Below are 72,089 nucleotides of genomic sequence, written 5' to 3' on the forward strand. Positions count from 1 at the left end.
GAACCGCCTTAGGCGGTTCCGGTTCCGGTTCCTAAAGTTACGGAACCGCCTTAGGCGGTTCCGACTCCGGTTCTCATTTTTTCGGAACTGCTACCTGCTGGGTACCCGTCGGAACCGGTATATATATATATATATATATATATATATATATATATATTATGAATATGTGTGTGTTATTTTAGACCGATTTAGAATATATTTGTCTAATTTTGTCCTTATTTTGGTCTGAATTGATTCGATTACAACCGAACTAAATTGCAGTTTTATTGAAATTTTTTAATAAAGTTGAAGTAACCGGGTTACCCGCTCCTGGAACTGGAACCGCCGGTTCCGGGACTGGTTCCAAAATTGTAAGAACTGCCTAGATCGGTTCCGGTTCCGGTTCTAACTTTCTAGGAACTGCCGGTTCCGGTTCTCGCCAAATGAGGCGGGTACCCGCCTATGCCCATCCCTACTAGTATGTGCCTTATGCAAAGAGACATTGATCAATAGGTTGTGGCCCTTAAAATTCAACAATGCTTCCTTGTGCTACCCGTTAGTGAAACCAACAGTGATATTTTATTTGCTTAAATCGTGCGCGAAAACGGTTTAACAGTTGGTGAACAATGATGAACCATATATTGACCATCAAACAAAAGTAAGAACAATGTTCAAAGAAGTTATTTCATGCCTCATAGAGAAAGAAAGAACTAGGGTGAGGAACTTGACAAAATGGTAACGCTATTACTATTTCCATAAACTATGTGATAAAAAAATATAAATGCAAAATTGATTTCAATTTGTAGTTGGATGAGGGAAAACTACACCAAGATAGTATATATATATATATATATATATATATATATATATATATATATATATATATATATATATATATATATATATATATGAAACAAATTAAAGAAAATATGATAGTACATGAATCGGGTTTAAAAGGCAAAATATATCGCGAGTATGTGTAATAATGAGACAAAAACGAAATCTTATGGATTGAGAGTATAAAAATGGAAATAAGTGATTCGAGTCGCTCATAATCATTATATAAGTGTTACACGAATATTAGAAACTTTATATATATATATATATATATATATATATATATATATATATATATATATATATATATATATATATATATATATATGTATTGTGCATCACAGTGAGCCAAAACTTAAAATACTAAAGTATTGACTAATGCAATGTTTGATATATTGAAAAGGGCGATATTTTGGTATATGCATTTCATAATATGTATTAGCAGGGGAAGGATACAAAACCATACAAGATACTACTTTGCTACCATGATCACACTAAGATGCAACGCTACCATGATCACACTCATATCCACGATCATATCATCAGTAATGGTCAACTTCTTTAAGTCTAACATCACGCTACTTCTTATTTTTTTTCTCGGTTAATCTCTCATCTTCGATACCTCGACTACAATTGTAACGTCTAGGTTTTTATACCAAGTACACCCCGAAAATTTCTCTCTTTACTTATAAAATTTACAAATGATTTTGGTGTACACTGGTGCTCTGTAATACAAGAAGTTATCACTAAGGATCGTACTTGCCTCAAGTACATGATCGATCCAGGTGTCACAATAATCTACCTGCAAAATAAATCATTACAACAATGTAAGCCTCATGGCTTAGTGAATAACAACTACTGTAACATAAATCATATGAATTACATTTATAAATATCATATAAATCACAGTTCTAATATAAATCAATATCTCAACAATCATACTCTCTCTCATCAATAATAATCTGATTATTCAATAACGATCTATCTCTCAGTAATGATTTCTCTCTCTCTCTCTCTCTCTCTCTCTCTTGATCGTAGTTAATCTATCGATAGTGATCTATCTCAATTATAATTTACATCTTAATCGTAATCAACCTCTCGATCAATGAATCCTCTCTCAATCACAATCAATATATCAAACGTGATTTATCTCTCAATGATAATCAATCCCTGTCATAATAAATCTCTCGAAAAATGATCAATTTCTTTATTAATCATAATCAGTATCTCGGTAATGATCTATCTTTCTCTCATAATCGATCTATCGATCGTGATCTATTTCTCAGCAATGATCAAACTCACATTCATGACTTATCTCAATCATAATCTATCTACCAATTGTGACCAATCTATCAATTATAAATTATCTATCAATCGTGATCAGTAAAGATCAACCCCTCAATCCTGATCTATACCTATCAATAATGGCCAGTCTCGATAATGATCTACCACTAAGTCATAATCTATCTCTCAATCAATAATTTATCTATCAGTCAATGATCTATCCCTCATCAAGGATCTATCTCTCGATTGTAATCAATCTTTCTATTAATAGTCAATCTTTCATTCGTAATCATTCTATCAATCAAATATCAATTTCTCAATCATAATCAATTTATCAATCAAATATCAATCTCTCAAGATAATCAGGTTATCAATTATGATCTGTTTCTCAGTACTTATCAATCTCTTAATAATAATTAATTATATAGATCATAATATAATTCACATAATGCATATCACATACATCACAACAGCAATATGTTAGAGTAGTGTTACTCACCTGGTTAGTCAACACACTAATTCCAGTCTCAGTTTCGATCCTTTGTTGCCTATCAGCTCGTTACATGCTAACACCTATTCATCAAATAACAAGTTCTTCAGAACATGTCCTGACTCACTACTAGCTATACACTATGACCTCTTGCCACACAAATAATCAAATCTTATAATATAATCACAATAGGCTTAAACCGTAAGCCATTAGCTAGTCATAACGAGTATATCTCAAATATTAAGGTTTATAACCCTCACAGTCTCGACTAAATCTTTAATCATAAGATTTACTCTCAATCTTACCAATGGGTCCGTAATAGCACCATACCACGAACACCCATAACATATACTCTGGTCTATCAAATCTCGACGACTATCACATATAATAATTACACAATAACATGGTAAAAGATACCTCAACAAGTCTCGTACTCAGCCCCGTATCTCTCGTATAACGGTATATCTCCTCCGTTATAATCTCCCGTGAACGATTCCCGAACAACATCTCTTATCCCACATGCCAAAACTCTCCCAAATGACACAAAATGTTCATATTTATAATTTGGGCATCACCACGTTGTGGCCATATTTGCACCACGTCGTGGTGACCAACTAGATCTCGGTTTCGCCACACATTACCTCCTTATGCCACATGTCTCTCAACGTTTGCCACGTGTCTCGGTGAGTCATCTTTTACCACATCGTGGCTAGTATACCACCACGTTGTGGTGGTCCATAAAGTTGACCGTTACTTGACAGACGTTGACTTTCTCGAAATAGCAACGTACTTTCATCTTAACTTCAAATAGCCATAACTTTCTCATACAAACTCCGTTTTCAATGATCTTTATATCCATACGACCGTCTCAAAGTAAATTACAACTTCCCTTCACTAATATTTTGCTTAGGAGTTATATATTTCTCGTTATAATGCAGTATGTAAAGAGGTATACATATCACCTTGCCAAAGTCATTGTTGTTTCACCGCTTGAGTCTACCCTTGGATATATTTACATCAAGTACATCTTATAACATACAGTTTGAGATCTTTGGATCATCATATGCCCCGTAATAGTACTATAATGAAAATATGTGTCACAACAATCATCTTTGATTTCCTATCAACAACAATTGTTTGTCTCATATGAACATGTAGGGGAGGAACCAAGGGGGTTCCAAGGGTGGCCGATGCTACCCCTTAAATTTTCAGGCATAAAGTATAAAATTTTGGGAAATTTTCGAGCATGCTACCCCAAAATCAAATATGTTACACCTTGGATTTTTTTCCTGGTTCCGCCACTGTGAACATGTATAAACCATCATCATTTTCTTTTTCTTAATTTCTCGATGATCCCAACAAATTTCTGGTTGTCATATTCATAATCTTTTTCCCCCTAACAACAATAGTTGGTTGTCTCCCATGGGCATTTTCGAACCATCATAATCTTCCTTCCCTTAATTTTTTGATGATCCCAACAAATTTCTAATTGTCGTATTCGTAATCTTCTTTTCCACAACACCAATAGTTGGTTTTCACCTATGTTCATGTCCAAAACCATCATAATTCTTTCCCTAAGACGACATGCAATTAAATATATACTTTTGGGGCTGATGTGAAATATAATGAAGTGTAGGGGGGCTATTGAGCGAATCAGAAGTATGAGGAGCAAAACGAGATAACCCAATAAGTAGAAGGATTGATAACTTGTTGCAAAAGTCAGGATCCTATACTAGTCTGAAATCGGTAAATAGAACAGAAGCAACAAATCTCTCCCAACTAGGGCTTTTTTCCTTCATTGCTCTTCGAAAACCTTCGCAACTGCGAGAATGGATCGCGATGCTACTGCAGATGTCAATGCTCCTCACTCCATGGGGACAACAATCATCGGAGTTACTTACAATGGTGGCGTTATTCTGGGCGCCGATTCCCGGACCAGCACCGGTAAAATGAGCCCCCTTTTGTTAACTATACACAAACAACACCGGTCCTGTTATTTTATCCGTTTTAATCGTTTCGATGTGTTAATATATTGTTTTGGTGGCTGAATTTTATCTTGATTAGGGCTGTATGTGGCTAATCGAGCGTCTGATAAGATCACACAGCTGACCGACAATGTCTACATCTGTCGCTCTGGATCGGTAATCCTCTATTGCTTAAATTTCACTGTTTTTTTTACAGTTATACTCTGTAGTTCATAGTTTCAAGGATTATCTATTAGCCTGAAGTTATTATCTGCAACGAGCATGTACACATTTAACTTCATCACATTAACTAATACTTGAAGAATTTCATAATTTCATCCATTGTTTAGTATCTATGACTAATATCCCCAACAATATCTTCATCCTTGTAGATTAGTTGGTGTAATTAAGTGCATTGTCATTTAGGAAAGAGGGGCTGAAGTCTCTAATGAACAAATGGAGAATCTTCCTAACATACACAAAGTTAACAGCTGGAATTTTTCTGTTGTTGCAGGCTGCAGACTCTCAAATTGTCTCGGATTATGTTAGATATTTTCTTCATCAGCACACGTGAGTAGATTACTCTTTGCTCCTCATTATCCAACTTCTGTTCTTTATGTTGGATGTATATCTGATTATATGATAAAACCAACTTCTTTTGATGGAAGAAACAACAGAAAATTTCCTGAAGATGAAATTTAAGTACAATTGAACAAAAGAACTCTACTTTCTATACATGTTTGAATCATTCTCCTATGATATTTGAGAATATCTGCTGACTTGATTGACTTGTATCAATCTATGAAAGCAAATGAGATTACAGAAGTTGAAATTGTTGTTACTGATATATCTTTGTTTTTTACAGGATTCAACTGGGTCAACCTGCTACTGTGAAAGTTGCTGCTAACCTTGTTAGACTTTTATCTTATAACAACAAGGTTTGCATTCTTTTTACGTTTTAATCATTTTTTCCAATTGATTTATATGGCTAAATTAGTCCATTGAAATATATGATTGTGCTAAATATTTCTATATTTTTTTTCTTTTATTAATTTTATAGAACATGTTGCAAACGGGTATAATTGTTGGTGGTTGGGACAAATATGAAGGTGGAAAAATATATGGAATCCCACTTGGTGGAACAATTCTTGAGCAGCCATTTGCCATTGGAGGTTTTTTTACATTTTCTTTCAACACTTATTTATTATTATTTTTTTTTAACCTTGTTTTTTCTCAACAATAAATAAATAAACATGAATATATTAGGATCTGGGTCGAGCTATTTGTATGGGTTCTTTGATCAATCATGGAAGGATAACATGACCAAGGAAGAAGCTGAGGTAAAAAAAAAAAAAACCTTTCTAGGGCTATTTTTTATAATAAGGGCATTTTCGTCTTTTGTCCCTTGTTCACCTTTATGGATTTTTTTTTTGTAGCAACTGGTGGTTAAGGCTGTTTCACTTGCCATTGCACGAGATGGTGCTAGTGGTGGTGTTGTCCGCACTGTCATTGTAAGTAAAAAAAAAAGATATTTTAAAATGCAAGAAATAAATCATATATTTATATTTCTTCCTATTACAACATTGTAATTTGAAAGTCTATAAATTTGTTAAGATTGATGGGTTTTTTTGGAGTACAATACAATGTCTTAATAAGAATAAAAATGAAGGTGCAATATTATAATAGAAAACAAACTAGATTGTTATTTGTTGGATTTAATTGGAAGTGGTGGTTGTGTAGATAAACTCAGAGGGAGTTACAAGGAACTTCTACCCTGGTGATAAGCTTCCTCTGTGGCATGATGAGGTGGAGGCACATGATTCGTTGCTGGATATCTTGAATGCTGCAAATCCCGAGCCCATGAGCACTTAATAAACTTGTTTGGAATTGTAGTGGAATGCAATTTAATTGTTCTTATGATAGTAATTACTACTTCCTAATGTACCTTTTGTACTCTTCTTTTTACAGAATTTGGTTCTTTTGGTTTAAGGTTTATGACTTTGAGCTTTCATGGTTGTTGCTTGTATTTGGGTTTTGGTTTGTTGTCCTTTTATTCTTTAGTGATTTAATCGAGGTTGATGGGACAAATAATGCTTCTTTTTGTCCCATCCACATAATGTGGGACTAAAACTGGCTCTAGACCTTTTGTCTGTACAAAAGATGAAGATGTGAATACACTTCTCATTCTGGTCGTCCAAAATGGCTTAGAAAGTCTGAATACACTCCTCATTCTAGATCTTTTGTCTATGCAAAAAGTTGTGAATATACTGGTTGTCCAAAATGGCTTAGAAAGTCTGTGAATACACTCCCCATCCTAGACCTTTTGTTTGTACAAAAGATGTGAATACACAATAGTAAGCAACACCGAATCTTTCTCGATGGAAATAGGGCTTTCACTAGGACTAACTATTATTTCATCTTCGTTGATGAATATAATTTCTCGTGAGATTCTAGGAGGGGTACCATGAGTAGGAATGAGCTGAAGGTTAGGTTGGAAGGCTTTGGATACACACTTAGAACGAAATATCTATTGTGCAATTTCAAGTGGATGACACATAAAGATGAGATGATTAAAATGGATAGCGACCACATGAGTTTTGGTGACAAGAAAGTCATGTTGAAATGAGTGATTCTACATGAAAAATTCTAAAGGGTTATTATGAAGTTGACTTTGTTGTATGTATCTGAATGTTTGGCCGATTAAAAAGCATGAGAGGAAGATGTATATGAAATTGGCTTTGTTGTATGTATCTGAATGTTTGGCCGAAGCATGAAAGGAAGATGTATGTCACATAAACAAGGATAATGCAGTAGATATATGATAGAACTTTATTGCACATTAGTGTATTACCAAACAAGCACTAGAAAATGCAGCCGGTGTGATGGGGTTACAGCTTTATCCCTAAACTTTTATTAGGGATAATGACTTGATAGGGTAAGATACTTTTTGAAATGTACACATTTAGTCCTTATTCTTTTTTTTCTTTGTAAAATAAACCCTTCCACGTCAGCAAAACCTGTAGAATCCGGTGAAAAAGACCTAATGTGTACATATTAATAAAGTATAAGAGTTTATTTTACAAAAAAAAAGAATAAGGACTAAATGTGTTCATTATCCCTTTTTATTATTTATATATATTAAAATAATTTATGTTATATTATATTGCCCTTGTTTTTCAAATTGTATTACAACTTTTTTTTTTTCTTTTTTCGGATATGTATATAAGAGTTAGCGTACTGAAACTCAGAAAAGGCAAAGCCCAAGTGGCCGAATTTTATAATACCAAATTATTCTATATGTTTATTTTAGTCATTGTGTTACTTGCATAGGTGGTGTATGGTTTCTGAATTTTTATGATTCTGATTGGTCATTGCGTATGTAGTTGAAATCAACAACTTATTTTTTTTTTTCAATTGAAATTTATCATAACGCACCATTGCTGCCGACTCAGAAGTCAACTATCATTAATCCAATCCAGATATGTTTGTTTTTGTTTTGTTTTTTTTTTCAATAATTGTTTAGGACTAGTTGAATTATAACTATAGACTTGGGATTTAATTTCTTTGATAAATTTGTTATTTTTGTTATAATTATTGAATGTTTATTGTTCTTGATTTTATGAGATAGGTATTTTTTTATTTGGATGTTGTTGAGTATGAAATAATTGTGTTATTCACTTTGCACAAATGGTTGGGTTAAGTAACCACGAACAACAATGTGCAAAAAAAACCCTATAAAAACATAGAAATACTGAATATGAATCATCATTAAAACAAGATTGAATTCAACAAGTGCAATTCAAGTCAAGGATTTTCTATCATCAATCATATGCCTATGAAAATGAGAGAATGCTAAGGCAAACATAACCTAACCAAGTAACCAGTTTTGTTTTTTATTTTCAGACTATACAGATATATGGATCTTTCAAAAGATTGTTGGCATATCATTCTGGTTTATAGTAGGATTCATAGGTTACAACTCTTGGCTTAGATTCTTCTTCCACAAACCCCATTGTCATATTCACAAAATCTTTCATCTTTGATTCCCTCCACACCTACCAACAAACATACACACCCACCCACATTTCATTCCTTTCCAAACCCAAACCCATGACATGACATAACATAACATAACATAACATAACAGGTCATACTGCGTTTGACATGTATTGGACTGAGGCTGAGACTGAGACTGATATAGTAGAACAAAAGTAACAATTTTTTTGTCCCACCCAAAAAGCTCGGGCACTGACTCGACTCGACTCAACATCGATCTCTTATCTGTGTAAAAGACGTGAATGCCCTCATAGACTACTTTTCATTTCAAATCCCATGCCACATAGGACACGCAGGACAAAACTTGTTGTACATGCATTGGACTCGGATTGATACGAGACAAAAAATGCAATTTTTTGTCGGCAAGGACTCACATTTGTCTGTGCAAAAGACGTAATTGCCCTCATCATCGTGTAAAAATTGTAATTTAATATGAAAATTGTGATACCTCAAAATCCCATTCTCCATATAAATTGGTGTCATCACTCTTGGCCCAAACATATGTATAAGCCTGTAAGACATCAGGGGTATCCTGTGGAAACAATTAAATGATGTAACTGTAAATTGAGTAAATTACAAGAATGGTCCCTATGGTTTAGGGTAATTTGCGCGTTTGGTCCCTAACTAAATTTTTTAACTCGGAAGGTCCCTACTGTTTGTTTTTGTTACGTGTTTGGTCCCTGTCTTACCTAAAAAGACTATTATTTAAATAGAGAAAAATGATATGGTAGGTAAGGTAAGGTGATGGGGGTGGGGGTGGGGGTGAGGTTGGGGGTGTGTTTATTTAAATTAATTAAAAAATCAAGGGGAAAATAGTGTTTTTAGGTAAGACATGGACCAAACGCGTAACAAAAACAAACAGTAGGGACCTTCCGAGTTAAAAAAATAAGTTAGGGACCGAATGCGCAAATTACCCTAAACCATAGGGACCATTCGTGTAATTTACTCTTGTAAATTTGTAATGTAAGTGGTTTTTGTCTACCATTTTGTATAATTACCTTTAACGAAACATCAACAACCCTCTTTTCATATTCAAAATCCTCAAATTTATCCAGAATTTCTAATTCTGGAAGAGTGATCCCCAATAAAACCTACAGCAAAACAAATAGAATGATGAAATGAGCATAAAATCGAGAAGATTACATGAAATAAATGACAAACATACCCTCCCTGTAACTTTCTTGTTTTCTACAGGTAGAATGGCAGGATAAACACGCCCTTTGATGCTAAACCTATGACTACAAAAACAAGTTTTCATAATTCATACATGAGTGTGTAAAAATACAAATCCATGCTATAAAAGGTCATGTTATTCATATGTTAGTTGATGAATATAACAAATGTAGAGTTCAATTATATATCAGAAGCCTATATACAATAATACAGCCTGCTTCATTGCTTCTATTCTCAACATTTTGAAAACTTGTGTTGTTAGTTTTGTCATTTATTTGTCCAAAAAATTTATCTAAATTATATACTGTTAAACTTTGCATTTCTTTGTGATACACGAAGTATATGTATAACAAACGCAAACAGATAAAAAAATTGATCCGCATAAGTGAGGGCTACTTTAATATTAGCATAATTATGATCAAATTAACCTCAGCTAGAAGCTTTAACTCTTGAACAATAGCCCAATTTCCAAAGAATAACTACGATTGCAGGAATCGATTAAACCTAGATAAATTTAGGGCTTCTAATCGATTAAAACGTAACATCCAGAGTCATATGAAGAAGAAATTTAAATACAATCAACAAATCAAAATTCGAATCACTGAGAGAGAGAAAGAGAGACTGACTAGCCGTGAAGGATGGCAGGAGAATTTTGAGGGATGCGGCGGAGGAGAACACGAACAACGTCGTCGGCTAATAGACTGCCGTAAACAAACACATTATGATTACTACCGCCGTTTGCGTTAGCGTTACCACCGCCAGCGCCACCACAGCTGCCTACTCCTGCTGTAAGGGAATTCGCCGACGCCATAGAATGATTAGTTCAATGCGATTATTGCTCTTATAACGGAAGTCGCCGATCAACGAAAAGAACAAGAAGCTAAAAAACGAATTGGATGAACTAAAAAGATTCACAAAGTTTGGAACAATTGGCTTTGGCTGATTGGTGGTTATGTCGTTATTTACTTATTTATCAGTTTCAAGCTTTTGATGAATTGCACTAATCACCCTACAGTTTCACTCATCGGACTGGTCTTTGTTTAATAAGCTAAAAAATTATTTGTTTATTTAAAAAGTCTTTTTTAAAACAGTTTTTTGGATAATTAAAAATAAAACTTTTAAAAAATTAGAAAATCCTAGCTTTTTAGCCTGTTTATCCTTAAAAAACAGTTTTTCTTATCCAAACATTTTTTAAAAACAGCTTTTTCTTAAGCTAACCCAAACACACCCTGATTTGTCATCACTATTTTTTAGGGTTTATTGTGGTTATGGTAAAAGCTACCGGGTGATATTTGTATTTGTATTTTTAATAAATCAAGTCATCAATTAATTTTTGTTTTTGATTTATATATTTTTGATTATCTTTTCAATTAAAATGAATGGTATAAAAGTAAAACATTTCATTGGTTTTTAAATGGGTAAATGACACAAAGTCATTAACTTTTTATTTTTTTTCGATTTTGACACTTTGTATTCAATTTTTTTATAATTTTGACTGGTTAACTTCAGATCAACCGGTTACATGCTGACGTGGAGAAAATTGAAAAATGTAGGGCAAAAGACACTATGTTTTTAATTTTTTGCGATCTTGACACTAAGATTTCAATATTTTGCAATTTTGACGCTAAATTTTTAAATTTCTTCAACTTACAACATAAATGAAATGAAGATATGTAAAGACATAAACAAACAAGAAACGATGGTTCATAAAAAATATCATTCCTAATTCATTTTCAAACAATGACATTTACCATAAAAATAATGTAGGTGTTGAAAACAAGATCACCTAAATCTCAAAGTACATCTTACTGATGATCTTGTTAAAATAAAAAAATGGACATTTTTCGTTAATTTTGACAAAATGTTAAATAATCGGGGTTTTTCCGTTAAACAAAAAGATGTAAGACTTTATTAAAATTTTTCCCAAAATAATGAGATTTTTTTTTGTATAAAACCCTTTAATTAATCATGTAGGTGTAACACTTAAATAAGATATCATTTACTCTTGATTATTAAATTATCACTTAAGCCTAGATATTAAAGAATAACCCAAGGAAAAATTAATACTTTACTCTATTTAGTTATATTTCAAAATTTTAAATCCACTTTGGTTTCCATATTGATTTTTGGGTTGACAATTGGTTTAATCGTGGATTTAGATGTCATTCGGGTTGACAATTGGTTTAATCGTGGATTTAGATGTGATTCTTGATTTAAACATGGAGGAGTTTAAAGAAAATAGGCAAGATGAAGGAAATCAAATGAAAGCAAAAAAGAAAACCAAAATGGCCTTTCAAAAATAATCATGTGCATGTTGTTCTAAAATGTTCGTTATGACTTCGTCATGGCGCGTCATATATGCATATAAAAACGAATAATAGTTGAAAATACATATAAAATTATCAATTATATACAAAATTGTCGCCTTATGTCATGCCTTACAAAACGACATTGCTCGTCAAGACTCGTAGAAACTTGAGGTTTGACATTGCCGCCAAGTCACGCCTTACATTATTTAGAACCTTGTGCATGTCAAATGACTATGTTATTAGAATTTAAAAAAGCGTTTCCATATGTATTTTCATTTAATATAAATTTTTATAGACCCTTGATATCCTTTATATGCTTTTTATTTCAAAAATCTTTTTTATTCGACTTTTTATTGTTTTTATTGTTATTTGTTGTTATTTGTTGTTATTTGTTGTTGTTGTTGTTATTATTATTATTATTATAGTTAATTATGTCTAATTGTTTTTAAATTATATGTGTAACATCCCAAAAATCAATGAAATTTAAAATTTTCAAAATCAACCATTAACCAATATTGTTTACAAAAAGAGTCATTGTTTCAAAAACATTATTTCAAAATCAGAGTTTTTGCTCAAGACCCAGTGACATAAAACATAAAACAGGGAGATGTGCACAATCACGCATTTGCATTCCCACGATCATCAGAAGTACCTGAAACAATAAACTAGAATTGTAAGCCAATGCTTAGTGAGTTCCCCCAAAGTACTAACACATACATACATATAACGGCATATACTGGGTCCACAACTTAAAAGACTGGATTACCCCTGAGCCCACAGTATGAGTCTGGCATGCCTATCGATCCCTCAACTCATATCTGGATTGCTCCCGAGCCCTCAACATAAGTCTGACATGCCCTTGGTGCCCACAACTTATGTTTGGATTGCTCCCGAGCCCACATCATAAGTTTGGAATGCCCTCAGGGCCCACAGCTTATGTCTGGATTGCTCCGGGTTTGTTGGCTACCGTACAAAGCAGTACAACCTCAACCCAACACAATATGTCGACATATATATATATATATATATATATATATATATATATATATATATATATATATATATATCACACCCCCAAACCGGAACGGCGGAAACGTTCGGGGGCGGAGGACGTCATGCTTAGTATCATAACCATAGTGAAGAAAGTAAACACAACCATCATAAATATAATTTAAAAGGCTACATCATTGCAAAAAAATACATGTTTCCAAATAAATTACATATGATGTCAAAATAGTTCAAAGGAAATATGCGCCTTAGCGTCTTGCCTTCAAAAATCTTGTGGTTACCTGTATTACTGAATACTTGAGAATACAAGTTGTTTTGAAAGAGTATCAGCATAAAGCTGGTGAGTTCATAAGCAATTTATGAATGAAAAATGAATGTAGTTCCTTTAAGTTTGTTATAAGTTTGTTTCCAGAAAATCCAATACTTTCTAAAGGTTTGTTGTAGTCTTAACTGAACCAAGACTTAGTATATGTAAGTAAATCGTCATACTTGTGTGTGTGGTTTTATATTTAAATAAAACTCCTTAAATCCCCGTGAACTGTGTGTTTTGTTAATTCCCCATATGAGATGTTATAACCATGCTAAAACTCGAAGACCTCGTACTTGATGTTCTTCAGGCGTCGGAATGTTATGACACTTGTCAACCCAGACCTGCCGGTCTAGCTGTTGCAAGCAGCTTAGGTGCGGGTTTGTCAGACCCAATATAGATCTATACACAACTATCACGCTCTCCCTCCAAGAGATTCTGATTATAACTACATGACTTTTCTGTGGTACTTAAGAGTACCCTGAAGGTGAATGTCTCACAAATTTATTCATTAACAAGTTCACGTTGTTTGTAATGAAATACCCGTTTTGTAAATCGATTATATTACCATTTCTTTGTTAAATGAGGTGTTCGAACTATACCTATTATAGTTTATCAATTGCGTGTTATGATTTAATGAAACCTTGATATGCATGACTTTGTATTTCAACGAAAATGACATTGAAACTACTAAGTGTAAATCTTACACACCTTGCTCAGCATGTTATATGTGACAACCCGAAGTTTGCTCCGTCACTGTAACCCGTTTCCGTTAATAAAAGTTAGTCTATTAAAATTTTCCGTTAACTTTTATTTATTAAAATAATTCATTTTGAGTTATTAAAATAAATAATATATAATGACGGGATAAAAACAACTAAGTCGGGTTACGGTTAGTTTACCCGGTAAAAACATTTAGCTCCGTTTAAACGACAGTGTATGGTGGGTCCCCACTAGGCAGCCATATATAAAGGAGGAGTGTCCACCTTTAGAGCCTTTTTCCCACCTTGGAGCTTTCTCTCTCTACTTTCTCTCTCTAAAAATCGGGTTTGGCTCAAGAACACCACTTTCAAGCCTCAAAAATCAAAGGTAATCTTCCTAACTTGAATTTTCTAGCTTAGTATTCATCCTATTTCGAGTTGGATCATCCAAATGCCTCAACATGCATGTGTTTACGGTTTGGGGAGCCTCCCAAAACCGTGAACTCCTATGTGAGGGTTTTGAAGCCCCAAAACACTTCCAAACCTTCTCTAATGCTTAGATATAGCTTAGATACTTGTATGCATGGACTAAGGAACTCAAGATCATGACTTTTTGGCCATAAACTTGAGTTTACGGTTCTTGAACATTCAAAAACCGTAAACCCAAAACCGTAAACACCTCAAATGGTGTTTTGATGCCCCTAAACCCTTCCTTAGCTTGTTTGATGAACTAGAAACTAGTGTAAATGAGCTTAGGACCTTGAAACATGAAATGGTTGGAGTGGTCAAGGGTTTACGGCCGTAAACCCTAGAGTTTACGACCGTAAACTCCCAAGGAGTGGTCCAAGGACCGTAAACTCCAAGGGAGTACCCATTTGAACCCTAATCACTTCCCAAGCCTTTGAATTGATCCTAGAAGCCTTCCTTGTGATGCATGAGACCTTTAGACACACAAACTCACCATTTCCATGAGTTTACGGCCGTAAACTCATGGGGGAAATGGTCTCCCAACCGTAAACACACCTAAGTGTGGCCAAGTGAAGTGTAAACTCCATAGTGAGGCCATACACTCCTTAGATGCAACCCTTAGCACTCCTAACACTTGAAACAAAGTGTTTTCATACATTGAAGTGCCTTTACTCACTTAATTAGTGATTACACAACTAATTAGATACTTTATACATCACTACATGTTACATAGGATCCGTGTGTGTGTTCAAGTCCTCACTTGACACCTAGCATCCTACCCGGCGTTTTCATCCACTTCACTCACAATAGGTGAGTTCATACCCCTAAATGAACCTTTTTAAATGTTTTTAACTGTTTTATGGGGGGGGGGGGGGATACAAGTTGAACCAAATAAGTTATAGTAACAATCACGTGTGAATTATAACTTGCAACCAAAAGGATCTTCTACACTATTAACTGTTTTTACTACCAAAAAGGGATTTTCTATATTTTCAACTATATTGCCAATTAAATTGTTTTCAAATGCTTACCAAATTCATTTTCGTGTTAAATCACTATAAAACTATTTTCGAAAATTCTTTTAAACTATTTTTATTCCCAAACCATATCTACACCAATATATTTATATAAGTAAGACTTGAAGGACTTAGGACTAATAACTCACCTTACTTCCTGTTCTTGTTTAATTGTGGGCTTAGGGTATTTTGTTATTAGTCTGACTCTCGTTGAATTCTTAGTTATATATCTCATATATTTGTGTCAGATATAAAAGTTTTCATATGAGTACAATGCCTTTGGATATCAAAGACATGCAACCAACAATACTATTTAACTATAATAGGTATAGTTAAGGGATACTACTCAGTTCTACTATTTCCATGACAACTACTAGCGTCAGTTCAGTTGTGAGTCAATACATGCTATGTACTATACAAGAGAACACTATATACTATACAAGAGAACACTATATACTATACAAGGAGAACATTATGTACTATACAAAGAGAACACTACATACTATACAAGAGAACTTACTAAAATAGAATGTGACATACTATTTCTCGATACGACACATCTTTGTGCTATCACCGCGTAACCAGAGTCTCCTGGAGGGAGAGCGGGCATTATGTGTATAGATCTATACGGGACAGACACTCCCACATCCCGACTGCTAGCTACAGAGCACCTCCCAAACCTATTTCCCAAGTTCCCAGTTCGGGAGCGAGCCAGGCCTGCTATGGCTGTGGCGAAGTCGGACATTTCAAAAGAAATTGTCTAAAGGCTGGCAACGCGGGAGGAGCAGGTAGACTACTTGCTATTGGCCATAATGAGGCTGTAGCAGACCCCACCGTAGTCACGGGTACATTCCTTCTCGATAACTATTATGCTTGTATTCTATTCGATAGTGGGGCAGAAAGAAGTTTCGTAAATCAAAACTTTAAACACTTACTCAAACAATCACCGCAATCACTAAAAGAAACCTTCGTCGTAGAAATGGCTAACGGCAAGGCGGAAAGTTCTAACGAAATCTACATAGGTTGTACCCTCACGCTAGATAATCATTCATTTCCTATCGATCTCATACCAGTAGCGATCAAGAGCTTTGATGTCATCATAGGCATGGACTGGTTGAGTCTCCATCATGCCGACATCCTGTGTTTCGACAAAGCCATCCGTTTGAACTTGCCCAACAATGAAACATTGATGATCTACGGAGACAAACCCAGTACGAAGCCTTCGCATCATCTCGAGCATTCAAGCTCAGAAATACTTGCGCAAGGAATATCGCGCATTCCTTGCACACGTTGTCGACACGAGCCGGAAAACAAAAGAACTCAAAGATTTCCCCGTCATGTGCGACTTCCCTGACATCTTTCCAGAGGAACTTCCAGGTTTACCTCCCAAACGTCAAGTCGAGTTCAGAATCGATTTAATTCCAGGAGCTACCCCCGTAGCTAAAACGCCCTATCGTCTAGCACCTGCTGAGATGCAAGAACTATCCGGCCAACTTAACGAACTGCTCAGCAAGGGCTTTATAAGACCAAGCTTCTCACCCTGGGGAGCACCAGTCTTGTTCGTAAAGAAGAAAGACGGATCGTTCCGCATGTGCATCGATTACAGAGAACTCAACAAGCTGACAATCAAGAACCGTTATCCCCTTCCTCATATAGACGATCTATTTGATCAACTGCAAGGGGCGAGTTACTTTTCCAAAATTGATCTAAGGTCCGGGTATCACCAGTTGCGAGTGCTCGAGGAGGATGTTCTGAAGACAGCCTTCCAGACTCGTTATGGGCACTACGAGTTCGTAGTGATGCCGTTCAGACTGACCAATGCGCCCGCAGTCTTCATGGACTTGATGAATAGAGTATGCCGTCCTTACTTGGATCAGTTCGTCATCGTCTTCATTGATGATATACTTATCTACTCTAGAAGTAAGGAAGAGCATAGCGATCATCTGCGACAGGTCCTGGAAACTCTACGATCGGAGAAGCTTTACGCAAAGTTCTCAAAGTGCGAATTTTGGATCCGAAGAGTCGAATTCTTAGGACACGTGGTTAGCAAAGAAGGAATCCACGTGGACCCATCCAAGATTAAAGCTATTGAGAACTGGTCAGCACCGAAGACGCCTACAGAAATTCGCCAATTTCTAGGCCTCGCTGGCTACTACCGAAGATTCATTCAGAATTTCTCTCGGATTGCGAAGCCTCTTACGACATTGACCCAGAAAGGCGTGTCCTTTGACTGGGAAGAAAAACAAGAGAAGGCATTCCAAACCCTAAAGCGAGCCTTATGCACCGTACCGATACTGTCCCTCCCCGAAGGGATAGAAGACTTCGTAGTATATTGCGATGCATCCAATCAGGGGCTCGACTGTGTTCTGATGCAACGAGGTAAGGTCATCGCCTACGCCTCAAGACAGCTGAAGACACACGAAGTCAACTATACCACGCACGACCTCGAGCTAGGAGCGGTCGTGTTCGCCCTAAAGATATGGAGACACTATCTGTATGGTACAAAGAGCACCATCTATACCGACTACAAAAGCCTCCAGCACATCTTCAACCAGAAGGAGCTCAACATGAGACAACGACGGTGGGTCGAGCTACTCAATGACGACGAATGTGAAATTCGTTACCACCCGGGTAAAGCCAATTTAGTAGCAGACGCCCTAAGTCGGAAGGAATATTCTGGGCGAAGAGTCAAGTCCCTAACCATGACTATCCATTCGCATCTACCCGCACAAATTAAGGGAGCACAGCTTGAAGCTTTGAAACCGGAAAATGTGGCGGGAGAGTCCCTGCGAGGAATGGATAAGAATCTGGTAGTCAAGGATGATGGAGCTTACTACCTCATGGACCGGATCTGGACACCGTGACACAGTGGCTTCAGAGACTTGGTCATGAAAGAAGCGCACAACACTCGATATTCCATTCACCCAGGTTCAGATAAGATGTACCTGGATCTCAATAAATCGTACTGGTGGCCTAACATGAAAGCGGAAATCGCTACCTTCGTGAATAAGTGCCTTACTTGCGCTAAGGTCAAGGTCGAATACCAGAAACCCTCGGGTCTTCTCCAACAGCCAGAGATACCTGAATGGAAGTGGGAGAGAATTACTATGGATTTCATTACCAAATTGCCCAAATCTCCGAGTGGGTACGACACCATTTGGGTAATTGTCGACCGGCTAACCAAATCCGCCCACTTCCTTCCTGTCAAGGAAAATTTCAAAAATGGAGAGACTCACGCGAATCTACATCCAAGAGGTAGTCCGACTGCACGGTGTACCTTTATCCATTATTTTCGATCGGGATAGCAGGTTCACCTCGAGGTTCTGCAGTCACTGCAGAAGGCTCTTGGAACTAAGCTGGATATAAGCACAGCATACCATCCTCAGACCGATGGACAAAGTGAGAGAACTATTCAAACCCTGGAGGATATGCTGCGAGCCTGTGTAATCGACTTCAGTAAGGCGTGGGATACTCACTTACCCCTAGTCGAGTTTTCCTACAACAACAGTTATCACACAAGCATCAAAGCTGCCCCATTCGAAGCCCTATACGGCCGGAAGTGCAGATCCCCTCTGTGCTGGGCCGAGGTAGGCGACACTCAATTAGCTAAGGGACGAGTTCCTGACAGCTCTCTCACCGGTCCAGAAATCATCCGCGAAACCACCGAAAAGATCGTACAAATCCGAGCATGACTTAAAGCCTCAAGAGACTGACAGAAAAGCTACGCAGACAAACGAAGGAAACCCTTGGAATTCCAGGTGGGAGACCGAGTCCTTTTGAAAGTCTCACCCTGGAAAGGCTTGATACGCTTCGGAAAGCGCGGAAAGCTGAATCCAAGATACATAGGGCCTTTTGAGATTCTCGCTAGAATCGGCCCCGTAGCTTACAAACTCAATCTACCCCGCGAACTTAGTAATGTGCATCCTACCTTCCACGTCTCGAACTTGAAAAAGTGCCTATCCGATGAGACTCTCATAATTCCACTCGATGAAATCGAGATCAATGAGAGCCTCAACTTCGTGGAAGAACCTGTGGAGATCATGGACCGAGAGGTCAAACGAACGAAGCAAAGCCGCATCCCAATTGTGAAGGTTCGTTGGAACGCCAAGCGAGGACCAGAGTTCACTTGGGAGCGCGAGGATCAAATGAAACTTAACTATCCTCATCTCGTTGCTTAGTTGTGTTGTAATAACGTAACTACTTGAATTCTGAATTTCGGGACGAAATTCCCTCTAACGGGGGGATGATGTGACAACCCGAAGTTTGCTCCGTCACTGTAACCCGTTTCCGTTAATAAAAGTTAGTCTATTAAAATTTTCCGTTAACTTTTATTTATTAAAATAATTCATTTTGAGTTATTAAAATAAATAATATATAATGACGGGATAAAAACAACTAAGTCGGGTTACGGTTAGTTTACCCGGTAAAAACATTTAGCTCCGTTTAAACGACAGTGTATGGTGGGTCCCCACTAGGCAGCCATATATAAAGGAGGAGTGTCCACCTTTAGAGCCTTTTTCCCACCTTGGAGCTTTCTCTCTCTACTTTCTCTCTCTAAAAATCAGGTTTGACTCAAGAACACCACTTTCAAGCCTCAAAAATCAAAGGTAATCTTCCTAACTTGAATTTTCTAGCTTAGTATTCATCCTATTTCGCGTTGGATCATCCAAATGCCTCAACATGCATGTGTTTACGGTTTGGGGAGCCTCCCAAAACCGTGAACTCCTATGTGAGGGTTTTGAAGCCCCAAAACACTTCCAAACCTTCTCTAATGCTTAGATATAGCTTAGATACTTGCATGCATGGACTAAGGAACCCAAGATCATGACTTTTTGGCCATAAACTTGAGTTTACGGTTCTTGAACATTCAAAAACCGTAAACCCAAAACCGTAAACACCTCAAATGGTGTTTTGATGCCCCTAAACCCTTCCTTAGCTTGTTTGATGAACTAGAAACTAGTGTAAATGAGCTTAGGACCTTGAAACATGAAATGGTTGGAGTGGTCAAGGGTTTACGGCCGTAAACCCTAGAGTTTACGACCGTAAACTCCCAAGGAGTGGTCCAAGGACCGTAAACTCCAAGGGAGTACCCATTTGAACCCTAATCACTTCCCAAGCCTTTGAATTGATCCTAGAAGCCTTCCTTGTGATGCATGAGACCTTTAGACACACAAACTCACCATTTCCATGAGTTTACGGCCGTAAACTCATGGGGGAAATGGTCTCCCAACCGTAAACACACCTAAGTGTGGCCAAGTGAAGTGTAAACTCCATAGTGAGGCCATACACTCCTTAGATGCAACCCTTAGCACTCCTAACACTTGAAACAAAGTGTTTTCATACATTGAAGTGCCTTTACTCACTTAATTAGTGATTACACAACTAATTAGATACTTTATACATCACTACATGTTACATAGGATCCGTGTGTGTGTTCAAGTCCTCACTTGACACCTAGCATCCTACCCGGCGTTTTCATCCACTTCACTCACAACAGGTGAGTTCATACCCCTAAATGAACCTTTTTAAATGTTTTTAACTGTTTTATGGGGGGGATACAAGTTGAACCAAATAAGTTATAGTAACAATCACGTGTGAATTATAACTTGCAACCAAAAGGATCTTCTACACTATTAACTGTTTTTACTACCAAAAAGGGATTTTCTATATTTTCAACTATATTGCCAATTAAATTGTTTTCAAATGCTTACCAAATTCATTTTCGTGTTAAATCACTATAAAACTATTTTCGAAAATTCTTTTAAACTATTTTTATTCCCAAACCATATCTACACCAATATATTTATATAAGTAAGACTTGAAGGACTTAGGACTAATAACTCACCTTACTTCCTGTTCTTGTTTGATTGTGGGCTTAGGGTATTTTGTTATTAGTCCGACTCTCGTTGAATTCTTAGTTATATATCTCATATATTTGTGTCAGATATAAAAGTTTTCATATGAGTACAATGCCTTTGGATATCAAAGACATGCAACCAACAATACTATTTAACTATAATAGGTATAGTTAAGGGATACTACTCAGTTCTACTATTGCCATGACAACTACTAGCGTCAGTTCAGTTGTGAGTCAATACATGCTATGTACTATACAAGAGAACACTATATACTATACAAGAGAACACTATATACTATACAAGGAGAACATTATGTACTATACAAAGAGAACACTACATACTATACAAGAGAACTTACTAAAATAGAATGTGACATACTATTTCTCGATACGACACATCTTTGTGCTATCACCGCGTAACCAGAGTCTCCTGGAGGGAGAGCGGGCATTATGTGTATAGATCTATACGGGACAGACACTCCCACATCCCGACTGCTAGCTACAGTCCGAGCCGTCTAGGCCCAGGGGTGACAAAATGTCACATCTACATATGACTTGGAGGGTCAAAGGGATTCGATCGTCAATCAGCATGGTTACGTACGAGTTCACATTCAAACCTTTAATTAATACTTTAAGAATTAAAGGCAACAGACTCCCTGAGGAGTATTGTACATTTAATACTACCAGGAGCCTGCATTTCATTACATATGGCCGACAGTGATACTGTTGGGGTAAAACATTTTTCTCATTACTATACGTGAATAAAGTCTAAAACTATATTTTCAAACAAACAATTACTGGGAAAACTTGTACATTATCAAAGGAACAAACAAACCATCGGGTCTTGGTGAAGACTACTTTTTCTGGAAAACATAGGGTTTTCTAGGGCTCATACTATTTTCGAACACAAAAACTTTCTTTTACAAATGTATAATTGTGAATATTTTTATACAGGAAATGACACTAAATACTTATGAACTCACCAGCTTTATGCTGATAAACTTTTTCAAAATAACTTGTATTCTCAGGTCATCAGTAGACAGGTACGGATGCAGCTTTTGAGAAGACGGAGCACACATAAGACTCCACTTTATTTTGATTGTATTTTTGGTGTCTAACATTTGTACTGAACACGTTTGTATTACAATTATTATCTTGATGCAATGGATGTTTTTGCTTGTCTTTACTATTATGCTTTGTTATGATACTGTACATGACGTCCTCCACCCCAGAACGTATTCCGCCGTTCTCGGTTTTGGGGTGTGACATTATAAGGTGTGAATAACTCTTAAACTTGTGTTTGACTGTTTTACCCTTAATTGTCACTGTTTTAGAATATTTATAGAAAAATCATCGTAAGTCGAAAACTGAATCCGTAAACTCTGAGAGTTTGGAAAAAGAGTCTACTGTATTCATAAATTTTCCTATAATTTTTGGTGGTCTCAAACCAGTGTGAAAATGTTCATCTTCACAACCTGGTCCGACTTTGTTGCTGCAGTGATAGGCAGTTTTGTAAAAATCACCACAAATTGTAGAAAAATGGTATGGAGATGTGCAAGTAGTCATTTTAAAGGTATAAACCTGAACTATTTTCATATTAAACAGTTTTGAAAAATATTAAGTTTAAGTTGGGGAAAATAGTTCGTGAACAGGTCACAACTTTTCTGTTGTAAACTGTCAAGTTAAGTTTTAAATATGTTTTGGTGTTTTAACTTGTATTCCCCCCCTGAAAACTAAAGAAAACTGGAAAATGTGGGGGTATGAACTCACCTAGAGTGATTTCTTGAAGAGTGGAAGGTTGAAGACGAGGAGTATCAAGTCAAGAACACTTGATGAACACGTGAAAGCTTGGATGATCCTAAGAACGATTTTTGGTGTTAAGATGTGGGTAGATGATCCAAGAGTGTTAGGAAAATATGGAATAACACTTGAGTTTTAAATGAAATACTTACCAAAAAGTGAAATAGTAGCTCAAGAACACTTTCACAAAGTAGTGGGAAGTAGAGAGAAAAAGAGGCTTTCTTGAGGGGCTAAGAAGTGTGTAAGTTTGGAATGATCAAGGTAAACCAAGAAATCCTCCAGGGATTTCTTTATATAGTGAAGGTTGCTGGAGCAATTTGCAAGTTGAAATGATGTTTACCTTGGTTTGTGTGATGTGGATAAGATTGGGCCAATGAGGAGATGACACATGGAGGCAAGTGGGCACACTTGACCCACTTATGGTGTAGAATATTCTTCTTAATGTAAAATAATGATTTATAATTAATAAATCCTTGAGAAATGAATAAAATATAAGTTTAGGGACTTTAAAATGATAAAAATATGAATTTGGTGAAAAATCCCCTTAAAAAACGGGCTTAAGAGGCGAAAGTAGTCGAAAACCGGGAATTAGGAGCGAACCTGCGAGGTTCGGTCCTTAGGAGATGAGAACCGAGAGAAGGGAGAATGAGGAACCAAAAGTGGGAGAAGGAACCGAAGGGGGAGGCTCGGGCCCGAAGGTGAGAGGGAACCAAAATGGACCGAGGGCTCGGTTCATTTCGGGTGCAAGAGGGTTCGGTCCGAGATGCTAGGTTCGGTTCTGACAGTTCGGTTCGGTCCTGAGCAGTTCGGTTCGGTCCTGAGCAGTTCGGTCCTAATAGGATGGTTCGGCTCTAAAAGGTTCGGTTCCTAAGAGGTTCGGTTCCTAAGAGGGTTTCGGCCCTATTTAGCTGTTTTTCAATATAACTCCCCGATTCAAGCGGTTTTTGGCCAAGTTAAGGGTCGGGATGACCCGGATGACTATAAAAAGTTGAGAGAGATTTTGAGAGAGATTTGGGAGAGATTAAATTTTAGTCATTATTATTGTATAACCTCGTAATGCAAGGTTCGTGAACCCCATTATGCTTCGTTTATGATTGTTTTAAGTCCCCAAAAGGGTCTTGAATTCTTGACATACAAATGCACATTTTTATACATAGAATAAGTTTTAACATACAAGTACTAGTTAAGTTTGACCGGTTTGACTTGTTGACTTTGACTTGAATTTGATGGTTGTCAATATATATATATATATATATATATATATATATATATATATATATATATATATATATATATATATATATATATATATATATATATTAGATAAACATAAACACAGAACCGGAAAATATAGATAATCATGCAGATCTACTACTCAGCCACATACCAACATAAACTAGCTTATAACCAGGATACATAATCTAGTGGGCCGACATTGGTGCCTTCGACCCACGAGTTCAGTGAGGAAAACTCACCTTTCAAACTGACGAATAGCTGAACAACACACTGCTCCGAAAACCAGCTCTACAGGTCACCTAATCAATAGATAGAGACCAAGGATTAACTATAGCTCAGGATACCCAAAATACCCTTAAGTCAAACTTGGTCAGCCCTGGTCAAAGTTAAAGTCAACGTTCAAAGGTCCAAAAGTCAATAAATTTTCACAGCGGATTACGCCCGACGTAATACTAGAGTACGCCCAGCGTACTCTGATGTTGACCAAAAAGCGGGGTGCTGCGTGTACGCTGCCCAGTCCCAAAATTCCATGAAGAACTTAATCCATTAAGCCCTTCTGCCCAAAACTCAGATCTAAGCCCAAAATGAAGTTCTAAGTCATAAAGTTTCAACTTTATGACTTTTCATGGCTCTAAAGTGTTAAATACCAAAAACCCTAACTCCTTAACCCATTAAGACTTCCTAGTTCATGCATGAAAGGATAGTAACGACCAAGAACCCATTTTTATGCTCAAGCTACTCCAAAACCTTTTAAAGGACAACTCATGAAGTCTAGAGTAGACCATACTTAAGAACACCAAGCAAAAGGGACCAAAATACATGAAACTTAACCACAACAAGAAATAAGAGCAATATTCATCAAGGTCAGAGCTTTTTACCTCCAAATGATGTCTGAAAGGGGGGGGGGGGTGGGAGGGGGTACTTCTGGATCTAAGCTCCCTTTTAGTTCCCAAGATGATTCCACCACCTTCCCCTTCCTTCAAGATCACCAAAAACACACACACAATGTCAAAATGTCTACACAAGAGGTTAGGGTTTGCAAAGGTCAAGATGAGTGATAGAGGCTGATGAAAGGAAAGGTCTTGATGCTATAGAGGGGATTAAATAGTGCACAAACCCCAAACATTAGCGTTTTCATCCAGACCGAGTACGCCCAACGTACTCCAAAACGGCGACGTTTTCTTTCATGGACCTTACGCCCAGCGTACTCTGGGAGTACGCCCAACATACTCATGCATGGCGCTTTTCTTCCTTAAGTGCCACATGGGATCAATTTGCAAACAAAACTCATTCTAAGGGTCAAAATGCAAACAATTCTCATACTAAGGGGGTTAAAAGGTAAATACTTGAAAATCGAGATGTTACAATATGTTTTTTAGAAAATATTTTTTTTATGTTAAAAAGTTATAATTCATTTACTGCACATTCTTTATAACTTTAGGGACCATATGTATAAATTACTTATCACTTTCATCAAAAAAATTGAAAGAGTGGAATCTTTACCGTAACTAATAACTGAGTCTTGGAATCTTCGATGTGTATATCCATTGGAATTCGAATCGATAATTGATAATTGAAACACATGGAATCTTTAACTAATAGATAATTAATAATTGAGACATGGAATCTTCACTATCTTAATCCGTTTAAACTCAAATTGATAATTGATAATTGATAATTAAAACGACATATTCAAATCATGATATAAGACTTGTGATGCATACCTTCAAATCGGCGCACAATATGTTCATTTGAATTATTATCACGTATTGATTCATACTCTCAATTACCTTTATTCATACTCTCAATTACTTTGATTCATACTCTCATATCTCGGTCTGCATCCATATATCTACAACAATTGAATCATAGGGAAAGATTTTTAAATTGACCAGGCATATATTTGTAGGTTGTTATATGTTGTATTTTTACCGGATATATTTTTAAATTGACCAGGCATATATTTATAGGTTGTTATATTTGTAGGTTGTTATATGTTATAATTTTCAAATTAACCGGATATGTATTTTTATTCATCAAGTGTTCAACACTCGTGAAAATTTATATAGTCTTAGAACAATGTGTATATTCCACCAAATAGACCACATAGTAATTGTAAAATGAACCGGTTGATATACTAGATAATTAATAAATAAGTTATAATTCATTTACTATTATTTATTTTATATTAAGTTATATTTTTATTAATAACACAAGGAAGGTCCAAATTAAAAAATATATGGGGACATAACACGGTTATACGATTATGGATTTACATTCATAAAATTGTAAATAAAACCAAAATTTTACAAGCGTTTAGGAATGCTAACAAGATGGATCCAGGGAACCTAATTGAACATAAAGCCATACAACACCCCAAGAATTGTATTTTTCAACCACAAAAAAAAAACATTTGATATGCAACAAAATCTTCTTTTCCTAGCAAGAATACGAATATACGATTATGGATCTACATTCATAAAAAAAAAAAATATATTACTTGTTTTTCTGGCTCACGTCACGGCTTCGAATTTTCAAATAACCAAATTTCCCTGCACCCGGTGATGAACCCTCAAAGACAAATGGCTTGTAGCCTGTTGCATTTTGGTATCTCTTTTGAATCTGCACACATGTTGAAAACATGGCAATGTACTTTTAATCTTTTTTTTTCTTATTAAGACATTGTACTTTAAAAATCTACCCAACAATTTTTTATTAAAATATTTATACCATTATGACTGGTAATTATAGGTTTAGCCAGTTTTTTTTAATACTTCCATGGAATTCCAAAATGGTCACTAAACTTTTATTTGTACACCTGATACTTATTATTCATTATTAATAACAATAAAATATTTATTGCATTTTGATGAAACAATATTTTCGAATTGATTTGGAATTTTTGGAAACTTTCCTGTTGAAAGGTTGAATCTCAGATTTTGTATAAAAAACAAAAAAATTGTAAAAAATGTTTTGAGTAAATTATAAATACCTGAGTGATACGCTGTCTAGTTTGAGGATAATTCTTTCCAAGAACACCAATGGTCCCACCAGATCCACCTCCAGTGATCTTTGCCCCATATAATAAGCTTCCATCTGTTTGTGTTGATTTATTATTATTATTATTATTGTGTTGCATTTCTTGAACCAATTGGATGAGTCTATCTGTTCCATATGACCCTAATCCACAGCCACTGTAGCTATAGTGACACTGCATAATACACAAATAAGGAACGATGTACAAATTTAAATTTGTAAATGAGATGAGCATCTAGAAGTTTCTAGAAGTTCAAATATAATACCTGATACAGGAGTTCTCCAAGAGCAGTGAGTTGGTCTTCTGAAGGTGATGATGTTAGTAGTGCTTTGAAGGCCTGTGGATTATATGTATAAAAAAAAACAGGAATTAAATTAATACAAGATTTATATAAAAGTTAAGTTGCTAACCTTGACACGGAAATTTTCATAAATGGGATGTGTGGTAGCTGGTTTGATGGGGTAAATACGTTTGGCATTGATAACTGTGGCTGAATCATTGTGATCCTTATATTCTTTCAAAAAGGCTTCACCAGATATAGACTCGGGTAGATTCTTAACATATGTATGTTCATATCTGGATAATAATATTAATATGCAAGTGATTTAGTAATGGAAATGGGTGTTTTTTATTTAATACAAAAGAATGGCTTAATACGTACCTGTGTGGGGTGAGATTGCACAAATGATTTAAAGAAGCTTCGGTTTTAAGTAGGCTAATGTCATGCTCATGATTATTATGCCCATTACTATTTGAAGATGCTTGAGAAATCATAGAAGATGCAATAGATGTGATAATTTTTCGACCCATAAAGGCTCCTATCCTTACAGATCCATAATCAGCACCCTCAATACTGCAGAAATAAATAGCAATTGATTTTTATATTTTAGCATCCTACTTCCATTTCTTCATGTTACAATGTTATACTTTGAAAATATAATGTCCTAATAACAGAGGAAGATTGATGATATAAATTATAATTGGGTAAGATTTTTGAAAAGACACTCCATGTTTGATGGACTTCATCATTCCTAGAAGGAATTCAACTCTATTCTCCGTGTTTTTGTTAAAAGACCAAAATACCCTCATTATATATATATATATATATATATATATATATATATATATATATATATATATTAACTAGAGGAATTGGATGGATATACCTGTGGCGTATACCAGAGTCAATTCCCCAAAACTGTATGTGACTAGGAATATCCACTAGCCCTAATACCTCAGCAGGCTGCACAAATTTTGATATAATATTATCTTCTCAAGCTAAATATTTATTTAATGTATAAATCCATTTATTAAGAAATGTATCATATATATATACCTGACAAATCATTGCAAGAAGCTTGTTTTCTTCACCACATGCACAAGTCATTTGGTCCATCACTCCACATGGTGTTCCAACCACATAATTTTCCACCTGTTTGTATAATATTAAGTAATGTCATCTCTTTACTACTTTACTGATGGTGTGTGTGTATGTGCTTTTTTTTTGGGTGGGAGGGTTTCTCAAGGATTTGTACCTTTTGGCAGAGTAAAGCAAGCTCTCTTGGACTGATATTTAATCCTGGGAAGCAAAGACGAGGTACATCTCAAATTCCCAATCATTTAAATTGTGTTTGAATGTAGGGTTTGTTGAAGATGGAAATGGAGAAGACAGGGGCAAAATGGACATTTAGCATGGACTTCGCAGATGCATTACCAAACATGCAACTAAACTAAAGTAGGCAATCAAACAACTCGTCTAAATCCATATACTTTGACATAGTACAGGGACTAAATAAATGCAACCTTTTTTATGTTTAAAGTTGAAAGTAAGCGAGTAAGGAGTTGTTTCTTTTTGGCTTAATGGGTTAAGCACTTAATCGGGATAATATGACTTAATGAGTTAAGCCAAAAAATCCGACTTAATGTATGCATTTATGCATGAAAAGTTAGTAAAAACATAATCCATATTAAGTTGTTAATGAGTGAGTATAGATAAAAAAAAAAAAAAAAAAAAAAAGTAAGTTGCTAAAGGTGGAAGAGAAGTATCCGAATTACCATGAGCATTAGCAATAGCTGACATGGTAGCTACCTCCACAGATGCAGAAGAAGAAACACCTTTTCCTTCTGGAACAGCAGATGAAACCTGTTTATTTATGCAACATAACTTTTTAAATAAAAAACCAATATCTAACATGCTTTAAAATATATATAGAATTGGATTCACTGATATACCAGCATGCTGATGCTGCTTTCAAACCTGACATTCAATTCTTTCATTAAAACAATAATGGCACCAGCAACATATGCAGCCCATCTAAAAAACCATATTAGTATAGAATATCACTTAGGCCCCATCTGCATGACATAACATAACATAAAATAACATAACATAACATAGCATAGCATAGCATATACTTTTGAAGAGAGAAACAAAAAATAAAGAAGGAAGACCTTTGAGATGTATCATGGGAAAAGTAATGTTTTGCCTTTTCGTATGAAATCGGTTTCCCTCCATCCATAAAGTCTGATATGTCCATGTCAAATGTTGGACCACGATTGCTCAACTCTGATCCATATGACACCTGATAAAAACGTATATTTTTTAAGAGATTCTTTTCACTTTGACTAAGATTATAGCAACACAACTCAGATTTCATTGGTATAATAGAGTAACTTGTAATAGAAAATTGAAAATTTTAAAATAAAGTGTAGCTTTAGTAAAAGATTATTTAAACTTACAATTTGGAGAACAGGTGTTTGTTTTTGTCCTTTGGCTTGCTGTCGAGCCTGTGCATGCTTCCAGAGCCTCTGTTTGGTTGGTTGAATCTTTTGCACAGCAACATGGCAAGCTTCTCTAATTGGCATCTGCAATAATAAGCCAATTGATTTTCCAAAGAAATGAAAAATAGAATTTGTATTTTCAATACATCCTTATACCATATTCTCTTTTAGCATACTAGTCTAATATATATGCCATGTTGGAAACCTTATAGGTTATGTATAGCTGTCAGTTTCTCCCTCTGTATTTTTCAAGTATCACAAAAAAAAAAAAAAATGGAGATTCTCCAAAACTTTCTCTAATTTAGTTTCATTTCAAAAAAAATTTAAAAAAAAATAAGATTACCTGCAAAACAAGGCTTCCAGAGTAGTCTGCAATTCCTCCAACTACATCCAATCTTCCTGGTGCCCTTGCCACATATATCTCTTCCTGTATAAGTAAACAATGCAACAAGAAGATTGGAACTTTCTTAAAAAGGAAATAAGAACAGCTTTCATCTGATCTAAATAAAATTTAAAATAAGTTGCATGATTGATTTTGGATTAGAAAACATTAAGGAAATCTAGACTGGCTCTCGATCTTTCGTATGTGTAAAATACATAAATGCCCTCTTCAAAAATAGCCCCAGAAAGCAGTTTATTTTAGTGAAAAGATAAAAATAATATTTTAGTTTGGAAACAGACCTCCCAGTTAAAGAGAGCAGCTGCAGCCTTGCGTTCTCTTATGTATGGCTTTTCAGAATTATGAGAGACACGTAATTCAGCCAAACTTTTCAAAAAGTTGATGGTGTCTGGAAGACCCTTTACATCTCCATGAAGAATCTCAAACTCATCACAAACTCTACACAAATATATTCAAAACTCATCATCATGTCATGTTGAATTAATATACTTATACACTTGTAATGAGAAAAATAAGCTTACGAATTCTGAAAAAAGCTAGAATTATTATTAGCAGCATCAGATGATTGTGGTGATCCTGTACGAAAACCAAGTTCATTTTGAGCATTAGTATACCATTCTGGGATACTGATATCTCTTCCTGAAGCTCTTTGTAATTGAAATCCAAGCACTATGGCATCACACAATCTCCTTGCCCCACTATCCTAAAACAAAAATATTAAATTTTAAACTTGTAGATAAATAACAAGATTTAGTAATTTCTTTGAAAAAAACATTAGGTTTGAAGTAAGTTGTAAATTTTCAACCTCATCTGACTTGTAATTCTTTCCATGAGCTGCATCCTGCAAAATCTTGGCTGCAACCTGAATTTATATTAAAAAAAAAATACATCAATAGCAATGTACTCTGTATTTTACCCAATTTACCCTTGTTAAGTCTATCTATAAAACACATCAATAGCAATATACCTCACCACCATTGACCCCACCCTCATAGCTAGGTTTCAAAGTAGTTGCTATTTCAAGATATGGCCTCCAATGACCTACAAGTAAGTCCCTTCTTATCATCTCAACACCACCTTCATGATACTGTAATATCATCAAGAGTTTCTTAGTTTAAAATTTCTTGTAATAACTTTTAAAAAGTTGATAGTTGTGTTTTGTGATACCTCAAGCATATTTCTCAAAAATGGTTCTTCATTGAAATAATCTCTACGTACAAACACACAAGGTAATTTGTATGCCAAAGCTTCACTACAGGTTCCATATCCAATTTTTCCTGAAACACTTTATGTCAAATGAGTCTGGAATGCAAAAGGAAAGAAAACTTTTTTTTTTTAAATATATTTTTATCACTGACCAAGCATGCAGTCAGATGCTGCCATGACATCAGGGGTATACACGTCTTTTGCCAGCTTCTTGAAATTGCGAGGAAGCTCCTGGTGATTGTCATGTGCTCCACAAACCTGAGCCATACAACTTTTTGCACAAATATATATTTTTTTTACATTGGATACAAAAGGGTAGATATGGAAAAAGAGAGAAAAAATACCAGGCAAATCCAACCAGGAGGCAAGTACTCCTCCTTTAAGTTCCAACCTAATGACTGCAAATTTTCATGCATTGAAGGTTAAAAATTAAGTTAAGTTATAGCATTTTGTCAGTTAAAAGTATTTCATATTTATTTTTTTAAAATTTTGCAACAGACCCACTACGAAATAGGTGGTTATGTTGTTAAAAGGTTATGAAAATTGGTCATTTTTTGATAATACTTAAATTATATTTTACTAATTACTTCGGTCTACTGAGTATCTTCTAAGAGAGGAAGCAAAATTATTACTCCATTGTTAATGATGAATGAAAGAAATTAGTGAATTATGAAAAGTAAAACTATCACAAGAAAAGATCCTCAACTTACTTGTCCACCAAAGTTGAGTACCATGGCCTTCTCATTGTCTTTGATACCTAATTCGTCTCTTACCTGTGTTAGAATAGAGCACAAAAAAGAAAAAAGAAAAAAAAAAAAAAAGAAATAAAGAGGAAGCAGTGTTGATGTAAAATGATTTTAAAAAAAATGATATTGGCTACAAACCTCCTTGCGTGATTTTCGTGGCTTCCTTACAACCAAAGGTACATCAACCACATCTCTAAAAGCAGGCACTTCAGATGAAATTTATTTTTATTTAAATCATTAAAATCTTATATATTGAAATATATAAGAGAATATGTGCAATCATCATACTTGGACAAAATCCTGGAAGACGTATTAGGAATTGACAATGTGAATAGTCCTCAGCTATCTGTATCAAATTTTGTCAAAGGGTAAAACAGTAAATTGCATTGATATGCTAAAGCAACTCGAGACAGGTAGCTAGCCACTTACTAGAAAATAAAGAAAGTGTTTCTTTTTCAATGATATAGTACATAAGGGCATCCACAATCCATTCAACTCTACAAGTTTAATGGATTGCCACATCAGCATCCACAATCCATTCAACTCTACAAAGTTTATTTCTACAATCCATCCAACTTTTCAAAAGTTTAATAAATTGACAAATCAGCATGCTATTTATAAGTCATTTAATTAGAAATAGGGATTCAACTCCCCATCGATTCAACCTCCCATCATCAAACTTATAATGCATCTAACTCCCATTCAATGCCACATCAACCCTCTCTCTCATTGTGGATGCTCTAAAAATCAATGATTTAGTATTTTTTCAAGGCATGCATTATTGCATTGTTATATTTCTCTCTTTTTTTTTCTGAATCCTAATCTCCTTCTACAACTAATTTGAAACTCCTTTTGTTAATTGTTAGTACTTCAAGATCCATTAGCATCTGTTATTTTGGAACGAATATTATTGATTCATAAAAAGATATAGTTTAGGTTTAGGGTTTAGGTTTAGGGTTTAGAGATGGCAAGAGAAAGTGTATATTATGATGAAGTTCAGTATAAGAAACATAGAATAGAATACCTGCCAAACAATTGATCTATGATGATATCCAGCAACCATAACATATTCTGCATAAATGAAGTCCCAACTGCAACAATCAAATTTAAGATCAATTGAAATTGGCAGATAGCTAAAGCAATTGTTCATCTTCCATAAGGAGCTTTTCAGTTTTCACTCTCAAAATTGTATATAATGAGCACCTCATTCTAAAAAGTAAAAGGTAACATGCCTCATATGGTTTAATGGATTAAAATGTTATTATATATGGACCCTGTTACAGTTTCAAGAAACCATTCAGCTACCTGAAATTTGTTACACAAACTGCACGAATACCAGCATCAGCTGCTGCACGACAAGCAACTGGAACAACATCTGACACCTGTTTTATAACAAAACCACATGGAAGAAAAGTTTGGTGAAGATAGAAATGCTAAAGAAGCTTCAATCCAGTCATCTATATTTACATAAATATAACTTAAGAAAAGTGGTATTGTTGTTGTAAGCAAATTAGAAGTGCCAAAAAGTAAAAAAGTATAAGTAGGTGATTACCACTAAGTCTGCTTTGATGGATTTTAGCCACTTCACTTCTGTTGCCAAGATAGAATCACGAGGAACAACTGCTGTCTCAGAATACTAGATTAACCAAAAAAAAACATTAAAATAATGATATTAACTTAAGACAGAATTATCTATATAAACATGCAATAGAATAAAATAAACAACCATAAGTACTAAACATACTTTCTCCAAGGAGGCAAGTCTGTCTACTGTTAAAGCATCTGCTTGAACTACTCCACAGTCTATCACTAGCTATCACACAAAAAAACATATGACCAAAAGAATTTATAGATAAAAAAGCAGGATTTTTTTCCCCTAAATCAAGTAATGTACATGAAACAAGAGCTTTTAAAACTACCTTTCTAAGGAAAAGTCGTGGAGATTGTATTTGAGAAGTGAAGACAAAATCAGGAGCACCAGTAACCACATGAACATCATGACCAGAAAGAATCAGATGATGAACAACCTGCACAGAACCCCAAATATTAAATAATACATAAAAGAGACTAATTAACAATCATTTTGTGGCACTGAGCTATGTGCATAAACAGTAACATGCATACAGTTTATCAAATACAGATAACATAAAAGTTAATTAACATGTACAGAAGAATCAATGCAAAATAACTATAAGCTTTGCCAATGTCTTGAGTCATTTTTGTTTCCATGATTATATGGAAAGATCTGATCCAAAACCCAAAACTGCTCTCTACAATTATATAAGTACAATCTAATAAAATCATCACAACCCAATAACACCTCTGTGAAGTGTTTTATAGGAAATCACAGCGTTCAAAATTGAAGCTAATACAGTTATCAATTACAAGAGTTTTCAATTACAATAAGCCTGGAAACTCCAATTCCGTGGATTTGAATTGGAATTGACACAACATATATACTGCTGGATTGAAATCTAATTTGGACCCTACATTGGAGAGATATACATACAAAATTCCAAGTAATAACCACTGATACCGCGATTTCTTTCCCACCATTGATCCTAAATGCTATTTTACTCTTATTATGCAGAGGAGATAATTAATTTTCGCGACATTCTACTTCTTATGCTAGCAAATGACCAGTATCGTTCCCACGTCATGCAACATCAGCAAAAATTAGTATTCATCGTTAATTGAGTATTTAAAATTCTATAGGGTTATCGTGATTATTTGTCGTCTTCATCATTATCGTCAATTATATCACTCAGAAGAGAAGCTTATAATAAATGAAAAAGATCAAATAACCCGATTACAACATTACAAGAAAAACAAAAACCAAATCGAAGCAGTTAACTGATACATTTACCTCAACGCAACGAGTTGCATGCCCGAATCCATGGCCAGTAACATAATAAGCGAACACCAGACGATTTCCAGTCTCCAATTCCTTAGCCATTTTCTATCGCCGTCGGAATTGCTGATGCTGATCAAACGGAGGAGATTTTTAACAGAAACAGAGTGGAATTAATGCAGCTAATCGGATCGAATTTCCACGAGAAATTAACCAATTGAAATGGGGAGATCGAAGATAGTAACGGAGGAGAAAATAGTATAATAGATATTGACATGAGATGTACATTGTACAGTCGCCACCTTATGATTTCTTTCGGTTATTCTGTTGAGCGGAAGAAATAATATTTATCTGTATGCCCTGTAACTATCAGACATTATCACATTTGGTCCTTTCTTATTACTTAATAGCTCATTAGCCCCTAAGCATTAACAAAATATAGCATTTTTTTGGATAACGTTTCAATCCAAATATATATATTTGCTTTTTACTAGTAATAAAGATTTTGGTACATACAATCATTCATTCTAGTTTATAGACAGGATGAAAAGATTTAAAACCCATAATCACAATTTTATGATCTTTTGTAATATATCATCATATATGTAGCAAAAGTTATACATTCTTTTAAGTTTAGAAAGAGATATAGAATTCTGGAAGTTCGTAACACTAACAAAATTCATAATTTGTAACATAATTGATGAATATAACCAATAAAATATAAATATCCAAAACTCATTAGGTTTGTGAACTATTGTTCTTCTAGAACTTATGGTAAAAACATTGATTGTTAAATATATAACTGTTTGAGCTTTTGACATTTTTATGAAAATATCCTAAAAGACATAAATATGCTTCGTATCATCGTCATATATGCTCTTATTATATAACAACCGCAACCTAAAATTTATTAGGATCATTGTGCATAACAATTAGAGATTAAAAAAAGAGCTAAGGATCCATAATTGTTACATTCTACATGAACAATAGATGCTAAAATCATTGTGTGTTTTAAATTTGTTTGAGAAAGAAAAAGGAAAGAGTTCCATCAATCAATGTACAAGGGTCTGAATTTATTCAGTGATCCATGCAGGAATGAACTCAAAAAAGCTTAAATTTGGATGAAGGTAACAAACATAAAACCATGAAACCATCAACAAAATTCAGCACACAGGATCACATCGCACATATTTGTCTTCTCAGGTTGCAAGCCTTTTTCTTCAATGTCTTCCAACCAGTGAGCTTCCTTTTGCCACGTGGAAATCTAGCAAATTTCAACAGAAAACTTTACATAAAACCAAGAAATGATTAGATATTAGATATAGAAAATTCTATATATACATCACATCACTTAATAAATGTAAGATAATAAAAATCATATTGACTAAGTTCGAAATAGAATTACGATAAAACATTAATAGAGTAAATTACAGTTTTTGTCCCTATGCTATAGTGGTTTTTACGGATTTGGTCCCTGACATTTTTTTCTTTTATGCTCCTTGGGGTTCAATTGTGTGTTGGATATGTTCCTTTCCATTAACACTGTCAAAGTAAGGACCTTAAATATGTGAAAATTACTAGTTTGCCCCTCTAAACATTTTTATTATGTACTTATAAATTATAATTATTATAATTATGATTAGAGTAATATAATGTGGGCCCCACCCGCTCCATCTTCTTCGCCACGTCCCGTCCCTCCTCCTGGACCTGGACCCTTTTTAATGCACTAAGTGTAATAAAAATATCAAAAGGAGGGGCAAACTAGTAATTTTTCACATATTTAAAGTCCTTATTTTAACGGTGTTAATGGGAAGGAACATATCCAACACAGAACCACAAGGAACATAAAAGAAAAAGAAAATGTCAGGGACCAAATCTGTAAAAACCACTATAGCACAGGGACAAAAACTTTAATTTACTCTAAAACATAGTTTAAGTTATTTATGGAAATTAAGAAGTTTATTTGATTAAAGTTTGTGATATTAAAAAAATAATGGTGTTGTAGATAAATAAAAGTAAATTTATAATAGCAAAAAAAAAATAATGGTGTGATAGGTGATACAAAAATTGCAATTTATTGTACGTGCAAAAACACATGAATGCCCTCCTCACCTTCATCATAGAAATAGCCCTAGAAAACTTTTCCAGTCAAGTCCCAGTACGAACACATGAATCAAAAAACCTATTGATTTTCCTATATAATGGGGGTATTTTGGTCTTTTAACAAAAAAAAAATGAAGAATGACACACTGTATCATGAATAGAAGTGAGATGTGTTGTTGTACCTAATTATAATGGAAGCGGGAAGGACGTCTGCGAGAACTGTCACATATGATATTAATACAAAACAGGTGATTAAATTAGCAAAAATCTACTTTCAACAAACATGAAAAACTTACTCATCTATGAAATACAATATTTCATTGTAAAATACCTAAACTTCAACAAAAATACTAAATGCAAAAAAATAGCAATGTACTTTCAATGAAGAAACAAAAGTAATTAAGATAAACAAATGAGTGAAAGAAAGTACATTGCTATTTCTTGCATGTTATGTTTAATCTTTAATGTTAGTATGTTAGAAAAAGATTAAAGATAAACAAAATCACCTTCGATGCCCTGTTCTACCCCTGGATAAGCTATTACTACTCACAAATTCATCATCCCCTTCATCCACTCTATACTCTTGAATCTCCATAGACACCACTGACCCTTCATCAGAATTTGAAGTATCATAACTCAATCCACGGTTCTCTCTACTCACTCTCCCCCTTCTTCTATTTCTAGAACTCCTAAAATTATCAAAAACTTGATACAAAATACAAGAAGTCCACCAATTCCCATCATCACCTGGAAAATCTTCATATTCATCACCAGATTCATTATCCCCATACTCTATAACATAATCCCCTAACACCACCCCATGTGGGACCTCTGAATGTATAGTACTCAACACATCGATTATCTCAGATGATTGTTGAAAATTTTCCCAATCTTGTTGTCTTGCGGGGTCCACTTTTGATGGACACGCGTGTGGATGCTCTGTTTGCGCGTGTTCATGAAGCTCAGTGTAAGTTCCTGAGAATGTGCATTTTTCATCTTCACAACATCGTTTTTTTTCGTCCAATTTTACCCTTGCCTCTTTGATCACCACCCAACCCGTGACATCGCCTCTGCAAAGTGGGCATGATGGTTTGTTGGTCAATGTCCCGGTTGACTCGGTTAATGTACCGGTTGACTCGGTCAATGTCCCGGTTGCGATACGGAAGCGGTGTAAGCAATTGGAGTGGAGATGATCGGTGTCACAAACGAAAGGGCGGCAGCCTTTATTGTAGGAGGTGCATTGGAGAAGAACAGAGTTGTGGGGGTAGGATAGGCATATGGGACATGTGATGTCTTCCCATTTAGTATCAAGATGAAAACCCTCCATGAAAGTTTGAGTTTTTGAAGGTTTATAGTGGAGTTTGAGTTTGATAAGACAATGTGTGTGTCAACATGAAAACTTCATTATCTGATAGAATTGGTATTAGGGTTTAGGGTTTGGGGTTTAGGAGGTCAGTAAAAGGTAATTGATCTTCAACAATATGACCAAGTGTACCTGATAAAGGGACAATGAAAAATAGATCACGAATTGTAGTAGTCAAAACTAACAAAAAGATATAGTCAAGAGATTTTCCATAGGTTGCATTTGTTATGGTTTCTAATTTTAGTCCATCTCACTACTTTGAGATAAAATGATTTGCTGTAAATGTATTATACATGCTTCTCAAAGTACCATGGTTTCCAATTTTAGTCTATCCATTTATGTCATGATTCTCATGGTTTTCAATTTTAGTCATTCCTTTCATATTCATTTCTCCCACAAAATCATTTTTAGAGAAAGTTATGGTAACTTATCACATAATCCCTATAAAATCAGCATGCTCCTAGTCATTCTCTTGTCCATTTGTTACATTCTCCATAAGAACATTGATTCATGAAACCTAATAGTATTTGGTATCTCACGAGTTACTGCCCTAAACTTATACAGCAGTTAGGTTGTATATAAACTAATAAACATGATCATTTTAGGCATATATGCACTCAGAATCAATACAAAATCAACAAAATTACCCGAAAAATAGTCAAACAGAAACTGTTACAAACCAACGAGGAAAAAAAGTGAATTTATCGACTAATAAATGTAATATTAATGCTAAACTCTCCAATAAATCAGCAAACATTATGAAATTGATCAAATCAGATTTACCAGCCCTAAAACGAACAAAGACCTATCACTAACGAACAATACTGGAATCAAAATAATGCAAACAAGCAAAATTGAGCGAATAAAGAACCGATAAGAGATGAAAAAGAGATTTTACGAGTTGAAACTAACCTTGATGATGACCGATGATGAAGCAGTTGAGTGTTAGATTCGGAGGGTTTACTGAAATCGATCGGGGGAGGAGACTTGGGAAGGGAGATGGCGAGGGCTGAGAAGATGACACGCTAACTGTGTTACTTTTCTTCTTTGAGTATTTATATAATAATAAAAGTCGCTCTCTTTTGCTAATATTTATTTTCGTAACGTAGTTAGAAAATGCGCACTTCGGCGCACGTAAGCAAATGGCTCTTAATGCCAATACTCGTAATTATTAATAATAAATATTTGGAGGTAAACAACATATTTTTATTATATGTCTTACTCGGTGTATATTTAATTATTTAAAATTTATTTAAATACCAAGTTACAAGAGAATGTCTAAAAAAAAATGTTTTTAAAGTTTATCATAAAGAAACTTATAAGAGCATCTCCAATTGTTAACTCATATATAAATCAAAATAAATATCATATCATAATCCTTTAATTTTAATTTAAAATTAAATAATATCTCCAATGAATAATTTTTTATATAATATTTTTTTTTGTAAATTTAATTAATTTATCCACAACTATCTAAAATATTTTATAAACCACCTCATATGTATTGAAGTTTACTATAAGTATTAATGTATTTGTTATAGTTCAATTTTAACGATTGTATTGATGAAAGTTAGATACCATTGTATTTATTGGTAGATAAATGTACAACATCGGTACCACCGACTAACTCCAATTTATATTTTTGAAAGGTAACATATTATATGTGACGTGATTCATATGTAGGAAACGTATATAAAAATAAGCACAAAATCGTATACAAATTTATGTTGAAATGTAACGAAAATTCAAACCCGACTCATGCGTAGGAAATGAACATGAAAAGAAGCAGGAAAACGAAAAAAATGATGTCGAAAAAAGCAAGTACTATTTTTTCAATGAACAATGAAAGTTCTAAATTACGTTGAGAAAAACTAATATTTTAATAAAAATAACGAATGAAAGTTGTAAATTTGCGTTGAGACGTTTACCAACTAAAATTTATACTAACATATACATAAAAAATAAAATAAACTCGTTATAAATTATTTTTTTAAGTCAATGAACGGAAATTATGAAGAAAAATCAGATTGTATATATTATGGTGTAAAAACAAAATTTAGAAAGTTGAGTGGTTAAAGTGACATTTTATAAAGTTCCAACTCGAGGGAGTCAAAGTGATATTTTACAAACTTTAAAACAGATGGTGTTGGTTTTTTCTCTCTTTTGATTTGTATCTCTAAACTGCTTCTAGCTTCCCTATGACTTTTTTATTTTTTATGCAATTTCAGTTGTTTAAAAAATAAATCATTCTTACGACTATGAGTGTTAGATATAGAAGTACGTCCAAAATGATATGATAAGGAAGTTTGATTTTGTATTTTAATTTGTTCCTCAATCATAGAAAGCAATGTTGTTGATTTTAATATCACCTAGTTATTCAAGTGTAATAGAATTTATAGATTATCAATAAAGTTTAAATCTTGACTTCAGACAAGTTAGGAGATGCAAAGTGCACGTTTATATAAAACGAGTTTGATATGGTTTAACCAAAATGGTGCGAAAAGGCAACGCCTTGTTATGGGGAATATTATTTTTGGGATTTATTTCCTATAATTATCTTTGAATCTATCATCCCTTATTTATGAGATAAAATCAACATTTAATGTTTATTTGATTTTATTTTTGGTAATTAGAAGAATATAAAAATATAAATCCCTAGCTCGTGGTTTCTCAACACTGCCTGATTTAAAACTATTCCTTTAAGGATTATCTTCGTAGTCGAGTTTCATTAAAACCGGTCATTTGGTTGAATTATCACATTCAAAAAATGATCACACGGTCTTTCAAGCAGATCCGGGATGCTCTCGAATTCAGAAATCACCATGTTCCTCAAATACCCTAACAAGCAATGTGCACATGTATTATTGATTCTAGCATAAGCATTCCCTTGGTAAAATTGAAGCAAGATAGAAAGACACTGCCCAACTCGACAAAGGGCAGGGCCGTTCCAAGAAAATTTGAGGTCCAGGGCAAAATGAAAAAAAAGGGGCCCTTCACGGTAAAGGCATTTTCGAGGGCCATGCTAAGCATGACCCATGGGCGATAAAGGCATTTTTCGAGACAATGGCATAAAACATACTCTGTATTACTTATTTTTACACATAATAACAATACATTTAAATTTATACAACCATGGAATGGAAAAGCTAAAGGTACAACGCTATTATTGTATGGGTTTTTGATAGTTTAATGTCTAAATAAAGAAATTCTAAAAATACAATGCCTTTATAGAAAGATAGAAGTACAAAATTACTAAAAAGATGAAATGCTTAAATAAATCTATCATATTTTATATTATTTTAATATATTATTCTTATAATATATTAATAAACCACAATATCCTCTTTCTTTATAAATCATCCTGTCCAGTTGCTTTGGTGAAGGCAACCCAAAAGGACCATGCTCAACCGGGTCAAGTACATACCAAATATAGTTATGGACTTAGAGACTAATCCAACAGTCTCCCACTTGGATAAGTCTAATAGCTAAATTTGCAAGTACGACTTCAGGATCCGATTAGCAATCGTAGCTCTCATAAGCTGCTGTCAACTCTGATCTTACCAGTAACATGTCCTTTAGATAAGGAATCGTACAGTCCTTCGTTCTAGAAATCATGCAGACAATTACACGGAACATAGTCATACTAATTGTCCACAATTTGTTTCTTGATCTCTATTCTCTGATTTGTCTGACATAGAACTTTATTGAACACATCAATTCAATCCTGACCGGGCCCGCCACATAAGTCAAACCAAATCATCGAGGGGCCCATATATCGCTTTTACCCGCTTAGGATAAAAAGAACAGATAAACTTCGACTTATATGCATTTACCATTCACTTATTGAATCATGCACACCAATGCGTTTTATAACATCAAGTCACTGATGCATTTACGCATTATCAATGCACAACCAACTCGCAAACAATAAACTATATATCTAGGTTTAAAGACTATATGATATTATCGTCTTGCGATCACTTGCGATAAATTCCATGAAGTGATGCCAGCAAGCGTGGGTTTAATCCAATGCTCAAATCTTATTCATAAGCACTCATGAACGTTGCATCAAACCTTTGCTATGTCTAATACACTTTAGACAGTCTACAAGCCAACTCATGACAGTCTTCTTTCATACCTACTCCCAAAGTATAAACGAATGTGGACCGTTCGAATAATCTTATTATTCAGGAAGTCAAAACATGCAAAGTGAAACAATAGGTAAATAATTAACACAAGACAGTAACTTTACTCATAAATAATACTCCTTTATTTAATCATCAAATGTTAATTACAATTTATCTATCATACGTTTCTAAACTATCTAATCTAAACTAATATCGTCCTTTAGCCCAATGCTCCTAGCGTGCTGTAAGTGCTTAACCCTACTCAGTCCTTTCGTAAGGGGATCTGCATGGTTATCCTCTGACGATACCCTCTTCACTACGAGGAGTCCCTCTTCCACCCGATGTCAAATAAAATGATATTTCCTGTCGATATGTCGAGATCTACCATGATCCCTCGGTTCCTTGGTCAAGGCAACCACTCCTTCATTATCATATAAAATCTCCATAGGCTCCTTTATGGCTGGCATAACTCCAAGGTCTCCAATGAAGTTCTCCAACCATATCGCCTCCTTTGACGCTTCGCTCGCTGCTATGTATTTTGATTCGCACGTCGAATCAACTACGGTCTCCTGCTTGGAACTTTTCCAAGTTACTGCTCCTCCATTCAGGGTAAAGACCCATCCTGACTGTGACCGGTAGTTGTCTCGGTCGGTCTGAAAACTGGCGTCACTATACCCTCGCACTCTTAGGTCATCACTCCCACCGAGGACTAGAAACCATTCCTTGGTGCTCCGAAGGTACTTAAGAATATTCTTGACTGCGGTCCAATGTGCTCTTCCAGGGTTCCATTGATATCTGCTGACCATGCTCAAAGCGAAGGCCACATCAGGGCGAGTACAAGTCATAGCATACATGATCGAGCCAACTGCGGAAGCGTAAGGTAGTCGACTCATCGTTGCTATCTCGACTTCGGTACTCGGACTTTGAGTCTTACTCAACTTGGCATTACTTTGGATCAATAACTCCCCTTTCTTGGAATTCTCCATACTAAAATGCTTTAGTACCTTGTCCAAGTAAGTGTTCTGACTAAGTCCTATCAGGCTTTTACTCATGTTTCTCACTATCCTTATTCCTAAAATATAGGCAGCCTCTCCAAGGTCCTTCATAGCGAAACACTTCCCAAGACAGGACTTAACCTCCTGCAGGGTCGGGATGTCGTTTCCTATGAGCAGTATGTCATCGACATAAAATACGAGGAAGCTAACTATACTCCCACTGGCTTTGACATATACTGTGACAACCCGAAATTTCTATCTTGTAAAACCATTCAATTCAATCAAAGGTCAGACTAGTTTCTGTTACCTTTTAGCCTTGCTAAGGGTTATTCTAGAAGTTTTTAAGCCTTGTGCCCATAGGACTTAATGCTATGAATTGTGAGTAAGGAATTTATGAGTTTCAAATTGAGCCAAGTTCATCCATCAAGGGATGTTTACAGCCCAAAGTGGGTTTACGACCGTAAACCCAAGCTTGGCCGTAAACCCCTTCCTACTAGTATATGATTCCTTCATTTCTCACATCTTCAAGGCTGAAAACTCATTTCTCTCTCAAGTATCATCAAGAAAACTTCCATTTCTCTTCAAAGTTGTAAGTGATTCTTCCATTCTTTCTTGATATCCTTCTTATTCAAGTGAAACCCTATGATTTCATCCATGAATTCATCTCTTTTGGGTTTAGATCTTCAAATCACCAAGAACACACACTTGTTCTTTGGGCCGTAATCACCCTATAAGCTTCCAAAACGTAAGTATCTCTTCCATATACTTGTTATTCATTAGAAGCTCTTGATTTCCAACCAAGAATCAACCATTTTATGAATGAACTTCAAGAGTTTACGGCCGTAAACCCTTCATGTGGCCGTAAACCCTTCTTAGTTCATGAGGTGGCCGTGAACCATTCAACCCATGGCCATAAACCCTTCAAGTTCATGTGGTGGCCGTAAACTCCTTGGCTGTGAACACTCCTTGGCCGTAAACACACCCTTGTGTGGCTGTGAACACCCTTTATACAATCATATGTGATTGTAACACTTCATTGCAAGTGTTTCCTAGTCCCTAAGGTTGTTCCCTTACATGATTAGTTGTTATATACACTAATTATATACATATATGTGTCATTATATTCTTAATAGGATCCGTTTGTGCTCGAGACATCACTTGGCATACTTAGCATCCTATATCTATATTTTATCCGAATCACTCACTACAAGTGAGTTCATACCCCTAACTTATCTTTTAATGATTTTAAATGCTTTTATGGGGGGGGGGGGGTGGGGGAATACAAGTACAAACCAAGATAGTTATAATATCAATCACATGTGATTTATAACTATCAAACAAGAGGATTTCTTATACTTCAAAACTGTGTTATCAAACAAGCTGTTTCAAATCATTTTATAAATTGACATCAAGTCATTCATAACCATTCAAATGGTTAAAACTCTTTTCAAATGATAAACTCTTTAAATGTTTTACAAAACTCTTTTAAACTTTCATATTGTCAAAATCATGTCTATATAGATATAGTTATATAAATAAGGTTGAAAGGGCTTAGGACTGATAACTCGCTTTATTTCTTGTTCCTTGTTTGGTTGTGGACTTAGGGTATCGGTTGTTTGTCCGAATGTCGTTTAAATCTTAGTTATATATTATGTATATGTATATAGATATAAAAGTACCTTCAATCAGTTCAATACCTTTGGGTAGCAAAGGTGTACAAACATGATCAGTCATTCAATTACATAGCTTACTAGTAAACTATAATAGGTATAGTTTAGGAGGTTACTACTTACTATTTCTAGAATAATGAAACTTACATAAATCAGTATTTACATGAGTTAGTTCTTACATGAGTCAGTTCATACATGAGTCAGTTCAATTATACAATAACTAGAACAGGAAGAAACATACAATAACTAGAACAGAAAGGAACATACAATAACAAGAAACAGAAAGGAACATACATCCTTTTACAAGAACAAGATAACATGTAACATCTGGTTTACCAGGTATATTGTTTTGAGTATTTAATTCAAGGACTTTGGAGGGACTTGACGAGTCGGTGCCTCAACTCGTCGAGTAGGGTCGCGACTGGTGACGTGGTTAATGAATGGACTCGACGAGTCGGAGAGATGACTCGCCGAGTCAGCGCTGTTGACAGAAACCCTAATTCTCTCGGGCATGGGCCTATTTAAAGGCTCTTAAGGCCTCCTATTGCGGCTACCTTTCAGAGAGAGAACCCTAAATGAGTCCTTAGTGTTTTGGGCAAGAGAGAGAGCCATTTTGAGCTTCTTGGTGGATGGTTTGCAAGGAAGAAGGAGGTTTCAAGCTAAAAGGGGCAGAGGAGGTTGTAGATCCGCGATTTACAATCCAAGAGCATCAGTTGGAGGTATCAATTCGGACCCCTTTTCTTCCCTAATTTTGTAGATCTTCCTTTTAGGATTAGGGCTTGTATTATCTTCTTGGTGGGGTTTTGAGCGCATCAAACCCTTCTTGTGAGCTGGTAGCATAGATCTGGACCTTGTAAGGTCCAGAAAGTCAGAAAGTAGAAAGCCATTGTTGTGCAACCATGGGGTTTGGAGGTTAGGAAGCTTTAATGGAGTCTATATGGAATATTGAGCGAAATATGCCATGCATGGACATCAAGATCGGACCTTTACATGACTTTTGGGTGCTAGAAGGCCAGATCTATAAGTTAGAGAAACAGATCTGACCTCAGAAGGTCAAATGAGTGTTGCCATGGAGGAAACTCGTCGAGTCCATGAGAGGACTCGACGAGTCGGATCGTGTTTCCCCACGATTCGTGATCAGTGGAAACCCGTCGAGTGAGAGGTTAACTCGACGAGTTGAGTGGGGCCTTAGGAGGAGTCTGAGGACACGCATGGACTCGCCACGTCACCTGAGTGCACTCGGCGAGTCTGGTCAAAGTTAGACCGTTGACTGGTGTTTATTTCAGTTGACCTTAGGGTTTGGTCAAACTGTTTCAAGAGAGGCTATGGAGCGGTAGAATGGTCTTCTACCTATTATTTAGAGATGAGGATATAAAGAGAGTACTGATTAGAGATATTATCATTTTGATAGGCGGAGGCTAGATCGGGGATATCGAGCACGAGAGTTGACTAGACATCATCGAGGTGAGTCTTCTCACCATACCTTACGTAGAGTGGTAATTATGTGTGACCGGAAGGTCTTATGTGCTATGACGAGCATGTGATATATGTTTCTATGTTTCTATGTATATGTTATGCATGTTATGAGTAGCATGGTATGGACCGGAAGGTCAGTATGGTATGGACCGGAAGGTCAACAGGGTATGGACCGGAAGGTCAGTAGTGTATGGGCCGGAAGGCCAACATGGTATGGACCGGAAGGTCGACAGAGTAGGAACGGAAGGTCTACTCAAAGGATGGGACCGGAAGTCCCCTGAGACACATTGACCGGAAGGTCTCATAGAGCTACAGCCTCGAGTGGCTAGTCGTATGTACGTGGTATTTTGGGGAACTCACTAAGCTTCGTGCTTACCGTGTTATGTGTTATGTGTTTCAGGTATCTCAGAGGATCACGGGAAGGCACCGACTTGATTGTACACACCAGAGAAAGAGTTATGTTTTGAGGATCCTGGCTTATTAATGGAGTTGTGTTTTGTAATTTGAATAAACGAGATTTCTATACAATATGTTATGAAAAGTATGCGATTTTAAAATGAAAAATTTGTTTGAAAAATTACGATGTTACAAGTTGGTATCAGAGCCTTGGTTTGAGGGATTCGGATGTGCCTTCGGGTAAATCTGGACTCAAACTGAGGATTTGAGAAAAATTTTCAAAGAAATGATTTTTCTAAAGCGAACAAGAGTTTCTAAGAGAAAACGATGAGAAGCAGTGTGTACAATCAGCCAGAGCCCGAACGGTGATTTCCCAAAATACCCTTACTTTTGTATTTATGAGATATGCTATGAGATATTATGCATGCTAGAGATAGGCTAGGTATTTCATATGTTAGGACTAGAGTGGCCTGATTTGTGATGCCTTAGCCTAGGAGTTACTGTTATCTGTGATGTGCTTTCGAGCATGTGCTGAGTAAGAGTATCCAGCAGGAATCCTCTAGAGAGGGATTTGAGTAGAGGAGTAATCTAGGAGAGATACCTAGATGAGCATTTGAGGAGTCTACTGAGAGAGTAGTCAGATGCCCGTGTGGGGTAAAGTTGCTTGAGTTCGGTAGTATCCTTAGAGTATGAGGAGAGCAAGTGGGTAATGACCTAGAGTGGTTTTACATGTTGGTAGAGATTATTCGATGCCCGAATGCTGCTTGCTTCGTGCTTTGTGGAACTCTTGATGATGAGAGTCAGCTACTAAGTGAATATGACGATATTCAGGAGGTAGATGGTTGGCATCATAAGGAGTTCTTCAACAGCTGATGGCGGAGAAGTGTGAGAACCTAGGAAGAGCCTAGGAAAGGGTGACCCTAGTCAGATGAGTACGCTGACAGAGTAGGATATTTCGCAGAGGAGCGAACACGCATGACAGGGTTGGTGATTGAGAAGGTTGAGCAGCTACTTAGGAACTCGGGGATGGTCCGTGTGGAAAGTATGGGTAGATGTGGCAGGTAGTATGGGCCCGTACTACTGAAAGCAGAGGACCCATACTCGATACAGGGAAGATTCCAGAGGTTTTAAGTAGCAGATCGAGAGGTGATTTCATGGTTCGAGTACCATGATTTGTAGAAGATTGAGAGGTGATTGCATGGTTCGAGTACCATGATTTGTAGCAGGTCGAGAGGTGATGTCATGGTTCGAGTACCATGATTCGTAGCGGATTGAGAAGAGATAACATGGTTCAGGTACCATGATTCATAGCCGATCGAGAGGTGGCCACATGGTTCGAGTACCATGACCCGTGGTGGTTAGTGTTACTGGTTCTACCAGTTATTCCATTGTGATTGGTTAGACTACGATCAGATGTGGAAGAGTATGGGACCAGAGGGCCATGATGAACGAGTTTTAGTGGAGCATCCCTTGAAAGGGAAATCGAGTTAGCTCCGAGGGATTTTTGGTAAGATGTCAGATGAAGTCGCAAGGCTCAAGGATGAGTAGATGTGGCGGTTATGGAGGATTGCGGCATGAGTTGAGCAATCAACCGATAGTGGAGATGTCACCTTCTGTGACATGGATGGTATTATTTCCGTTTCCTGTGGGAAACATAAGAGGTGTTGAGAATTCGGTTTCTGAGCTTGGGGATAAAACCCTGCGGGTTAGCATTGATGGCAACCTTCCATCAGAGTATTTGGGCAGTATGTCTGCCGAGAGGTAATGTTAGAGCATGAGCAGGTTGTCAGTGGGGATTGAGATGGTTAAGGACAATGATACACCCTATTTGAGCATAGTAGGGCGTGTATTACCTGCAAAGGCAGGCGATCAAGAAGAGGATATTAGAGCGGTGGCTATTATTGTCTATGATGAGTATCGAGTGTGGTAATGAGGACTCCGCTCTTATTACAACCCACGTGATGGAACGTTGGTTGAAGAGTCGAGGATGAGGAGTATGATAGTTCATTATTTCATATTAAGAGTCAGAGTTACTACCGGACAATTAAGATGTCCGGTAATGGGATGGTATGAGATTCTGTATGATTAGAGGTAATCATGATGAGAAGTTTCTGAGGATTTCATCTAAGATTTGGGGCATTTGGAGTTGCGGGGTCTCTATCGGGGAGACCACCGAGCATTGCGTAGTACCTTCCACGAGTAAGTGTGATGTTCCTGGTGGAAACAGTCTGTGGAATAGATTATTGGTGCGCCAATTGGTGATGGTTCAAACCTTGAGTGGGGGAGAACCAGGTATTCTAATCGAGAGGATCAGAGAATTGTTCAAGAGCGGTTAGGGAACTAGATAGAGACATGCACTATGGATTCATGAGACCAGGGTTATTGGTGGTCAAGGCGAGGGCAGATCGAGATAATGCATGTTGTACGTGTTAAGCAAAGGATGAGTGTCTCCCCGGCAAGTGGCCGTCGGTCGAAGACTGTGTGGTGGCTAGTAGGGATAGTTTCGACGGTTGGAAATTTCTGGGTCAAGGTATGGGATTCTGAGCAATAGAGGAGGGAATTTTGGATGTTCGTCAACATGTTCTGAGACGTTGACAATTCTTCCGTGTTTCAATCGAGAGTTGAAATATTCCGAAGATACGTGATGTGTGGCATGAAGATTAGTTGTAAATCCTGAAGGAACGTATTGTTGTATCTGTGTATGATGTTGTAAGTAGGAGATTAGTAGTTGAGACAGGACATCATGAGGTTCTGTGATGGTGTACCGAGGTATCCGAGTATGCTGTTCTAAATTTCGGATTATTTTGAGACTTGAGTTATGGGATGACGAGTGGTGTATCAGGTGTCTACGGTTCCAGTGGGGGCCCTTTCAGCTAATTGACATCAAGCAAGATTATTCGAGAATGTGGATTGCAACAGAGAAAGGTGTTTTGTTATGGCAGATGTCGTCAGAAATAGCAATGCATAATTTGGGTAAGTGTGTACACCTATGGTTGGTCCGTAGGGCATGAGTTAATGATCGCAGTGTGGCATCGGCTTGAGGATGAGATTGTCAAGTGGTAAGAGCAAGGGCGGTAAGACTACGGGGAGTCGTAGTACTCACTATTCAGTGAGAGGTTGTGGTGATGCTACGGGGAGCCGTAGTACTCACTATTCAGTGAGAGGTTGTGGTGATGCTACGGGGAGCCGTGGTACTCACTATTCAGTGAGAGGTTGCGGTGATGCTACGGGGAGCCGTAGTACTCACTATTCAGTGAGAGGTTGTGGTGATGCTACGGAGAGCCGTAGTACTCACTATTCAGTGAGAGGTTGTAGTGATGCTACGGGGAGCCGTAGTACTCACTATTCAGTGAGAGGTCGTTGTGATACTGCGGGAGGCCGTAGTACCCACTAGTCAGCAAGAGAATGTTGTGACGAGGTACTCTCTGATTAGAGCGTGACGCAGAAGAGTTTTGGGCTTGGGTAGCCCTAATATTTGAGTTTGTGGGAGCCTAGTGGTCGAACCAGGGGCGAGACTGGGGTCTCCATATTTTTTGGGAGTCGTTATATTCTGAATTGAGTAATGGTTGTCGCAACCAAAGGGAAATGGATAAGTGAGGAACACATGAGTTGCGGGTCATGAGTCATGAGTTGAGTGGTTCGTTGGGACGAGTGGTTCCAATTATGTGCCGGATCAGACTCTCGAGTTGAGTTCGATTCTAGTGGTGTATTGAGTAGACAGAATGAGATTCCAGATTCAGAGATGCATTTCATTTGGAAGGGGGTATTGTTCCATCTGGTGTCTTAGACCGGAGTGGGTCAATTCATTGGTGTGAGAAAACCGCGAAACGCGTGGAACTAATGAGTAGTAGACGGCAGAGATCGAGAGTGAGTCGAATTCTGTATTCGCTTGAAGTAAAGCGAACTTCGCGACTTGTGTGTCGCACTGGGCCGAGATAGTTGTATTGATAAGGAAGTCAGTGAGACGTATTGATACATGCAATGGGTAACCTTTGGAGGTTCAATTGCTGGGTCAGGAGATGACATGGTGCTCAGTCTTGGAAGGGATATTGAGAAGGGAGCCGAGGTTATGTTTTTCAGATGTCGGAGGACGCTTCTGAACAAGCATGATCATTTTTCGTGCCTGAGGTCAAGATGTTGAGGGTTCGTGTTCAGAAGGGTTGTGATTGCAGTACAGTGGATGAGTCCCTGGTGTGATGTGATCCTTTCATTCCTTCGTATATGATCTGGGTTGTTTATCATGTTCGGGACGAGTGATCGGTAGCCAGTTTTGGGCATGGACTTGTTTTTATCGGTCCCCACCAGAGAATCAGAAGTGCAGTGAGCTATCGGGGTTTATTATTCGAGGAGCGAATAATGTGGTGACATCTGGAGAGAGCGGTCTGGCAGTGTGTCAGGCTACTAGAGTTTCCAGATTCTTGAGAGTCAGGAGGGGTAGCGTAGTGGCAGGGGGTCTGTCCTATTCCTGGGAGGAGTTCATGTTTGGATTCAGGTACCCATAGAGGAAGACAACTGTGTGGTATGAGATCCTTTCGATGGTGCTGTTCGGTTATTGGATTAGATCTATATGTTGTTGAGAAGCGATTTCGAGGGCGAAATCTAATTCAAGTGGGGGAGAATTGTAACATCCGGTTTACCGGGTATATTGTTTTGAGTATTTAATTGAAGGACTTTGGAGGGACTCGACGAGTCGGTGCCTCAACTCGTCGAGTAGGGTCACGACTGGTGACATGGTTAACGAACAGACTCGACGAGTCGGAGAGATAACTCGCCGAGTCAGCGCTGTTGACAGAAACCCTAATTCTCTCGGGCCTGGGCCTATTTAAAGGCTCTTAAGGCCTCCTATTGCGGCTACCTTTCAGAGAGAGAACCCTAAACGAGTCCTTAGTGTTTTGGCTAAGAGAGAGAGAGCCATTTTGAGCTTCTTGGTGGATGGTTTGCAAGGAAGAAGGAGGTTTCAAGCTAAAAGGGGCAGAGAAGGTTGTAGATCCGTGATTTACAACCTAGGAGCATCAGTTGGAGGTATCAATTCGGACCCCTTTTCTTCCCTAATTGTGTAGATATTCCTTTTTAGTATTACGGCTTGTATTATCTTCTTGGTGGGGTTTTGAGTGCATCAAACCCCTCTTGTGAGCTGGTAGCATAGATCTGGACCTTGTAAGGTCCAGAAAGTCAGAAAGTAGAAAGCCATTGTTGTGCAACCATGGGGTTTGGAGGTTAGGAAGCTTTAATGGAGTCTAAATGGCATATTGAGCGAAATATGCCATGCATGGACATCAAGATCGGACATTTACGTGACTTTTGGGTGCTAGAAGGCCAGATCTATAAGTTAGAGAAACAGATATGACCTTAAAAGGTCAAATGAATGTTGCCATGCAGGAAACTCGCCGAGTCCATGAGAGGACTCGATGAGTCGGATCGTGTTGCCCCGAGATTCGTGATCAGTGGAAACCTGTCGAGTGAGAGGTTAACTCGACGAGTCGAGTGGGGCCTTAGGAGGAGTCTGAGGACACGCATGGACTCGCCACGTCACCTGAGTGCACTCGGCGAGTCTGGTCAAAGTTAGACCGTTGACTGGTGTTGATTTCAGTTGACCTTAGGGTTTGGTCAAATTGTTTCAAGAGAGGCTATGGAGGGGTAGAATGGTCTTCTACCCATTCTTTAGAGATTAGGATATAAAGAGAGTACTGATTAGAGATATTATCATTTTGATAGGCGGAGGCTAGATCGGGGATATCGAGCACGAGAGTTTACTAGACATCATCGAGGTGAGTCTTCTCACCATACCTTACGTAGAGTGGTAATTATGTGTGATCAGAAGGTCTTATGTGCTATGACGAGCATGTGATATATGTTTCTATGTTTCTATGTATATGTTATGTATGTTATGAGTAGCATGGTATGGACCGGAAGGTCAGTATGGTATGGACCGGAAGGTCAACAGGGTATGGACCGGAAGGTCAGCAGTGTATGGGCCGGAAGGTCAACATGGTATGGACCGGAAGGTCGACAGAGTAGGACCGGAACGTCTACTCAAAGGGTGGGACCGGAAGGCCCCTGAGACACATTGACCGGAAGGTCTCATAGAGCAATAGCCTCGAGTGGCTAGTCGTATGTACGTGGTATTTTGGGGAACTCACTAAGCTTCGTGCTTACCGTGTTATGTGTTATGTGTTTCAGGTATCTCAGAGGATCGCGGGAAGGCACTGGCTTGATTGTACACACCAGAGAAAGAATTATGTTTTGAGGATCCTGGCTTATTAATGGAGTTGTGTTTTGTAATTTGAATAAACGAGATTTCTATACAATATGTTATGAAAAGTATGCGATTTTAAAATGAATTTTTTTTTTTGAAAAATTATGGTGTTACATAATATTAATGTGAAACCACTACTTCACGGCTTAGCAATATCATTGTTAGGTCGCGTTTTGTAACCAGAGTCTCCTGGAGGGAGAGCGGGAATTGTGTGTGTAGATCTATACGGGACTGACAATCCCGCATCCCGACTGTTCGCTACAGTTTGGCCGGTAGGCCAAGGGGTGACAAATGTCACATCAGTTTCGACGCCAACAGGTCGTTGTGTTAAACACTCGTCAATCAGTATGGTTATAACCACATCATATTTTAACCTTAATTAAACAAATTGGTTTTAAGGTAGTTAGTGCTTCAGTAGTTACTTCTTACAACATTATTGTACACTTTCATTTTCCCCTTTTACATTCATATAGTGATCTTCTCACATAAAAGGTAATGTAAACTATTTTCTGGAAATAATAGTCATATACTTGGGAAAACACTCACTTTTACAAAAAGAACAAACATACAGAACAATCGGGTCTTGGTAGAAGACTACTCTCCATTTTAGTAGAAAATATAGGATTTTCTAGGAAGTATACAAACTTTACATCAAACATTTACAAACTTTACATCAAACACTTACAAACATTTTCTTCAAACTTATACAAACATTTGACAATAAAATACTTATGAAATCACCAGCTTAAATGCTGATCTACGCTTTCAAAATAACTTGTATTCTCAGGTCACCAGTAGACAGGTACACTGGATCAGGTTTTTGAGAAGACGGAGCATGTTCAAGACTCGTCTTTTATTTTGATATATATATATTTTTGGTGTCTTACAAATACATTCAGAACACACTTGTATTAAATTATATTATCAATGCAATGGATGATGTTGTTGCTTGTTTTACTATTGTGCATTGTTATGATACTGTACATGACGTCCTCCGCCCCCGAATGTTTCCGCCATTCTGGTTTGGGGGTCTGACAGATTGGTATCAGAGCTTTGTTTATAGTGAAATGAGTAAATCAACCCATAAAAGATATACAACTCTAAACACATCGGGATTAAAACACTCTGACCAGGAGTTAATACTTTTAAAATAATAACTAATTTTAGTAAAGTATACATACAAGAATTCATACTAGGATCAGTGTCATACTAGAATAGAACAAAAGTATTGCGGTTGTTGGACAACACAAGTAGGCTTGGGGACATATAATCAGATCTGGGAGTGATATAGCCTGATCAACTATATCTTTCCGAGAAGTGATTAGCATGTGCCTAGGAATGGTTGTGGTGTTTGCAGCAAGTCTAAAAACTTACCAACACTACTATAATGAAAACTTTAGAACATAACATAAACTTAAAATACTATAGGAGTATTTTGTGTTACTATAATTACTTATGTGCAAACTAAAAGGTTTTTACTAGTATGTCAATAGTTGCTGAGTGGATACGCTAAGGTTATATGTGACTAGGGTGTCATAGACTTAGAATCTGTGACCTTTGCTTTACTTCCTGTTCCTTGTTTGGTTGTGGACTTAGAGTTAGGAACACTTATTCGAAGGTCTATTCTGTTTTGGTTACATATGACTGGTATGCACTACACAAGTATTGAAGTAACTGGTAAGGATCATCCTATAATTATCTTAAGTAGTACATCTATTAACTATTTCTTTTACCCCTATTCTTACGTAGATAACATGGCTGGATTCCATCTCCCCGGCGACCCGTACTTTCCCAACCAAGGAAATGGTGGATGGCTCGATGCAGAGCCAGAAGAGAATCATGAAATTCCTTTAGATGATGACTTTGCAGAAAACTTCCCAGAGGATTCTGACTCCGAGCCAGAAGTCAATGATCTACCCCTAGTGGCTCCAATCCCAAATCCTAACCCTCATCCGACTTTTCAAGGCCTGACGCCTTTATGGGCTGAGAACTTGGGCAGATGGAGTCAAGAGCAGGGACAACCCTTACCCTAAAATGGAGACCGGAGTTTCTACAACCTAAGTGAGGGAGGATTTGTAGACAGAGTTCTTCCCATCTTGGTTCGCCAAGTGGCTCGCTATCTTGAACTAGGAATGACAACCATTCAACAAACCGTGGAGCTCGATGCAGATACAAACGCCAATACGGATCGTATTTGTAATCTTGAAGTTGCTCATGGGAGAGCTATGAGAGACAATGAGGCTCTGCAGCAAGAGCTAGCTGCAACTCGAGCTGAAGTCATAGAGCTCCGAGCACGACAGACAGTGTATGAACGACGCCTTCTTGATGTGGAGCGTCAGCTGGCCGAATTGAGGGTTCATCCGAGGGGTTCCCGTCGCCAGTAGGAGATGCTCTGCTCATCCTTTCTTTTGGTTTCAGGAATAGCCTTCTTATCTATGCTCTAAGTAGCACTTTTCCCTGTAAATATTCTTATACTGCAAGTACTGTTTCACTAGGTCTCTATGCTGTCAAAATTTTCTCTTTATGGTTTGATGTAAGACCTACTTCAAGGTCATTTTTCCCGAACTCGTTACATCTTTAATGCCAATATTATTGACAAATATCTAATCTCATGGGACATCTTTATCCAAATGCTTTCATCCTTCTATTGTTAGATCTCTATTACAATCATACTCTCATCTGTTTTGTTGGGCTATGGTGATTTAGTCCATGGATCACTCTCATTTCTCATTATTGAATGCTTACCAGTATCTTCATCTTTGTGAACTTATAGCTACAAGATGACTCCTCGTAGATCAAACAGGCGCACTACTTCGATAACTCCAGCTCAAACCCCACTACCTCCTCCACAATTCGATCCGGCAGCTATCCAAGCTGCAGTGGCTGCGACTGTTACGGCAACCCTAGCTCCATTCAACACGATCGGTACTAGCGGGAGTGGATCGGGTGTTAACTCCACCCAAGGTGGTAGTCACGGGCACCCTAGGGAGTGCTCGTATAAGGACTTCACCAACTGCAAGCCCAGGGCCTTTAACGGGACTGGTGGAATCATTGCCCTTTCGCAATGGTTCGAAAAGACGGAGTCGATCTTCGAGATCTGCTCCTGTCCAGAAGGGAAGAAGGTAAAATTTGCTGCTTGCACCTTCTCGGACAGAGCCCTGACATGGTGGAATAGCCATGTCAAGTCACTAAATCTGATAGTGGCTAATGCAATGGGCTGGGAAGCTCTGAAGGAGCTCATGATTGAGGAATACTGCCCGAGGGGCGAGATTGAGAAACTTGAACAAGAACTTTGGAGCCTAACCATGAAGGGCTCCGATATAGTTGCCTACACCACCAGGTTCAGCGATCTGGTGGCTCTATGTCCGGGAATGGTCCCTACTGAGGGAAAGAAAGTCGAGAGGTACATTTGGGGGCTGGTGCCTCCATTCTAGGGGAATGTCTTAGCTTCAAACCCCACTATATTCAACAATGCCAAGCGATTGGCACAGTGGCTCATCGATCACGGAGTCCGCACACCAACAACGATAACAACCCTTGCCATCCCAGAACCATCCAAAGCCGCTGACAAAAAGCGGAAGTTTTGGGACAACAAGAAGAAGAACGCGGCGCATAACTCTTCCAAAAAGCAGCAGGTCGTGGCTGTTCATGCCGCGATAGCACCTACTACCACTGCGCCGATGCAGTAGTATGCGGGAAGCTTGCCCAAGTGCAACAAGTGCAGCTTCCACCATAATGGACCCTGCCGGTAAATGCAGTGTGTAAACTGCAACAGGAAAGGGCACACTGCCCGTTTATGCAAATCTCCGGCTAGGCCAATCACCCAAGTCCCCGGAGTTGGTGTGGGCCAGGCTTGCTATGGATGTGGCGAGGTGGGTCACTACAAGAGGAACTGCCCGAAGGCAGGGAACGCGGGCAGAGTGGGAGGAGTTTTGGCTATAGGCCACGAGGAAGCGATGGCAGACCCTACAGTGGTCACTAGTACGTTTCTCCTCGATAACTCTTATGCATGCATACTATTTGATAGTGGAGCGGAGAGGAGTTTCATGAACCAGAAATTTGCACACTTACTTAAACAACAATCACGCGCACTTAAAGAACCGTTCACTGTAGAAATGGCTAACGGAAAAACTGAGAGCACTAGATGTATATACATAGGTTGTATACTAACTCTAGATAGCCATTCATTTCCAATCGACCTCAAGTCGGTATCAATTAAAAGTTTTGACGTCATTATCGGCATGGATTGGTTGAGTTCTCATCGTGACGACATCATGTGTTATGAGAAAGCCGTTCGTCTTAATCTACCGTCTAACGAAACTCTAATTATCTACGGCGACAAACCAGGCACGAACCTTCGTATCATCTCGAGCATACAAGCCCAGAAGTACTTACGAAAGGAATGTCATGCATTCCTTGCTCATGTTGTCGATATGAGCCAAGAGATGAAAGACATAAAGAACATCCCATAAGTACGCGAATTTCCCGACATCTTTCCAGAAGAACTACCAGGATTACCTCCACAACGTCAAGTCGAGTTCAGAATCGAATTAGTTCCAGGTGCTACTCCAGTAGCCAAATCACCTTATCGTCTAGCACCAGCCGAAATGCAGGAGCTGTCCGGTCAACTGAACGAACTGCTCAGCAAGGGATTTATTAGACCAAGCTTCTCACCCTAGGGAGCGCCGGTCTTGTTCGTGAAGAAGAAAGACGGATCCTTCCGTATGTGCATCGACTACAGAAAACTAAACAAGCTTACCGTCAAGAATCGATACCCTCTACCTCGCATAGACGACTTGTTCGACCAACTGCAAGGGGCGAATTACTTTTCAAAGATTGATCTGAGATCCAAGTATCACCAGTTACGAGTGTTAGAGGAGAATGTTCCCAAGACAGCCTTCCGAACACGTTATGGACACTACGAGTTTGTAGTGATGCCATTCGGATTGACAAATGCGCCTGCAGTATTCATGGACTTAATGAATAGGGTGTGTCGTCCTTACTTGGATTAGTTCGTCATTGTATTCATCGATGACATACTTATCTACTATCGTAGTAAGGAAGAGCATAGTCAACACCTGAGTAAGGTCTTAGAAACATTACGAGCAGAGAAGCTTTATGCAAAGTTCTCTAAATACGAATTTTGGATTCGAAGAGTCGAATTCTTGGGTCACGTGGTTAGCGAAGAGGGAATTCACGTGGACCCTTCCAAAATTAAGGCCATTGAGAACCAGCCATCTCTGAAGACGCCTACAGAAATTCGTCAATTTCTAGGCCTCGCTGGCTACTATCGCAAGTTCATTTAGAACTTCTCTCGGATCGCAAAACCGCTTACTACATTCACCCCGAAAGGCGTGACCTTTGACTGGGAAGAGAAACAAGAGAAAGCGTTCCAAATGCTGAAGCGAGCCTTATGCAATGCACCGATACTATCCCTCCCAGAAGGGATAGAAGACTTCATGGTATATTGCGATGCATCCAACCAAGGGCTAGGCTGTATTCTTATGCAACGGGGAAAGGTCATCGCCTATGCCTCAAGACAGCTAAAGACACATGAACTCAACTACACCACACATGATCTTGAGTTAGGAGCGGTGGTATTTGCTCTGAAGATCTGGAGACACTACCTGTATGGTACAAAAAGCACTATCTTTACAGACTACAAGAGCCTTGAACATATATTCGACCAGAAGGAGCTCAACATGAGACAACGACGGTGGGTCGAGCTACTCAGTGACTACGAATGCGAAATTCGTTATCATCCTGACAAATCCAACGTAGTAGTTGACGCCCTAAGTTGGAAAGAATACTCTGGTCGTAGAGTCAAATCATTGACTATGACTATCCATTCACATCTGTCCACACAAATTAAGGAGGCTCAGCTAGAAGCCTTGAAACCTGAAAATGTGACGGGTGAATCCCTGAGAGGGATGGATAAGAACTTGGAAGTCAACGGTGGCGGAGCCCTGTATCTCATGGATCGGATCTGGACACCGAGGCATGGTGGTTTCAGAGACTTGGTCATGACCGAAGCGCACAACACTCGATATTCCGTCCACCCATGTTCAGATAAGATGTATCTGGATCTCCAAAAGTTATACTGGTGGCCTAACATGAAAGCAGAGATTGCTATCTTTGTAAGCAAGTGCCTTACTTGCGCCAATGTTAAGTTCGAATACCAGAAACCCTCAGGTTTACTACAACAACCGGAGATACCGGAATGGAAGTGGGAGCAGATCACGATGGACTTCATAACCAAGTTTCCCAAGACAACGGGTAGTATCGATACCATATGGGTGATCGAAGACATGTAACGCCCCTAGATCCGGGCTAGTCAATTTAGAGACAATGAGCATCAAAAATGAGTTTTTGATGGGATATTATTAAGAAGTAATAATCTTGGCCAAGTGATAGTATATGTTACAAGGGTTTCGTATATATAAAGAACGCCGAAATCCTAGTTATAACGAAGAAGTTATGGCCCGTTGAAGTTTTTCGGCAAAACCGGCACGACACCGGGAGACGTAAATAGTAAATTTTCGATAGAGGAGTTTTTAGCCGAAGGAGTCTAAATGAAAGTTGTAGATCTTGTTTTTACCTACGCATGGAAAAAACGATGTCGAAAACGGAGCTCGTATGTGAAAGTTACGGGGTTTAGAAGTCGGCAGAGTGCTGCTGCAAAAGGGGTGACGTGGCTAATTATGGGCCAAGGCTTTCTCCCCAAGGCAAGCCACCAGAAGGTGACATGTGGCATGGACTCGATGAGTAGGAGGACCTACTCGACGAGTAGAGCTGTTTTCCAGCCTATAAATAGAGGTGTCGGGTTCCCTCATTCTTCACACCTTTCCATACCATTCTTTCTCTCTCTAGACTCTCTCTCTAGCCCCCAAACCCCCCTAAAGTCTAGGTAAACCCCCTAGCACCCGAAGTAAGCCTCGAGGCTCCCGGAGTCCAGAGAAAAGAGCCTTTCGGCTCAGAAACGCTACTCCAGCGAAGCCCGGTTTTGAGAAAAAACCGTTGTAAGTGCGCTACGCCTAACCTATCTTTAGTATAGCTTATGTTCTAATACAGTAATGTTATTAGGACCTTATAATAATTATTTAGGCTATTATTATGAGTTATATAGTGTTGTTTAATGCTTATATAATAATAATAATAGCTAGACTATTAATTAGTCTTGGTGAATATTGAGTTAAACCCTAGTGGTAATGATACTAGGTTTTGTCGAGGGAAATTGTTTTAAGAAGTAACGAAGCGCTGTCCGAATTCAGAATCACCACCTTATCAGGTGAGTGCATAGTTACTTTCATCTTACACATAGATATGAAGTATTTTAATATAAATTACGTGCTATGTGTGCATATTGTCTGAATACTTGCTGTCTATGCTGAGTGAAAGATTTTTATACATGTTTTAAATGATTTAAATTGTATATGTATTTTATATCTACAAAATGTGTTGGGTAAAACATGGGTAGATGAAATAGTTGGTGTGTGATGAAATAAAATGATGAGAGATAGGTGATGATAGGAAGGTGATGATAATTAGGTGATGATAAATCGGTGATGTAGAGTGAAAGATACCATAACCTTGTCCGACAATATGGAGATGTAGTCATCTACCAGAGTATAAATGGCGACCACGGACCATTCTAGACAACCCCGCGGAAACACCAGCAGGCTCATAACCTGTAAGTGATGAATTATGAGTTCAGGCGATGTTGTAACTACGTATTTATGTGATGATACTCTAACCCTTACTATGAATTACGAGTTCATGTGATGTTGTAACTACGTATTCATGCGATGATACTCCAACCCTTACTAAGCACGTATTAGCAGGCTCGTAACCTGTAGGTGTTTTTGAACTAGGTGCTCACTAGATATTTTTGAACTAAGTGTGTTCACTAGGTATTTTTGAACTAAGTGTGTTCACTAGGTATTTTTGAACTAAGTGTGTTCACTAGGTATTTTTGAACTAAGTGTGTTCACTAGGTATTTTGAACTGAGTGTGTTCACTATGTATTTTTGAACTAACTGTGTTCACTAGTTACTTTTGAACTAAGTGTTTACCAGATGTTTTGGACTACGTGTTCACCAGTTGTAATCTATAAACCTTGGTAACGATGGACTTCGTGCCAATTCCTTAGGATGATCCTTAGGAATAAATGAACGAGGAATAGCTGATTCTTAGGGTAGATCCTTAAGAGTAAAGAAGATAATAGGGATGGGTAATTGGGTTGATTGTTTGATGTTTAAACATAATAATTATATTATTGTGGGTTGAAAACCCTATGTACTCACCAGGTTTCCCAACCTGACCCACTCAGTTTATTTGAATCACAGGTGTCGATATGAAGTTACATTACACTGAGAGATTAAGGAGATATAAATCACTAGTGATAATGAATGTAAGTTCTGTTTATGCTTATGTTTGTGTATTGACAATAACATCCCAATGTTTTAAAATGAATAAAAATACATTTCTTTAGAAATGCTTTGATAGCGTATTTATCATGTTTTTCTGGGAACAAATTCCGCAACATTTTTATTAAAAGAGGTACTCTGAGTTTTATAAAGCATAAACAAAATCGGTCTTTTCTGGCTGTGAAAATGGGGATGTCACAAGACAGGCTAACAAAGTCCGCACATTTCTTGCCTATCAAAGAAACTGTAAGGGTCGAAGACCTGTTGTAATATGTCGAAGACTTAAGATTATTTTACAAGGCATTTTTGTAACGAAGCGTACTGTTTTAGTCCTTGTAATTTTTTGTGTGCTTTCATGTTTCCTATAAATAGGGACATTACTTAGAGTTAGATAAGAGTCTGGGTATGAAATTGTCTATGTTCTCTCTGTAAGAATTGAAAGCATAATAGAGCTGAAACCAGATCATATTTACATCGTGTGTTCAAATTACATTTCTGTCACTCTGAGTTGTTACATTCTCGATTCATCACTTCATCAATTAGTATCAGAGCAGGAATCATCATCTGCGATCTGATTTTCACTCTGATTCAAAAGGTTTTTGAATCAAATTTCTGGTTCAAAAAGTTTCTGCACCTTTTGAAGTGAAAAAGCGTTCTAGATCTTCAGTTGTGATTCGATTCTGTAACTGATTTGTTGAATCGAGTGTTCTATTTGTTATCTCAGTTCAATTCAGCAATTTGGTTTCAAATTCTCTTTGATTTCTCAAAAATTCTCAAAAATCTTCATCCGTACATCAATGGCGAACTTCAATCTCAACTTGATAACTTCATTTTCTCACTTTCTAGGATCTTCAGAAATGATTTGATAACGTATTTATCATGTTTTTCTGGGAACAAATTCTGCAACATTTTTATTAAAAGAGGTACTCTGATTTTTATAAAGCATAAACAAAATCGGTCTTTTCTGGCCGTGAAAATGGGGATGTCACAGTTGGTATCAGAGCATTAGTTTAAGCAAACTAGGAATTTGTAGGAAATTTATAGACTTAAACTTAGAATGCTAAGCGATGATTGTGAGATGAGTGTCTGCTATATTTTAGACACGAGCACTAGTTTATTTTAGGAAAGATGCGTAAAATGTTTTATGTGCTAAATGTTTTATGTTATAGCTATAAAGATGCCTTATATGCTATTCTTTGTTCGGATCTATGGTCTATTGCCGACCGGATCTGGAAATTTTATGTGTTCAGATTTCTAAACGTTTAATTACAATATTAGAACTGGCTTGTAGCTTTTCGGAGTAATAGGGAGATTTATACGTCTATCGTAAATAAAACTTTCCTATCTTGAATTCTCGCCTCGGTACACCAAATGTCTGATTTGGTGTACAAAAGGTCATGGTGAAGACAAACTAGGAAATATCCGAGGAAGATGACAACCTGAGCCGAAGAATGTGACGGGTCATGCATCGGTCGTTGCGCCTGCACCCGAACCTATCACAATGGCAGAAGTTCAGGATGTGATGTGAACCATGATAGACTGATAAAATAGAGGAAATAAAAAGGCTTACGATAGTGAATGATACATATCAGAAGATATCGTAAGAGAGGTATCTTTCCTTTAGAATGCGTCTAATAAATAATACGTCTAGTACGGGAGAAGTACACTTTCGATTGGAAGAAAGAAAGAATTTTTGGTATAATCCATAAAGTTATCCCATGGTCTTGAATTTCCAATACCAACCGAGTTGAAGCCGAATTGATGATTGAAGATGTGCATGGAAGAAGTCCTAGTAGAGTCTAGGGAATTTTTTTTTATGATTATTTGGACACACTCGTATGTGTTAAATTGTTTTGTGATTTTAGGACTTGGGGACTGCGAGACAATACTTGGGACAAGTATGAGTAGGTGTGAAAGGTAGTAGATGCATATATTACCAGAAGCACAGGACTCGCACTTGGATTAGGGAAAGTCACAAGGTTACCAAGGAGCTAGTAATTGAATTCGTTTTATTCAAGTATGTCGTTACCATTGTTTCGGTAACGATTAAGAAGATGATTGTTATTCCGACCCTAGTGGTCATACCAAATTGAGTCCGACTACGCTAAGTATGTTATGTGGTTCTGAGAATCAAGTTCGATGTAGCATCTGACTTAAGACGGAAGATTGAAATAAAAGACGATCAGTAGAGGTATCGCGATAGTTGCTTGTAGCTAGAACTGCTACCTTTTAAGATGTGATTATATCCCATTAGAACAATAAGGAAGGTATAGTCTGTTCTATAATTTGACTCTAAGAGACCTGAGTCTAAGCGTTGCGACACACGATGAGAAGTCATTGGAACATGATCCATTGGTCTATTGTGGAAATCAAACAACTTATCTTAAGTTGTTAAGAAGAACAAGGAGTCTCTATTAAGGATCGAGATTGTGACTTGAAGGTCATAATTTGGAGTCTAACGTGAGATAGGAAGCAGGTGCAAGATCAAGCACCGCCTGCAGTCAAGGAGTCCAAGAGTTAGATACTCGTTCGAAGCAACATAGAAGTTACAGTTATTACCTAGGATGAAGAGATAACGTATGGAGTCATTATACAATCCTGTTTTGTTGATGATTCCGGGACGTAATCATCCTAAGGGGGAGATAATTGTAACGCCCGTAGATCCGGGCTAGTCAATTTAGAGACAATGAGCATCAAAAATGAGTTTTTGATGGGATATTATTAAGAAGTAATAATCTTAGCCAAGTGATAGTATATGTTACAAGGGTTTCGTACATATAAAGAACGCCGAAATCCTAGTTATAACGAAGAAGTTATGGCCCGTCGAAGTTTTTCGGCAAAACCGGCACGGCACCGGGAGACGTAAATAGTAAATTTTCGATAGAGGAGTTTTTAGCCTTAGTAATCTAGACAAAAGTTGTAGTATACGTTAAACCGAGAACATACAAAAAAAGAACGCACAAATCTGACTTCGTGTGAGGAAGTTATGAATTTTCTAAGATTTGGCATAGCAGTGCACGGCCCGAAACTCGAATTTTAGTTTGAGCGGTTTTTGGCTTACGCGACCTAAATGATAGTTGAAGATCTCATTAATAGGAACTCAACGGTAAAAAGACTGACGAAAACGGAGTCTGTATGAAGGAGTTACGAATTGTTCGTGGTCATTTAATGGTCTAATATCCTCCTACTGTTAAATTCAAGATCGGTCGAGAATTAGCCGACAAAGTCTAAATGAAAGTTTTAGATCTTGTTTTGACCTACGCGTGGAAAAAAAGAACGTCGAAAACGGAGCTCGTATGCGAAAGTTACGGGGTTTAGAAGTCGGCAAGGTGCTGCTGCAAAAGGGGTGACGTGGCTGATTATGGGCCAAGGCTTTCTCCCCAAGGCAAGCCACCAGAAGATGACATGTGGCATGGACTCGATGAGTAGGAGGACCTACTCGGCGAGTAGAGCTGTTTTCCATCCTATAAATAGAGGTGTCGGGTTCCCTCATTCTTCACACCTTTCCAAACCATTCTTTCTCTCTCTAGACTCTCTCTCTATCCCCCAAACCCCCCTAAAGTCTAGGTAAACCCCCTATCACCCGAAGGAAGCCCCGAGGCTCCCAAAGTCATGAGAAAAGAGCCTTTCAGCTCAGAAACGCTGCTCCAGCGAAACCCGGTTTTGAGAAAAACGCGTTGTCAGTGCGCTACGCCTAACCTATCTTTAGTATAGCTTATGTTTTAATATAGTAATGTTATTAGGACGTTATAATAATTATTTAGGCTATTATTATGAGTTATATAGTGTTTTTTAACGCTTATATAATAATAATAATAATAATAATAATAATAATAATAATAATAATAATAATAATAGCTAGACTATTAATTAGTCTCGGTGAATATTGAGCTAAACCCTAGTGGTAATGATACTAGGTTTTGTCGAGGGAAATTGTTTTAAGAAGTAACGAAGCGCTATCCGAATTCAGAATCACCACCTTATCAGGTGAGTGCATAGTTACTTTCATCTTACACATAGATATGAAGTATTTTAATATAAATTACGTGCTATGTGTGCATATTGTCTGAATACTTGCTGTCTATGCTGAGTGAAAGATTTTTATACATGTTTTAAATGATTTAAACTGTATATGTATTTTATATATACAAAATGTGTTGGGTAAAACATGGGTAGATGAAATAGTTGGTGTGTGATGAAATAAAATGATGAGAGATAGGTGATGATAGGAAGGTGATGATAATTAGGTGATGATAAATAGGTGATGATGAATCGGTGATGTAGGATGAAAGATACCATAACCTTGTCCGACAATATGGAGATGTAGTCATCTACCAGAGTATAGATGGCGACCACGGACTATTCTAGACAACCTCGCGGAAACACCAGCAGGCTCATAACCTGTAGGTGATGAATTATGAGTTCAGGCGATGTTGTAACTACGTATTCATGTGATGATACTCTAACCCTTACTATGAATTACGAGTTTATGTGATATTGTAACTACGTATTCATGCGATGATACTCCAACCCTTACTAAGCACGTATTAGCAGGCTCGTAACCTGTAGGTGTTTTTGAACTAGGTGCTCACTAGATATTTTTGAACTAAGTGTGTTCACTATGTATTTTTGAACTAAGTGTGTTCACTTGGTATTTTTGAACTAAGTGTGTTCACTAGGTATTTTGAACTGAGTGTGTTCACTAGGTATTTTTGAACTAAGTGTGTTCACTAGTTACTTTTGAACTAAGTGTTTACCAGATGTTTTGGACTACGTGTTCACCAGTTGTAATCTATAAACTTTGGTAACGATGGACTTCGTGCCAATTCCTTAGGATGATCCTTAGGAATAAATGAATGAGGAATAGTTGATTCTTAGGGTAGATCCTTAAGAGTAAAGAAGATAATGGGGATGGGTAATTGGGTTGATTGTTTGATGTTTAAACATAATAATTATATTATTGTGGGTTAAAAACCCTATGTACTCACCAGGTTTCCCAACCTGACCCACTCAGTTTATTTGAATCACAGGTGTCGATATGAAGTTACATTACACTGAGAGATTAAGGAGATATAAATCACTAGTGATAATGAATGTAAGTTCTATTTATGCTTATGTTTCTGTATTGACGATAACATCCCAATGTTTTAAAATGAATAAAAATACATTTCTTTAGAAATGCTTTGATAACGTATTTATCATGTTTTTCTGGGAACAAATTCCGCAACATTTTTATTAAAAAAGGTACTCTGAGTTTTATAAAGCATAAACAAAATCGGCCTTTTCTGGCTGTGAAAATGGGGATGTCATAAGACAGGTTAACAAAGTCCGCACATTTCTTGCCTATCAAAGAAACTGTAAGGGTCGAAGACCTGTTGTAATATGTCGAAGACTTAAGATTATTTTACAAGACATTTTTGTAACGAAGCGTACTGTTTTAGTCCTTGTAATTTTTTGTGTGCTTTCATGTTTCCTATAATTAGGGACATTACTTAGAGTTAGATAAGAGTCTGGGTATGAAATTGTCTATGTTCTCTCTGTAAGAATTGAAAGCATAATAGAGCTGAAACCAGATCATATTTACATCGTGTGTTCAAATTACATTTCTGTCACTTTGAGTTGTTACATTCTCGATTCATCACTTCATCAATTAGTATCAGAGCAGGAATCATCATCTGCGATCTGATTTTCACTCTGATTCAAAAGGTTTTTGAATCAAATTTCTGGTTCAAAAAGTTTCCGCACCTTTTGAAGTGAAAAAGCGTTCTAGATCTTCAGTTGTTCTTCGATTCTGTAACTGATTTGTTGAATCAAGTGTTCTATTTGTTATCTCAGTTCAATTCAGCAATTTGCTTTCAAATTCTCTTTGATTTCTCAAAAATTCTCAAAAATCTTCATCCGTACATCAATGGCGAACTTCAATCTCAACTTGATAACTTCATTTTCTCACTTGCTAGGATCTTCAACTAAGATTCCTATGCTTGTTCCTGAATACTATGATCAATGGGCGGATCGGATGCAAGATTACTTGAATGGACTCGATGAAGAGCTTTGGTCATGTATCTTTGGGAATATTAATCCTCCGACAAATGTTCAACCAATTGGATCATCGTATGGAACTTCAAGTGTTGATAATCAAACTGATCGATTGAAGAAACTTAAGAAAAGATGCATAAGAGAGTTACGTGGTGCATTGCCTCCAGTTGTCTATAACTATGTCAGGAGTTGTACAACTGCAAAAGATATTTGGAACAATCTCAAAGACAAGTTTCAGGGAAGTGAGAAGACAAAAATAAATTCAGTTAAGTAATATTTGATTGAATTGTAGGAGTTCAAGCAAAAAGATGGTGAAACGATTGAATGCTATTATGATAGGCTAAATGAGTTAATCTACAAATGCAATCGATATGGAATCACGAGGACTGCTATGGAATTCAATCTCATCTTCGTTATGGGACTCCGTAAAGAATGGAGGAGTGTTAGTATGATGGTGAAAAATCAGCAAAGTTTCGACACTTCTTCTCTAAATGATTTGTACAATCAACTGAAAACTCACGAAAGTGAAGTAAATGAAATAGCAGAAGAGTCGAAGCTTAGTCTGGGAGGTCCATTAGCACTTAGTCTGAAAAGGAAGCAGTCGAAAAAGGTGATTCTGATGATGAAGAGGGGTTTATCATGAATTCGGATGATGAGGCAATAGCTTTTTACTCAAACAACAAGGTCAAAAAGTTTTTCAAGAAACCGTTTAATCCAAAGGTGAAGCAAAATGAGGGAAAAGGAAGTTTTGTGAACAAGGCTACTGGAGAGGAGAAGAAGAAGTATGAGAAGAATGATGGGAAGATTGTTGAGGAGAAGAAAGAGAATAAACTGAAAGGAGATTCGGGTATGGATTGTCATTATTGCAACGGAGCAAATCATCTAGCAAATGATTGCATGCTTCGTAAGAAGGATGAGAAAAAGAATAGGGTAAAGGATGAAGCGTATTATATGGAGAGATTGGAAGAGGTGCGTACGAAGGCGAAAAATTTGTCTTTGGGGGCTCAAGGTGAACAGGAGGATGATGACACATATCAAATTTGGTCTTCGGGCTCAGATGATGAAGAAATGCGTAATCCTACGCATGGAGCCATGTATGCGAAGCTGGAGGAAGATTCAGACGAAGAGGTGACAGGCCGATGCTTTGTGTCAAAGTCTGCTGATAAGTCTCCAATGACAACTAAGGTACGTAATATTCTTCAATCTTTCAATATTCCTTTGAGTGCATATGATTCTGAAATTGTTGCTTTTGATGATACTGTTGCTTATTTTGATAACTTGGTTGTTTCTGCTAGCAATGAAGCTAAGAAATTAAGCAATCAATTGTTAGAGACTCAGAAGAAGTTAAATTCGAAAGTTGTCAAAATAGAATGTTTAGAATTGCAGATTACGAACATTATGGTTGATAGGGATTCGTTGTCTAGTGATGTAAAACTCTTATTAGCTCAACGAAATATTTACTGTAATTCTGCTAAACGTCTATATGGAAAGTTAACTGCATTGCATCATTCGTGTGAAATTAGCAAAGAACAACATAGGAAATTATTACCTTTCTTAGCATATGAGAGAGAGAAGGTTGATAATATTTCGTATGATTGTGAGAAAAATATTGTTGAGTTTGACAAAGTTCCTAATGATAGATATGCTTATGGAATTGTCAATATTGATGAATGTCTGGATTCGAATGAATTAGTTAACATAGTGAATGAAACTTTGACTAAATCAGAACAAATCAAAATTTTGAAAAAGACTGAGAATTCAACATCTGATTCTCAATCTAATTTTGCCGATATTGAAGATAACTCTGACAATATTAGTGAAATTAGTGATATTGAGGATGTTGATTGTTCTCAGCTGTCTGTCATTAATGTTGCATCAAAATCAAAAGGAAAATAAAAACTTAAGGATTTGATGGTTAAGATTGACACTCACAAACCTTCAACTTCGAAAGTTTGTGGTCCTGATTTTGTGGATATCCGAGATAGTCAAATGGATAGTAGTGATGATGAAAATGATGAAGACAATTTGCACAAAAAGGTCTCATCAAACAAAGATTCGAAAGAAACTGAAATTTCACGTGTTGTTGTTGATCAAGTGTTTGGGGACACTGAAAATTTCGACAAAGTGTTGTCTGAAAAAGGAGTCCATTATTTGGAAAAAAATCAAGTGGTGTATCCAAATTTCAAGTGTACTGATGATGTTATATTTCCAAATCAAGTATTTGTCACTACTGGAAATGTTGATAACATTAAACCAGAAATTAACAAAATGGTCAAAGATGACAATAAGAAAATAACAGACGAATGATTCTTTTCAAATCAAAGCACTGTCGAAAATAATCTAACAAATAATTCGTATGTTTTTCAAAGACAAAAACCACAACGCAAATGGGTTGAAAAATCTAATATTGTGAGAAAATTTACAAAAGAGGTTGTTGTGGAAAATGAAATTGTTGTCAAATTAAATTCAAAAGAATTTAAAGAACAAATTGACAAATTTTCAAAAGAACATGAAATTTCAAAAAGACAAGCTCGAAAGAAGATTTTTTGGCAAACGATGGAGTCTCGAAATAAACAAAATGGTTTGACATTGAAAGTGTCTGAAATCACAAAGTCTAAATCTGTTGAGAATAAGTCTTCAAATTCAGCATCTTATTCAGATCAAAAGACAAATCCCGCTCATTCAAATAAAACAAAATCTGAATTTTATCCAAAAACAAATTCTTCGAAAGTTCAAAATACAACGTTTTCTAGAAATATTAAGAATACCTCAAAGAGCTTTCAAAATCAACCCTCAACACAACGATTTTCTTCTAATCAACAATAAAGATTTTCTCAAAAACAAAAACCTCACAATTGATTTTCTCAAAATATAAGCGTTGAAAACAATGATGGAAGTCGATATGCAATGGCATTTCGTCCTAAATCAAATGTTGATTTCGTCCCACAAAAACCGAAATTTTCAAATCCTTCAGGAAAACAAACCTTTAAAGTTCCGTACACAAAAGGGTTGTCTCGTGACAAAAACATTAATCATTGGCTTGAAGGAAAAGGTCGAATGTATCAATCAAGGAATTACGCTCAACAACAAATTCACGAAGCTTATGAGAAGTATGTGAATACTTCATCAACTGAAAGCTCATCTTTAAAAGATTCGACTGTTTCGGTAAAAACTTGGCAACCGGTTTCGAAAGACAAGCATGTTAATACACAATCTAAAAAGACGAAGGCATGTGTCAGTGATAATCCCAAACTAACAAAAACTTATGTTTCTGTTCCTTTAAATAGTGATGTGGACTTAATTGATAGTCTCAAACCTAAAGTTTGTGATTGGGTTAAAAGTTCTGCATTTCATTCTGTTTTTAAAGCTAATTTCCAAGGACCCAAACAGCCTTGGGTACCCAAATTCTTTCATTGATTGCAGGTGCTGTGTGACGAGCAATATGATGAGAAATGCTATATCGATAGTGGATGCTCACGTCACATGACTAGACGAAAGAAAATTTGAGAGATTTTCGAAGCTTTGAAAATGCCGGTGTTGTGAAGTTTGGAAACAATCATAAATGTCAAGTGAAAGGCTATGGGAAAGTAACGAATGGACAGTTTACTGTAAATCGCATTGCTTATGTCGAAGGTCTGAAACATAATTTGATAAGTGTTTCACAACTCGTTGTGGGCACTGGCAATCAAGTTGTGTTTAACGAAGAAGGGAGTATTATCTCAAAGGTTGAAACGA

General features: G+C 37.1%; 4 protein-coding genes across 8 annotated transcripts; 1 reads left to right on the forward strand and 3 right to left on the reverse strand.

Moving 5' to 3' along the window:
• Positions 1–1,483: 1,483 nt before the first annotated feature.
• On the reverse strand, positions 1,484–10,721 carry LOC145114853 (AIG2-like protein D). 2 transcript variants are annotated; one of them, XM_079050944.1, is made up of 5 exons: positions 10,410–10,721; positions 9,776–9,848; positions 9,609–9,701; positions 9,059–9,142; positions 1,484–1,618 (listed from the first exon to the last, which is right to left on the reverse strand). In XM_079050944.1, exons 1-5 carry the CDS (start codon positions 10,592–10,594, stop codon positions 1,499–1,501), a joined length of 555 nt encoding a protein of 184 aa, XP_078907070.1. In that variant the 5' UTR covers positions 10,595–10,721; the 3' UTR covers positions 1,484–1,498. The 2 variants fall into 2 exon arrangements, with proteins under 2 accessions (XP_078907070.1, XP_078907071.1); XM_079050945.1 differs by lacking the exon at positions 1,484–1,618 and adding an exon at positions 8,304–8,609.
• Positions 4,313–6,565, forward strand: PBA1 (N-terminal nucleophile aminohydrolases (Ntn hydrolases) superfamily protein). The gene is made up of 8 exons (XM_079050943.1): positions 4,313–4,534; positions 4,655–4,731; positions 5,069–5,124; positions 5,420–5,492; positions 5,615–5,726; positions 5,821–5,894; positions 5,991–6,065; positions 6,295–6,565. Exons 1-8 carry the CDS (start codon positions 4,420–4,422, stop codon positions 6,424–6,426), a joined length of 714 nt encoding a protein of 237 aa, XP_078907069.1. The 5' UTR covers positions 4,313–4,419; the 3' UTR covers positions 6,427–6,565.
• Positions 10,722–26,741: 16,020 nt separating the features above from the next.
• LOC145115550 (L-arabinokinase-like) lies at positions 26,742–35,674 on the reverse strand. Its single transcript, XM_079051853.1, has 29 exons — positions 35,522–35,674; positions 34,575–34,682; positions 34,400–34,468; positions 34,208–34,291; positions 33,961–34,037; positions 33,680–33,746; positions 32,944–33,001; positions 32,794–32,861; positions 32,620–32,682; positions 32,254–32,307; positions 32,062–32,167; positions 31,871–31,980; positions 31,671–31,790; positions 31,509–31,565; positions 31,225–31,406; positions 30,985–31,141; positions 30,647–30,730; positions 30,262–30,387; positions 29,974–30,104; positions 29,755–29,836; positions 29,578–29,665; positions 29,058–29,101; positions 28,859–28,954; positions 28,689–28,765; positions 28,184–28,375; positions 27,933–28,098; positions 27,788–27,859; positions 27,478–27,696; positions 26,742–27,107 (listed from the first exon to the last, which is right to left on the reverse strand). The coding sequence occupies exons 1-29, from the start codon at positions 35,609–35,611 to the stop codon at positions 26,982–26,984; spliced, it is 2,973 nt and encodes a 990-aa protein (XP_078907979.1). The 5' UTR covers positions 35,612–35,674; the 3' UTR covers positions 26,742–26,981.
• Positions 35,675–36,438: 764 nt separating this feature from the next.
• Positions 36,439–40,018, reverse strand: LOC145115616 (E3 ubiquitin-protein ligase, putative (DUF1644)). 4 transcript variants are annotated; one of them, XM_079051955.1, is made up of 4 exons: positions 39,885–40,018; positions 38,116–39,104; positions 37,792–37,828; positions 36,439–36,770 (listed from the first exon to the last, which is right to left on the reverse strand). In XM_079051955.1, the coding sequence occupies exons 2-3, from the start codon at positions 38,934–38,936 to the stop codon at positions 37,792–37,794; spliced, it is 858 nt and encodes a 285-aa protein (XP_078908081.1). In that variant the 5' UTR covers positions 38,937–39,104; positions 39,885–40,018; the 3' UTR covers positions 36,439–36,770. The 4 variants fall into 4 exon arrangements, with proteins under 4 accessions (XP_078908081.1, XP_078908082.1, XP_078908080.1 ...); XM_079051956.1 differs by having other exon boundaries at positions 36,439–36,791; XM_079051954.1 differs by lacking the exon at positions 37,792–37,828.
• Positions 40,019–72,089: the final 32,071 nt, after the last annotated feature.

The sequence above is a fragment of the Lactuca virosa genome, chromosome 5 (genome assembly GCF_052849685.1).
Source record: "Lactuca virosa cultivar CGN04683 chromosome 5, Lactuca_virosa_CGN04683_v6, whole genome shotgun sequence".
NCBI lineage: Eukaryota > Viridiplantae > Streptophyta > Magnoliopsida > Asterales > Asteraceae > Lactuca > Lactuca virosa.

What these genes read in the sequence shown, in the direction of transcription:
- PBA1 (XM_079050943.1), top strand. Translation starts at nt 4,420, where the DNA reads ATGGATCGCGATGCTACTGCAGATGTCAATGCTCCTCACTCCATGGGG. An exon ending in TATTTTCTTCATCAGCACAC is followed by an intron (nt 5,125 to 5,419) that starts GTGAGTAGATTA and finishes TGTTTTTTACAG; the next exon opens with GATTCAACTGGGTCAACCTG. An exon ending in GTGTTGTCCGCACTGTCATT is followed by an intron (nt 6,066 to 6,294) that starts GTAAGTAAAAAA and finishes GTGGTTGTGTAG; the next exon opens with ATAAACTCAGAGGGAGTTAC.
- LOC145114853 (XM_079050944.1), bottom strand. Translation starts at nt 10,594, where the DNA reads ATGGCGTCGGCGAATTCCCTTACAGCAGGAGTAGGCAGCTGTGGTGGC. An exon ending in ACAAGAAAGTTACAGGGAGG is followed by an intron (nt 9,702 to 9,775) that starts GTATGTTTGTCA and finishes GTTTTGCTGTAG; the next exon opens with GTTTTATTGGGGATCACTCT. An exon ending in TTGTTGATGTTTCGTTAAAG is followed by an intron (nt 9,143 to 9,608) that starts GTAATTATACAA and finishes TTGTTTCCACAG; the next exon opens with GATACCCCTGATGTCTTACA.
- LOC145115550 (XM_079051853.1), bottom strand. Translation starts at nt 35,611, where the DNA reads ATGGCTAAGGAATTGGAGACTGGAAATCGTCTGGTGTTCGCTTATTAT. An exon ending in ATGCAACTCGTTGCGTTGAG is followed by an intron (nt 34,683 to 35,521) that starts GTAAATGTATCA and finishes GGTTCTGTGCAG; the next exon opens with GTTGTTCATCATCTGATTCT. An exon ending in AAAGCAGCATCAGCATGCTG is followed by an intron (nt 29,666 to 29,754) that starts GTATATCAGTGA and finishes ATAAATAAACAG; the next exon opens with GTTTCATCTGCTGTTCCAGA.
- LOC145115616 (XM_079051953.1), bottom strand. Translation starts at nt 38,936, where the DNA reads ATGGAGGGTTTTCATCTTGATACTAAATGGGAAGACATCACATGTCCC. An exon ending in GGTAGAACAGGGCATCGAAG is followed by an intron (nt 36,792 to 38,115) that starts GTGATTTTGTTT and finishes TTTTATGTAAAG; the next exon opens with TTTTCTGTTGAAATTTGCTA.